Source organism: Grammomys surdaster, unplaced genomic scaffold, assembly GCF_004785775.1.
Source record: "Grammomys surdaster isolate TR1022 unplaced genomic scaffold, NIH_TR_1.0 126612, whole genome shotgun sequence".
NCBI classification, from domain to species: domain Eukaryota; kingdom Metazoa; phylum Chordata; class Mammalia; order Rodentia; family Muridae; genus Grammomys; species Grammomys surdaster.
Genome location: NW_021621401.1, coordinates 1,876,886 through 1,945,934, shown reverse-complemented (window position 1 = coordinate 1,945,934; position 69,049 = coordinate 1,876,886). Strand labels below are relative to the sequence as shown.

General features: G+C 47.5%; 5 protein-coding genes across 5 annotated transcripts in view; 3 read left to right on the top strand and 2 right to left on the bottom strand.

Moving 5' to 3' along the window:
- The window catches only part of LOC114615270 (serine protease 41), a 7,816-nt gene extending 4,754 nt beyond the window's left edge, over nucleotides 1-3,062 (bottom strand). The window contains exons 1-5 of the mRNA XM_028761003.1: nucleotides 2,986-3,062; nucleotides 2,865-2,891; nucleotides 2,747-2,779; nucleotides 2,363-2,531; nucleotides 1,265-1,545 (exon numbers count right to left, since the gene is read on the bottom strand). Of these exons, the coding sequence (XP_028616836.1) occupies nucleotides 1,265-1,545; nucleotides 2,363-2,531; nucleotides 2,747-2,779; nucleotides 2,865-2,891; nucleotides 2,986-3,049 (574 nt within the window). The 5' untranslated portion in view covers nucleotides 3,050-3,062. The remainder of the gene's footprint in view (nucleotides 1-1,264; nucleotides 1,546-2,362; nucleotides 2,532-2,746; nucleotides 2,780-2,864; nucleotides 2,892-2,985) is intronic.
- Nucleotides 3,063-8,511: 5,449 nt separating this feature from the next.
- On the top strand, nucleotides 8,512-14,568 carry LOC114615232 (serine protease 33-like). Its single transcript, XM_028760937.1, has 5 exons — nucleotides 8,512-8,898; nucleotides 9,095-9,257; nucleotides 10,722-11,002; nucleotides 11,973-12,136; nucleotides 13,876-14,568. Exons 1-5 carry the CDS (start codon nucleotides 8,766-8,768, stop codon nucleotides 14,140-14,142), a joined length of 1,008 nt encoding a protein of 335 aa, XP_028616770.1. The 5' UTR covers nucleotides 8,512-8,765; the 3' UTR covers nucleotides 14,143-14,568.
- Nucleotides 14,569-22,638: 8,070 nt separating this feature from the next.
- Prss21 (serine protease 21) lies at nucleotides 22,639-27,766 on the top strand. Its single transcript, XM_028760938.1, has 6 exons — nucleotides 22,639-22,780; nucleotides 22,882-22,908; nucleotides 23,191-23,356; nucleotides 23,940-24,223; nucleotides 27,009-27,163; nucleotides 27,439-27,766. The coding sequence occupies exons 1-6, from the start codon at nucleotides 22,669-22,671 to the stop codon at nucleotides 27,676-27,678; spliced, it is 984 nt and encodes a 327-aa protein (XP_028616771.1). The 5' UTR covers nucleotides 22,639-22,668; the 3' UTR covers nucleotides 27,679-27,766.
- A 7,922-nt stretch (nucleotides 27,767-35,688) lies between these two features.
- Nucleotides 35,689-37,133, top strand: Zg16b (zymogen granule protein 16B). The gene is made up of 3 exons (XM_028760764.1): nucleotides 35,689-35,770; nucleotides 35,962-36,064; nucleotides 36,821-37,133. Exons 1-3 carry the CDS (start codon nucleotides 35,689-35,691, stop codon nucleotides 37,131-37,133), a joined length of 498 nt encoding a protein of 165 aa, XP_028616597.1.
- A 31,826-nt stretch (nucleotides 37,134-68,959) lies between these two features.
- LOC114615273 (prostatic spermine-binding protein-like) overlaps nucleotides 68,960-69,049 on the bottom strand; it is a gene marked incomplete at its 3' end in the record, with an annotated part of 7,293 nt that continues 7,203 nt past the window's right edge. Inside the window, exon 5 of the mRNA XM_028761005.1 lies at nucleotides 68,960-68,982. Coding sequence (XP_028616838.1) covers nucleotides 68,960-68,982 — 23 coding nt within the window. The remainder of the gene's footprint in view (nucleotides 68,983-69,049) is intronic.

Sequence of the window (69,049 nt, the reverse complement as noted above, 5' to 3'; positions counted from 1 at the left end):
AGCTGGAAAGAAAAAAAGGCTGAATCTTAAAGATGGGGTGGTATGTGAACGAACCCAGACCCACAGGACCACAACTGCATTTCACTTAAGGGCAGACAGTGATGGCTCCATGCTCAGAAAGCTGGGCTGTGGTCATCAGGGACTGTAGGGAGGGGTTACTGAGGAGCAAAGGCGGTTGGGAACAGAGGTCCCTACTTGAGCAGTATTGTGATCACACTAAAAGGGGTTGGAGCACATTCTTTGTATGGTTCCTTAATGGTATGTGAATTACAACTTAAAAAGACAGAAGCAGTTCCCACTAAGGCCACAAGGGGGCAACACTTAAGACACTACATTACATTTCAGAATCCTGCCAGAAAAGGCCATTTTTCTCTGACTGTACTTGTGTGGCATTTCCTGAGCTAGCAAAGAGACAGAAAGCAGCTCTGAGCTACAGAATTGAGGGAAATGAGGGGGCTGGATTGAGAGAAATGGCGGTGGGGTGTGTGGGGTGTGTGGTGGTATGAAGTTTTCTTGTTTTCTTTTGTTTTGTTTTGTTTCTTTGTTTTTAGACGGGGCTACATGTAGTCCAGGCTGGTCTCAAACTTGCTATGGAGTCCAGGATACTGAGTGAAGGATAGATGTGAACTCCTGACCTTTCTGCCTTCCCTTCCCAAGGGCTCAGATTATACCACAATGCCCACTGAAGCTTTTGTTTTGTTTTCCAAGACAGGGTTCCCCTGTGTAGCCCTGGCTGCCCTAGAACTCACTCTGTAGACCAGGCTGGCAGGCTTTCTTTTTGAAATGATGAAAATGTTGCAACTAGACAGAGGTGACAGCCTATGGCCTCACCACCCTGAACACATCTGATTTTGGAGGCTAAAGTGTCATCTAGTGAGGACTGAGAGGTGTGATAATGGTGACACCTTTCACTGGTATTAAAATGTGTGATTTCAACACTGTTCACATTCATATTTTGGGACTTGTAAATTAAATCAGTGTCAAGGCGACTGTCCTCAGAAGGCCTTAAGCACCTATTCCAGCTATTTGAGGGATGCAAGCCTGCCTGAGCCCTCTCCTGTGCATCTGGCCACTGACCCACACCTGCTCTAGAATAGAAGGAGCTCCTTGCAGGCAGGAACACGGTGAGAAGCAATGAGGGCGGGGACAAGCAGGAAGACAGGAGGCTCTTGGAGCTCCAGAGAAGGGCTCCGGGGCCTGCTGTGGCTGAAACAGGGGACAGAGATAGCGCACCCACATGCCCACCCTCCGTTGGTAATCTCACTTAAATTCTCCCGAAGGACTCCCCAGCCGGTCACCCAGCACCTGGGCTGATGCTGGAACATGAAGGTGGAGGGCCGCACACATATTGGCTGGATGTATTTGTTGTAGATGACGGAGGAGGCCAGCCTCAGCAGGGCGAGGTCATGGGACTTCATTTTGTCTTCGGAGTTTACGATGATGTCCTTTACCCTGTACCGGCCAGAATAGACCCTCTTGTCCCAGAAAGACGGCTTGGAAGTGAGCTGCCCAAGCTGGACAGTCCACTTTCTTGGATCAAGGAACCTAGCGGGCAGAAGAGAGATCAAGACCCTCAGGAGGACTGCTGGCCACTTGAGCCCACTGGATCCCTGTGTGAGGTGACACTCTGGGGCCGGTACTGTTTATCTGCTGAGACTCCCTTGTAGGAACAGAGCTCAGACAGTGCATAACCAGATTCCCTTTTCCTGGCACTCTGAGGAGAGAAAAAGGAAGACCACAGTCCCCAGTGGTCTGGTCACTTCTTAAGGACACTGGGCCTCTCTAAAGAAAACCCGTGTAGTATAAAGAGGGCTTGGAAGCTGGAGAGGCTACTGTGGGGCCTGACAGAGTAGGAGAAATATCTGCTCTGGGGTTGGAGATGTAACTCAGTTGACAGAGTGTTTGCTCAGCACGAGTGAATCCATGGGTTTAACCCCAGCATTGTGTAGACGGTGGTGCATGCCCTGTAATCCTAGCATGCCAGGAGGCAGAGGCAAGAGGATCAGAAGTTGAAAGTCATCCTCTGCTAAGTAAAAGGTTCAAGGGCAACCTAGGCTTTAGCACCTCAAAACCAGTACTTTAGCACCATACTTGGTGTGGGCCTAGGATCTGCCTCATCTTCCTCCAGGGGAAGGTGGAATGAGACCCATGTCTTCCTGATTCGATTTGGTAGGGGCAGTGAGCATAGATGAATATATCCCAAACCACATGGGAATGTTTGAATAAAACATCCTGGAAGAATTCGAGTGGTGCTCCCGGCAGGCCAAGGGGAAGGTGATCTGGCTGTAAGCCGCTGCTACTCACTTTGGAACTCAGGCTATCAGGAGGCTGCCCCACCAGGATCCTGCCATCTCAAACTCACTTTTGAAAGCAGTGTGCAGCAGTGAGAACCCATCGGTGGCTGAGAAGGCTCCCTCCGCAGTGGTGGAACTTCTTCAAGCGCAGGCTGGCCTGCCACGGCCAGCGCCCTCGCACGGATTCTATCCCGCCCACTATTCGGGACCCAATGTCATTCCGGCGGCCACACGGCACTGGGACAGACAAATAAGACACGTGGCTGAGCAGCTGAGGAGGGCCCATAGGGTCCCTAGGGTACATGTGTATGGGAGGAGCGGGGCAGAACCATGCAACCGTACACCCCCATCTTCCAGTATCCCGGGGTTTTGTTGAAGAGGCAGGAGATGGCGCAGGAACCCTTCCCACGTGGTTCCCAGACACCCAGCCCTCCACAGAGCCCATCAGTCACTTGAAAGAAGATTGATGTCTGTGGTCTTGAGACCTGTGGGGGAGAAGTGGAAAAGATGAGGCGACCTCTTTATGCCTGGCCCCTGTAGGTGTTTCTCACGGGGACCACGGTTCCTCACCTGCAGCCTGGCTTTCTTCACCGGATCCTGGGTAGAGGGGAGAGGTGAGCTTCACTGGGCCTCAGAATTTCCCATACACCCCTATCACCCCTAGTCTGGCGGATGAATCTCCTTAGCTCACCAGGCTTCCCCAGCGTCACGCACACCGGCAGCAACAGTAGCAGCAGCAGGCCCTGTACACCCATGGCGGCCTCTCTGAAGCCGGGTCCCCAGCTTTAACTTCCTACCGCTACAGCCTCAGTGGCGCCCCCTAGGGGAAAAGCAGCAGAATAGGAGCTTTGCTCAGCCACCTTCTCCCAGCTTGACTCCAGGCTGGTACCATAGCACACTCTTTCATGTAGTGTGTCAGTCCATGAACCACAACCATCTTTTTCTTGTCAGAGTTCAGGAGCTGGATGCCTTCTCTCTCGTGTACTGACAGCTTTCTGTAGGACCAAGGCACTGGCCCTCAGCCAGCACTCCTAGGAAAAGCTCATGACCAGGCCTTAGGGTATGCTGGCTTGTGTTATGTGTTGTTAAAAGTGTTGACCTTTTGCTGGACACGCTCAACAAAGCCTGGCCCTATTTGAGGACAGAAAGAGCTTAGAGCCCTATACTCGGCTTGCTACCGTTGCAATGAGCCCTACACACTCTATGGAGATCACCAGACACTTTTACCCTTTGTAAAGGGACATGCCGGGGCCTATATAACCATGCTGGCTTCTCAAAGTTATCAGCTTTGAATGCACAGCCAGCTGGACATCCAAAACCCGCTGACTCCACCACTGATTAGAAGTTTTTATGGAACTCAGAGGACGTAATATGTTCATGGTCAAAGTTTATACAATAAAGGACACATATCAAAATCAGGCACATGCTTCTAGATTGCCTCATCAGCCAAGACTAATGGACAATGCTTGGTTCTCCCAGTAAGGATCTGTAACTCACAGGAAGTTAGCCCAGCACTGAGCAATAACCGAGGAGGGAAGCACTATAGCCTGGGACAATGAGCCAAAACAAACCTTCCTTCCTGTATTTATTTATTATTTATTTATTTATTTATTTATTTATTTATTTATTTATTTTTGAGGTAGAGTCTCTCTGCATAGCCCCCAGAATTTATTATGTAGGTCATAATATGGTCTTGAACTCATAAAGATCCACCTGTCTCTGCAACCCAAGTGCTGGGATTAAAAGAGTGCATCACCACACATGGCCTTATTTATTTATTTATTTATTGTTTGTTTGTTTTAAGATTTATTTTTATTTATTTAAGATTTATTAATATTTATTTTTTATGTATATGAATACACTGTTGCTATCTTCAGACACACCAGAAGAGGGCATCAGATCCTATTATAGATGGTTAGGAGCCACAATGGGGTTGCTGGGATTTGAACTCAGGAACTCTGGAAGAGCAGTCAGTGCTCTTAACCACTGAGCCATTTCTCCAGCCCCCTAATTAATTTTTTTAAAGAGCTATTTTGGGGAGAAGGTCCAGTGGTTAAGAGCACTTGCTGTTCCTGCAGAGGACCTCAGTTCATTCCCTGTACCCATAAGGCAGCTCAAGACTGTCCATAACTCCACTTCTAGGGATTGGATCCCGTTTTCTGACCTCTGCAGGCACCAGGCACACAGGTGCTGCAAGACATGCATCCAAACAGAATACTCATACATAAAAAATAAAGTAAGTTTAAAATATTATTTATTTATTTTGCTCTCTTGAGACATGGTTTCTCTGTGTGCTTTGTCTGTGCTGGAATTCGATTTATAGACCAAGCTGGCCTTTAACTCACAGAGATAAGCCTACCTCTGCCTCCGAAATGCTGGGATTAAAGATGTGCACCATTGTGTCTGACATTGGTGGCTGCTTCTCCTCCTCCTCCTCCTCCTCTTCCTCCTCCTCCTCTTCCTCCTCCTCCTTCTCCTCTTCTTCTTCTCCTTCTTCTTCTTCCTCTTCCTCTCCTCCTCTTCCTTTCTTTTTGAGACAGGCTTTTCTGTGTAACAACCCTGGCTGTTCTGGAACTCAATCTGTAGACCAGGCTGGCCTTGACCTCGCAGAGATCTGTCTGCCTCTCCTCCCTGAGTGTTGAGATTACGTGTCACCACATCAGGCTTTCTGTCTGGCTTCAAAAAAATTTTTTAAACAAAGATTTATTTGGTGTGTGTGTGCACATGTGTGTGTGCACATGTGTGTGTGCACATGTGTGTGTGTGCGTGCGTGCGGGCACACGAGCATGCACACATGTGCTGGAGAAGACCAGAAGAGGGCCTGCATCCCCTGGGGCTGTCTGATGTGGCTTCTAGAAACCATGTTCTGATCCTCTGAAAGAGCAGCAAGCAATCCTACTGCTGAGCCATCTCTCCAGCTCCTAAGTTGCATTTACTTATTAGTGTGTGTTTTGGTGCTTGTGTGCCACAGCATGAGTGTTGAGCTTAGAGGACAGCGTCCACAAGATGGTTCCAGGCTGGCCTCGAACTCAGAAATCCGCCTGTCTCTGCCTCCCAAGTGCTGGGATTAAAGGCTTGTGCCACCACCACCCGGCTCCTATTAACCTTTCTTTGCCTCTACCTCTGGTGAGTGGTTGATGTGTTCAAGAGCCCTTATTAAATTAGGGTTTGAAAAAAAATCTAAACCTACAGGCCACCTCGATTCCCAGCCTTCTGGGCAGAAATGAGGTTATTTATCTCTGTAGTGGTTTAATTGGATATGAAACACACACACACACAAACAGACACACACAGACACAAACACACACAAACACACACAGACACACACACACACACCCCAGTAGTTCTGTTTCTTTAGAGAACCCTGATTAACACAGCTCCCCAGCACCCACATAAGAAGCTGGCTATAATGTTTTATGTCTGTGATCCCAGTGCTGGAGGCAGAGACAAGAGAATCCCTGGGGCTTTCTGATCAGCCAGGTTAGCTAAGTCAGTGAGCTCCGGGAACAGTGAAAGAGCCTGTCTCAGAAAAGAAGGTGGAGAGCAACTGAGGGAGCTACCCAGTGCCAACCTCTGGTCTCCACATAAATGTTCACTCACGTGTGTCCTCGCCCACACACATATATGCAAACACACTCAAATACTCAAATATATATACATGCATGCACACACACTTTTTTCCGTGACAAAAAAGTGTTAGTTGGGTTACAGAGATGCTCAGTGGCTGAGAGGACTTGCTATTCTTGTGGTTTGCTTCTCAGTATCCACATGATAACTTACAACCATCTGTACCTCTGGTTCCAGAGGATCCGGCACTCTCTTCTGGCTGCCATAGGCACCAGGCACACAAGCAGTGCTCGTACATACGTGCAAGCAAAACACCCATGCACATAAAAATGAATAAATTTTAAGAAAAAAAAAGTGTTAAACTAAAATAAAGGGTTTGAAAAATCCGAACAGCAAACCAGGCTCTAGGATCCCCACCAATTACAAGGCAGGGCGTGTCAGAGGCAGGCCTGTACTCGCCGAGCGTCGGTGTCAGGGAAGTGTTCTAGGTCGTGAGGTCTGACGAGAGAGAAGCATGATGTGTTGGTTATTTCCAGAGCAATGCTTGTTGAAATGAGGAACATGATGGACATGCCCGGGAAGGAGGGATCTGCGGCTCCCTGCTGTCCTGATAAACTCCTTCAGACCCAGGGATGTTTACCAGTATGGCACCCAGCAGGGAACCAGGTACCTGAAAACACAGAAAGGGTTGTAAATGGGTGTGAGACCTAAGGACCAGAGATGAACAGGATAGGCGTTGGCTCTGGTCTTTGAGGAATTCTCCAACACAATAGCTTTTTCCTAATTCTTCTCTGCCATGTCATTCCTTCCCCTCCTCTCCCCTTCTCATCCCTCTCCTATGCCCTCCCCTTCCCTCTCTTCTCCTTGTGCCCCTTCCCTTCCCCTCCCCTCTCCTTTCCTTTCCTCCCTCCCCTTTCTTAGGGAGTATTGTGTTACTTTTCCTGGGGGGTGGGAGGAAATAACAGATCTGTCTCTTCATCCAGACAGGACACCAGTGACAGACATAGAGGAAGTTCAGCCTACGTGTAGCCCAGTGAGCTAGTGCTACTATTCACTACTACTGATACTGGGGCTATTGATTAGAACATGGGTCACTCAAAGGCAGCTGCGTCACCGGAAGTACACACTAGATGAAGATGACTCAAAGCACAGGCAGCTCTGCCCACTACACACTCCCCCCCCTCAGAGATCATTAACTGCCTTTATAGCCCAAGGGAGGGCCTTTGTGAATCTTGCAATTCTGTGAGCCCTCCTCACACAGGTGTGTGTCTCTGTGTGTGCGCACGCGCACGCTGTCCACCTTATTTATTACCTCTTCCTTCTTTCCTTCCTCCCTTCCTTAAAGATTTATTTATTTCTATTTTATATGTTTGAGAGTTTTGCCTGCATAGATATAAGCACATCACATGCATGCAGTTCCCACAGAGGCCAGAAGAGGGCATCAGATCCTCAGAAGTAAGGTTACAGATGATTGAGCGCTGCCACGTTCTAGGAATCCAAGCTTGGCTCTCTACAATAGCACCAAGGGCTCTTAACTGCTGAGTGTCTCTCCAGCGCTCTACCCCGGTTTGCTTATTTTGAGACAGAATCTCTCAGTGGGGCCTGGGGCTTGCTGATGAGGTTTGGATAGCCAGCAAGCTCCAGTGATCGGTCTTTGCTTCCCTAGCAGATTACAAGTGTGTACCATCGTGCTGGCTAGCCAGTACAGAAAGCATTTAACTGGGGGCTAGCTTATAGTTTCATAGGATTAATACATGATCATCATGGTGGCAGATAGGCAGGCATGGTGCTGAGCAGTAGCTGAGAACTTTACTTCCTGATCTATAGGCCGCAGCCAAGAGACACTGGCCTGGTGTGGACTATTGAAACCTCAACGCCCACGCGGAGTGACGCACCTCTTCTAACAAGGCCACGCCTCCTAGTTTTTCTCAAACAGTTCCACCAACTGCAGACCAAGCATTCAAATATATGAGCCTGGGGGGAGGGGCATTCTCATCACATCCATCACAGCCTCAAACTCAGTGCAGTAGCTTAGGATGATTCTGAATCCTGGAGCTGCAGGTGTGTGTTACAGCCAGTGCACCAGCTTTATGCAGCTGCTGGGATCAAACGCAGAGCTTTGCGCATTCAGGCAGGCACTCTACTGGCTGAGCTGTATCCTAAGCCCTTGTTTTCTTTATTTTAAATTACAAATATATTGGTGAACACATTGCACACAGGGTGGAAATGGATGTAGAAACTTTAATATCGGATAAACCGGGATCTGAGACTAGTGTTCTGAAGCAAAGTGTTATTTTACAGTGATCAAAGCCACACTGCAGCTGGCAATGTAATCACTGTGCACGGTTTCTATTTCAGCGGGTGCATCTGGGTGTTTGGAAAGCCAGCGAGCCTTTCTGGGAACAATCCTTGAAAGGAGTTGCCTAGAGACTGAGTGAAGGGTCGTCAACAGAACAGAGGCTTCTAGAGAAGACAAATACCACGGGAGTCTGAAAGGATGTATACACACCTGCTCCTGCCAAATGCTGGCATGCCCTTCTGCCTAGAGCCAGGCCCATGGCTGCCCTCTGGTGGACAGTGATGGACATGATGGCTCCTGAGGGTGCTATTGTGGTTGGTTCAAGTGCCAGGCATACTATACAATGATTCTGCATCAATGAAAGATGAGGGTTATGGATGCTGAGACTCCTGGATCAGGAAGGGGAGGACCAGAGGACCTTAGAGCATGAAGCATTAGGGAAGCCAGGGTGTCTGTGCCCAGGGACACTAGAGGTGTGAGGCCTCTCCCAAAGCTGCAGGGCAGGTGTGGAGGCTGAGCCCCACCCCAGGGCAAGTCCTGAAACCACTCCAGGGCTGCAGTCACTCTTCCTCCTTCCTGGAGTGTCTGGCCCCAGCAGGTGTATCATGGAGCTGGCTCTGGCCACCATCCTATTTACCCTCTTTCCTGGAATCTTTCTGGGAAGCGAGGTCCTCACAACTGACTCCTATAGCCTGTCTACCAAGAAGACAGACAGGAGTAGCATTGACCTAGATTCAGGTAAGGTGGGGAATAGGAAACAGGAGCTTTAGGAAGTTCATAGAATGCAGGTTTTGTTGGTTGGGTACTTTTTTCGACATCCTCTGGCCCACGCTGGTCAAGTTCCCAGCAGCTGTGAAAAATGAACCAGATTTGAGTGTATAGGGAAGGGCAGAATGGCCATGTGTCACCCAATTATTTTACTGGTTCCTTGCAGTGTGTGGACGTCGCAGGGCATCCAGCCGCATCGTGTCAGGACAGGATGCCCAGCCAGGCCAGTGGCCCTGGCAGGTCAGCGTGAAGGAGGATGGGGTGCACGTGTGTGGGGGATCTCTGATTGCTGAAGACTGGGTGTTGACCGCTGCCCACTGCTTCAACCAGTGAGTGTCTCCCTACCGGTGACGTGGGCTGGGGCTGGTTGGATTTCCCTACGTTCCTTCTAGACGACTTCATTTCTCCCTTTGAACCACAGCCTCTGCCTACTATGGCAGGAGATGAGGCTGGGCCATGTCAATTTAGTATCTCAGGTACCTGACCAGGTTGTCTACCCGTCTCTGGACTGCCCTGGTAGGTCAGTCACCTATCTTCTTAAGCCCCTAACTCAACTCTGGGTGGAGGGGATGGCTCAGAGAGCAGGAGGGTTTGCTGTGCAAGCGTGATGACCTGAGTTTAAATCCCCTGCCCAAATTCATGAGAAAGCTAAGTGTGGCCTATGCTTGGGGTGTATGGGGAGAGGAGGCTCTTGGGGGTTTGCTGACCGCCAGTATAGCTCTAGGTTATGTGGGTAACACTGTCTCAAGCCCAAGAGGAATAGAGCAGGGTATCTGATATTACCCTATGCTTTCTGTACATGCCCAGGAACATGTGTACCCACTGACACGCTGGCAGGCAGACACACACATGGGGGAGGGGAGAGAGAGAGAGGGAAAGAAAGAGAGAGAGAGAGAGAGAGAGAGAGAGAGAGAGAGAGAGAGAGAACAGTTACGCGGTTACTGAATCAGCCCTTGAGAACCCAAGGTCTTTGTGTACATATGTGAGCATATGTGAAGTATGTGGTCATGAGTATGTGTGAATGTGGGCACAGACATGCCACAGTCCATTGTGACTGTCAGGGGACCCCCTCAGGGTCACTCCTTACCTTTCACTTTGCTGTTGTTGTTGTTGTACAGAGTGTTCTCTTTAGTATGTATAGAGTCTTCTGCCTATAGGCCAGAAGAGGGTACCAGCATCATTACAGATGGTTGTGAGCCACCATGTGGTTGCATGGGAATTGAACTCAGGACCTCTGGAAGAGCAGTCAGTGCTCTTGACCGCTGAGCCATCTCTCCAGCCCTCACCTTGCTTTTTGAGACAGGGCTTCTCTTTTTGTCCACAGCTGCATATACTGGGCTAGTTGGTCAGTAAGCTTTTATTAACTCTCCTGTCTTCGCTTCCCACTCCTCCATAAGGATAGGCTGGGGTTGTAAATGCGGACACCACCGGGCCTGGCTTTTATGTGGGTTGTGGAGATCCAAACTCAAGTCTTTATGCTTGCAGTGTAAGCGTTCTTACACACTGACCCATCTGTCTAGGTCCCAAGACTCCAAGGTCTTGAATATCCTGCTCAGTAGCTGGGTGGCCTTCGGATGGGTGACTTGACTTTCCTAGTTAACGTTCCACATCTGAAAAGTGGAGAAAGTGACGGTAGATTTATGGGTGACAATGATCATTAATGGTGGTCATTAAAGGGGGTGCTTGGCATTGCTTTGGTGTGCTTAACTCTCAGAAGAGGCCAGTAGCAGTATCAGAGCCTGTGCATAAAGGCTGCCTTTTGTTTTCACCCACTAACCTCTCCATTCTCCCAGGGACCAGCCCCTGTCTGTCTACACCGTACTGCTGGGTACTATCTCCTCCTACCCCGAGGACAATGAGGTGATGGAGCAGAGAACTGTGGCCCGGTGTATCAAGCACCCAAGCTACTCAGCAGATGAGCACAGTAGTGGAGACATCGCCCTGGTGCAGCTGGATTCACCCATCTCCTTCAATGACTACATGCTTCCAGTCTGCCTGCCGAAACCTGGCGACCCCCTGGATCCCGGCACCATGTGTTGGGTCACTGGCTGGGGGCACATTGACATAAATAAACGTAAGGATGTTTGGAACTGGTGGCAGGGTAGGGGGAGAATGGGAGGGCCAGTCTTGATACCTTCTCTAGGGCTGGTCTCCACCCTCAGACAGGACCCATCCAGAGTCTATGCAAAGAATGTCCACCACAGAGTGTGCACTGAAACATTGCCACAGTAGCGCATCCCCAGCTGGCTGCTGCCAGCTCCCAGATGTCCTCCTAGCACCTAGTAACCAGAGGACAGTGTTACATCCAGCAATGGGCTAAGGGAGGCCGACCCAGCCTGCATCACGACCTTCCTGACGCCTTTGCTGCAGAGGCCCTTGTGGGCAGTGCTGACCAGGGAATCGTTTTGACTGGGCAGCCTTCACTATCTGATGGGTTCCTGATTCTTCCTCTGCTCAGTGAGTTCTCAAGAGTGCTGACCCAGAGTTGTTAATCCAGAGGTTCACAGCATGATGCTTTTAAAGGCATTTCCATTTCCAGCTGTCCTCTGCATGGCCCTCACCTCTGTGGTCATTTCTGAGATCTCACCTTGATTTAGTGTCCTGAGGCTGAGGAGAGTAAGTCAGATAGGTGGTCACTCTCAGTTCAGGAGACCAGAAGAAGCCTGAAATTAAGGTATTATCTGGGCCTCAAACCTTTCAGGGATATAGGGAGGGCCCCTCTTTGGCTCTCAACATCTGCCAGTGCTGTGTGATCCTGGTCTCTTAGCCTTGGGGTTCACACAGACCTCCTCTCTGTGTCTGTTAAGAGCTTCCCATCCTGATCTCCCGGGTTGGGAATGTGAGGACATCTATGTCTTCACCCTTGGGTACCACCCCACCCTCAGATGCCACCTTTGCGAAGCTTTCAGTGTTTCATGTGGGGAAACAAGGCCCTGATGAAAGAAGCAGAAGTATTGACCCCGGTCACAGGGTTCAGTTACACATGTGGAGCTGGGGGGTGCTGGAGTGTCCTCTTCTCCTAACTCTCCTCTCTCCCACCCCAGAGCTCCCACCACCCTTTACCCTGCAGGAGTTGCAGGTGCCTCTGATTGATGTCCAGACCTGCAATACCTACTACCATGATAACTCCATTCCCAGCATGGAGCCGGTCATCCTTGAAGGCATGCTGTGTGCTGGTTTCGAGGAAGGCAAGAAGGATGCTTGTAATGTGAGTCACCCACATCCAGACACCTCACCAGCAACCCCAGGGGGCGGAGTGTTCCTTTCCCCACCACACCAAGAACCTTCCAACAGGGCTGGGAACCTTAACAACACACACACTTCAAAAAGTCATGCCAGATTCTGTTTCCCTTCCAGATATTATATAAACATAATCACATAATCAGAGGGCTGGGAAGGCGGCTTGTCGTCGTCTGCATCACAATCGAGGAACTGAATTTGAGTCCTAAGCATCCATGTAGAAAAAAAAACAGACAAAAAGCCAGATGTGGCCAGGCAGCGGTGGCATACAATAATACAAGTCAATGACTCCGTGGTGGGGTGGGCGGAGCGTCAGAGGCAGGCAGGTTCCAGGGCCTTGTTGGCCAGCGAGTCTGATCAAAATTCATACCCCCAAGTTCAGTGAGAGACTAGGTGGAGAGTGATGAAGGGAGACGCGCAACGCTGACCTTTGGCCTCCACATGCGTACACAGGACGGCACACACCTCTCCCCACAGGCCTCACCTCTGTCAAATAAAATAAATATGACCAGAGTGCTGCGGCTGTGGGGGAGTGGTAGTGTGTTTACCAAAGGTTTGAAAGGCCTTGAGCTCCACCCTCAGCAGAGCTAGGGATAGAGAGAGGGAGAGAGAGACAGAGACAGAGGCAGAGAGACAGACAGACAGATAGACAGAGACAGAGAGACAGATAGAGAGACAGAGACAGAGAGACAGTAGAGACCTGTGTAGAGACAGAAAAACATAGAAACTAAGAGACAGACAGAGACAGTGAGAGAGACACAAAGAGAGAGACAGAGGGACACAGAGAGAGACACACACAGAGACATAGAGAGACATAGAGACAGAGACACAGAGAGAGACAGACAGACAAGGACAGGCAGAGAGATAGGCAAGAGACACATAGAGAAGCATAGAGAAATATAGAGACAGACAGAAAGAGAGACAGAAAGTGAGAGAGAGACACACAGAGAGAGACAGAAAGAGAGACAGAGGGGGACAAAGAGAGAGACAGAGACAGAGAGACACGTACGTGCACACATACACAGAAAAAGAAAGAGAGGGAGAGAGAGAGAGAGAGAGAAAGAGAGAGAGAGAGAGAGAGAGAGAGAGAGAGAGAGAGAGAGAGAGAGAGAGAAAGATTGACTGAGTTAAATAACTGTTATCGTCCCTCTATCCCGAAAGTTTTCTTTTGGGACCAGACTCCATACTCCATCCCCTCCTCCGCCACCTCCCCCACTGATACCGCTAGAAGCCTTTGACTACATTTTCAGGAGGAGCAGGCCATGTTCAAGCTTGGTTGGTTTTATCAGTTTTTATTTGCTCTTCTACACACCCCGACTGCCAAATACGTCTTGATTGTTACTTCAAAGAGATGTTTCAGATAAAATCAAACATGCTGAAGCAAAAATCTCGGTCAGCAGCTCTGAAGTGGCCTCCTGCTCTTGGTTCTGAACGTGCAGCTGTGGCAGAAGTTCATATCTTATTTAGACACTAGGTCAGGTGTCCTATCTGCTAGGGATCCCCTTTTCCTACAGTTCTCAGAGAGCCCATCCCCGAAACCTTCTAGAAACTTCCAATTCCTTGATCCTGTTTAGTATGATGCAGAGCGTCTGAAGGGACTGGATTGCAGAACTTCAATCTGTGTTTTCTACCTTGTAATGAAGGCAGTAGGCTCAGACGACCTGAGCTCCTGTGTATTCTGACCTTTGGCCTCTTCTTTCTCCTCAGGGTGACTCCGGAGGTCCCCTGGTCTGTGACATTAATGATGTCTGGATCCAGGCAGGGATAGTGAGTTGGGGATCTGACTGTGCTCTGTTCAAGAGGCCGGGCGTTTACACCAACGTCAGTGTCTACACCTCATGGATTCAGAACACAGTCTGGAACTTAGCCACAGAAGGAAAAAGTTTCTCCCCCAGCCTTTCAAGGACCCCACTCTCGGGCCTGTTGCTGTTTCTCACGTCCCTCAGTAGTGCCTTCTTCCTCCTGGGGCCCTAACCCGCAACCTCAGCACCTGTTTCCGGAACTGTTACCTTCAATCTGCTTCCAGGCTCGCACGGCTTCCCTCACAGACCCCTTCCTGTGTTCTCCCTGCACAGCCACCTGCAGACAAGCACATCATCCTTTAGGGACCCTCTCTTCACCTCCACAGGAGCCTCCTAACTCCCACATCAATAAGACCCTTGGGACCGTCAGCTAAGCTCTGGTCTCCTGGCCACATAGACCCCTGAGCTACCTCTCACACCCTTGGGGTCTGTGGGTATCAGGGGGCAGAGGGGCAAGAGTCTTTCTTGCCTCTCACTCCTGGGTGGAGCACAGGCTGCAGCCACCTTTCAGGGCACCCTTTGGTGGCTTCTGTGACTGGGCAAGTCTTTCTATAGTCTATCTGTGTCTGGAACAATAAAGACTGGATCCAGCAGCGCACACTTTCCCACTGTGTGGTTCCTCCTGTACATATGAGCGTCAGCCTCCACAGGCACCCAGAGGGATGCCCCTACATGCCTCCCACTTATGCGAATATTACCCATAATTCTCGACACTCCTGTGTACACAATGCTCTCCGTCCCGTTGCTCAGACGCAGGAGAAAGAAGAGCTGGAAACTCAAGCTTCCTTGCTTGTAGGGATGTCAGAGTTCTTCCTGAAGGTTCTGGGGCCATTGGTAGGTCTGGGATAATATTAGGGTCACAAGTAAGGCATGGGGTCATTTACAGGCTCATAGTGGGGCATGAGGTGAATTCCAGAGGTCGTTGGTAGGACCAAGATGAATCTCAGTATTACCAGCAGGTGTGAGCCCCACTCCCTGGGCTTCGGGCAAGGCTGGTGGTAGGTTAGGCCTGTAGCTGCCCGGGCTGGGCAGAGGAGATGACAGGTCACACTTCTGGGTGTAAACAGTTCTGGTGTGGTGCCAAGCTTGGGTTGTTTTCAACTTCTGTCCTTTGTGTCCCGTCCCTCCAGGAAAGCCTGGGAACTCCCCAGGTGGATGACAGTTCCGCTGGAGGGCAGTGCTCTGGCTGCAGCCCAGGTAGTGGGGAAGATGTCAGTGGAGTTTCCCAAAGAAAGGAGGGGCAGTAGGTGGGGGCACGCCAATCATGTTAGGATGGGAGCTTCAGCCTGTCCCAGGAAACCCCTCTGGCCCAATGGGCATACTGTCCCACAGGTCCCCTATGGCTCTGGCCTCAGGCCCACCTTCACGTTTTTGTGCTTGCTGTGACAGGACTGTCAGCCTCTGGAGCTATGTCCTGCTGGCTGGTCAGCCCCAAGGGCATCCACTGGCTCCTGGGCCTCCTGATAGCCTAGCGGTAGAGAGAGTGGGGGTTGCAGTGGTGATGGAGATAGGTTGGTGCTGGCTGGTCCTCAGGCGGTACGGCATGTCTCACACGCACACTGAGGTAAATAACTCATGCTTGTCTCCTGATCAGTCATTCAGTCAGTCAGTTATCATGATCAGATAAGACCATGGTGTGCTTTCCCCTGTTCCTGAGTCTCCTTCACCTGGGATGTTCCTCCACTGAGGTATATCAGGGAGGCGTGTAGACCTCTTTCATTCTCTCCTCACGTGAAAGACCCTCATGTGCTGGCCTGCTGGGACATGACCTCTGACTGTTATGTCCACCTTTGCAGGAGTCCCATGGAATGGCAGCCTAATGAGACAGAGTTGAGGGGTCAGGGAAGAAAACCTAATCCTCTCAGGGGGAGCTGGGAACAGCCAAGGCTCCTCTGAGCTTTGAAGATCCTGGCCTCCAAAGAGTTAACACCATCTGAGGGCCAGAGAGGGCTACTCATTTCTTGACCTGATCTTCTTCACCCTAGGGATGCTGACAGCCTGGGTACTTCCTTTTCCTCTTCTATTTCCTCTATCATCAGTCCTTCAACTCAGCAGATAGTCACTCAGCAGGCACATGGCACTCAGGCAGCTCAGGACAGCTATAAATCTCTCTGGCTCTTGAGTTCTGTGGCTGATGAGTAGCTGGTTCATAGAGGTCTCTACCATTCATTTTTGTTAAGATCAGGATGCAGAGGGCCCTGCTGAGGAGATGCCACCAGCATGGGGACCTGAAGTGCCAGTTCTGTAGCTATCTCGGGATAGTCTGTGGCCCCCTTGTGGCTGGGGCAGATACAGACTTCAGTGTGAACCGGTGGCCTAGGGCCAGAGAAGGAAGTCAGCTGGGCTGGGAAAGGTTGCAGAGGAGGTGGAGAGTACCCATGACAGCTCAGTGGGTAAAGACACTTGTCACTAAACCTGGACTCCACATTTATCCCTGGGACCTACATGGTAGGAGCAGACAACTTTTGTAACTTGTCCTCAGACATACACATACACACACACACACACACACACACACGCACATGCACACACATACACACATAACCCCCCTACACATATACACATACCATCCCATATACACACACACCCCATACACACATATACACACTACCCCATACACATTCTCATACACACACTCCACCCAATATACATACACACACACACACTACACACACACACACACACACACACACATACACACACTATCCAATACACACTAACCCACATACATATACAAACACAACCCCTTATACCGTGCACACACACATCACTTGATACACACACATACAACCACACCATACACACACACGTATACACACACTATTCCATATACACACACACATCACTCAATACAGTACATGTACACACACACACCATCCAATACACACATGTATGTACACACCACCCCATGTACACATAAAAACACAACCCTCCACATGCACCTATACATACATACATACACACATACACACATACAATCACATACACACACCACCTCATACACACACACACACACACACACACACACACACACTATAACAACAGCAACCACAAAAGCGTGGACAGCTTGAGAGGTCAGTTAGGGATCTGTGACCCAAGCAACCCCTTGGGCTGCAGTCAGGATTGTGCTCCAGTGTCCCAAGGGTGTAGCTGGCATTGTGTCTGGGTGGTGGCAGTAGGGAGTACACAGAGACTGGCTGGGAAATGAATGCTAGGGTGCTAAGGGACACAAAAGTCCCTTGAGAAAACCTTGCTCCTTTACCATTCCATGGACCTGGTCCCCTAACCAGCTGGCTGCTTCGGGATACATTCTGCCCTTGAGTGTCTTGACCAGCTCGTGTGCCCACTGTGCCTTTCTTGGCAGGAGTGGCTGAGCACAGCATGTGAAGTTCTGGAGATTCTTGGCTGTCTTTGTCACACCAGCATCTCCCTAGGTCACCATTTGAGAACACTTCCTGCAGAACCTCCTGGTGGAGTCTCTGGCTGATTGCTCCTGACTTCCTTCCAGATTTAAGGCTCAGGACTCCCAGGAAGTAGACATCCGTGACAGCAGAAATGCCTGGAGGGAGCCCCTGAGGGTAGCGCTGGGGAAGTCACCTCGGTCTCAACCCACTGTGTCCTGGAGGAAATGGGGCTCAAGACACACAGGGGGATACCACACAGGCACAGAGCCTGAGATCATTAATCGTTTATTTTCTGAGACAAGCTTTCTTTATTATGTTGCTCTGGACGTCCTGAAACTCACTATGTAGACCAGGGTATCCTTGAACTCACAGAGATCCCTCTGCCTCTGCTGGGGTTAAAGGTATGTGCCATCACACCCTGCCAATGATGGTTAATCTTAGCATTTACCTTGATAGCCGTAAGAATCATCTAGGTTATAGATAACAAATGTGTTTATGGGTGTGTTTATGAGGATGTTTCCAGAGATAATTTGATCTCTAGGGTTCTGATCCAAGGAATGAAATGCTCTCTTGATAGATTTATAACATGACGGCATTAACAGGAGATAGTAAGAACAGATGTGGTGATTTGAACAGGCATGGCCCCCACAGGCTCCTGTATTGGAATACTTGGTCCCCACTTAGTAGAAATGTTTGGGAAGGATTAGGAGGTGTGGCTTTCTTGGAGGAGGTGTGTCACTGCTGGTGGGCTTTGAGGTTTCAAAAGCTCAGGATAGGCCCGCCCAGTTAGCTCTCCCTGCCTGTGCTTGTGTCTCAAGATGTGAGCTCTCAGCTGCCGCTCGACCATCATCTCTCCCTGCCTGCTGCTGCCTCCTGCCATAGGTCATGTAGCTTAGCCACATGTAATATTGAAAGCAGACTTAATGATTTCAAGAGATGCATGATCTTTTCACAGACTGTTTTAAACCTATTTTAGCCTGATTTCTAGGCATTCAGAATGAAAGAAACCACCAACTTTATTGCAGTTGTTTTTATTTTTTTTAAAGCAAAAGCAGTAAGTTCAATAGGCATCTAATTCCTTATTATTTTCTAAAGTTCAGTAACCCCACCAGGTACCCGTTTACATTTCCTCCTGCACGTTCCAGCCTTTGTGATCAGAAGTGTCAGATATTAAGTTCTGAGAAACAAACTCATAAGAGCAATTTCCATTCCTCAAGGGGTGTGATGCAGGTTTGCACAGTATAGCACAACAAGCATCGATCCGTTTCCCAGTTGTGCTCCCGTGTGCCTGAGTCTTACAATATGGCCTGTTTTCCTCATACACTCCCCCAGGGAAGGTCCTGACATCTTACTCTTTTTCCAGTATGCTGAACCATCCTAAGTCCTTCAATGTAAGCTCCTGTATATGGAAGAGGAAAATCAAGCCAATCTAACTTAAGAGAATCTGCTCCTCGTGGGGCGCACCAGATCTTGCCATTCATCCTGTAGTCTCGTACCCAGGGAATCAATCGTGGGCACTGTTCTATACTTATTAACTGATCTCTTGCCTCAACTGCCAAGTCCTCAGACTCTGGGCCCATGTTTCTCTTTATTGTGTGCTTTCATCCTTGGGACTAGGTGTACCCAAGAGTTTCTGGCACCGTCTTTCAGTTAATAAATCTTTAACTTCTTTATTTTGGGGGCAGACAGGGGTGTGCGATGGGGAGAGGCAGAGCTGGCATGCTATATGGTTCCAGGATGGTGGAGATCTTTTTCAAAGAATTATTTTGTTTAGAGAGACTGCCGCTGTATGTGAACACATCCTCTACCAAAGCCCATACAGAAATTCCCAAAGGAAAAAGCACAAGGAGCCTTCCATGAAACAGAGTGAGAGTCATCAGACAGAAGCAAAGGACGCGGGAGAACTGTGGCCCTCAATATTGATATGCTGGAACTCTGTCAACCATGTGCTCCATACTAGTGACACAGAAGCCAGAGGCCTCCAACCAGACCAGAGACTCACTGCAATGAACATTCACACGTAAAGATGTGTGGACAGAAGGGTATCCTGTGGAACACGCTGTAACACACGACAGCTTACAGGGCAAGACTTTGTTGTTGTTTGTTTTTATTTTATGTTTTTATTTTCTTTTGAGGGGAGGTTACAAGGGTGGAGGACAGTTACAAATGGATGGGTGATGAGTGGGATTGCGGTGCATGATTGAAATTCACCAAGAATCAATAAAAAATTTTAAAGATGGGAGAAGAGGTAACCACAAGATGAACTCACGTGTCTTCATTCATGTGGAATATAAATTTAAATACTCTACTATATATATATATATATTTTTTTTTTTTGCTTTTTTCGAGAGAGGGTTTGTCTGTATAGCCCTGTGTGTCCTGGAACTCACTCTGTAGACCAGGCTGGCCTCAAACTCAGAAATCCGCCTGCCTCTGCCTCCCAAGTGCTGGGATTAAAGGCGTACGCCACCACTGCCTGGCTTCTCTATTTTTTTAATCAAAAATATATGTGTAAGAGTTTTTGGCCTGCATTTATGTATATACGTATGTGTGTGTATGTGTATGTGTATTTATATGTATTTATGAGTTTGGATGTGTGTGTATGTATGTATATATGTGTATGTATATGTATGTATTTATGTGTATGGATGTATGTGTGTATATGTTATATATGTGTGTATGAGTGTGTATGTATGTGTATGTATGTATATATGTATGTGTGTGTGTGTATGTATGTATGTATGTATGTACACCACATGTATCAGAGGTCAAATCCCCTAGAACTGGACTTATCTATGTATGTGAGCTGCCCTGTGAGTGTTGGGAGCCAAACTGAGGTCCTTGGCAAGAGCAACAAGTGCTCTTCACTTCTTTCTCTAACCCTCCACTATTGTTTTGTTATTTGGAAGGTGACCAGTGGAAAAGTGGGAGGGGCAAAGAGAGAAGACGAGGGAGAATGTGCACAAAGCACAGTGGCGCGCACAGGATGGGAATGTTGACACAGACTACAGCTAGCATATTAGTAAAGAAACGAATTGAAAGATGAAGAAGAAAAAGATTTGACCCAGACCTTCAGCCTGGGCCTGGTCACTGATGCAGCATTCCCAGCAGCCAAGACAGACTTAGATGGGACATCTGTCAACGGACGCAGGATAAAGACTGTGGTGCCGACGAGTAACTGATTATTATTCAGCCACAGCTAGAACAAGATCCTGTCTTTTTGCAGCAACATGGATGAGACGATAGGACATAAATGGATTAAATCAGACGCAGGAAAAATACCAGAGCTGGGCATGTCAGTCATTGGGAAAGGTCTTGCCTAGCTAGCGTGCACAAGGCTCCGAGGTTCATCTCATCACAATAAAACAAACCCTAAACAAAAATCAAACACCGTAAAAGTTCTCAACGTGTAGAACCAAAGAGTGGTAGCCAGAGTCTGGGAGGAGGGTGGTGGAGAGAGTGGTGAGCCATAGGGGCCCAGGGTAGAAGAATGATCCCTAAAGTCCCAAAGCATGGGCGTCAACTGTGAGCAACAGCCATTGATTATTTCAGAATATTAGAGAGAATATTTCCAGTACAAAGAAACAATGAATGGTATGGATCTACCCATCTAACCTGATCTGACTGCTGCACACTGTCTATATGTACTAATACCATACTAGCCAGGCATGGTACTGTATTTCTTAAATCCTTGTTTCTGCCTCTCTGATATGGACACATGAATGGTTGCATATGCACTCACGAAAGCACATACCTGCATGCGCGCACACACACACTCATGCTGACACAAGCAATTTTTTTTTAAGAGAAAATAAACTGAACATGGTGGCATATGTCTTTAGTCTCAGCACTCGAGAGGCAGAGTCAGGAAGATCAATGTGACTTCAAGACCAACATGTTCTACATAGAGTTCCAGGACAACCAGAGCTCTGTAGTAAGACTCAGCCTCAAAAACAAGCAAACAAACACCCCATAAAACAAACAAAACAAAACAAAAACCCCAAACCAAACTACCTCACAGAAAAGAGAAAATAAATGTTTAATTAAAATCTTTCTCTCGGAGCCAGGCAGTGGTGGCACACGCCTTTAATCCCACCACTTGGGAGGCAGAGGCAGGCAGATTTCTGAGTTTGAGGGCAGCCTGGTCTACAGAGTGAGTTCCAGGACAGCCCGGGCTATACAGAGAAACCTTGTCTCAAAAACAAAACAAAAGCCAAAATCTTTCTCTCTGCTGGGTGGTGGTAGCACATGTCTTTCATTCCAGTCAGGATGCAGGCAGATCTTTGTGAGTTCCAGGCCAGCCTGGTCTACAGAGTGAGTTCTTGGATAGCCAGGGTTATACAGAGAAACCATGTACAGAAAAACAAAAACAACAAACAAACAAAAATATCTCTTTATATGTTTTAAAATCTTTTGATAGTCTTTACGTGTGTGTGTGTGTGTGTGTGTGTGTGTGTGTGTCTGTGGAAATTCTAGGACACACATGTCTGTAACCTAGTACTGAGGAAACTCTGGCTGAGCATCACAAACTTGAGTCCAGTGTGGGACACAAAGCAAATTACTATCTTAAAAAGAAAAACAAAGACAAAAACAACGAAGATAGAGAACAAGAAAAAAGAAAAGTAAATACATTTAAAAAGATGCAGCGGGCTGGAGAGATGGCTCAGCGGTTAAGAGCACTGACTGCTCTTCCAGAGGTCCTGAGTTCAAATCCCAGCAACCACATGGTGGCTCACAACCACCCATAATGAGATTCGATGCCCTCTTCTGGTGTGTCTGAAGACAGCTATAATGTACTCATAAATAAAATAAATAAATCTTAAAAAAAAAAAAAAAGATGCAGCAAGGAGGAAGGCTACTGTCGGCAGGCAGCGGGTAGCCTAAGCCGCCAGGCTCAGGGTTTGCCTTGCTAAGGGAGAAAGCCCAGGCGCCTCGTTTTCGCCAACAGAGTCCTGTGAAGGAGCAAGCTGTTAGCTGATCCCAACAAGAAAAGACCTCAGAAGTGCTCACGGTCCTTCAGCTTGATCCTGGAGGAAGTCGTGGGCAGGGGACAGAGGGCAACGGGGGAGGCAACCGGCACCCCCTGAGCTCAGATGACACAAGAACAGCTCCGGTTCTCTAAGGTGCTGTGCCGCCATGTCATCAGCTATAATAAATGCCTTGGAAGACAGTGTTAGGGCACCATGGCCCCCCGGACACCCCTTGGGCCTAGGGATCTGTGTCTTCCCCAGAGTGGGCGCGGGCCTGGCGTAGCAGGAAGTAAGAGGGGGTGCCAGGTGGCAGGCGAGGTGGCCATGAGCGCGCGGGGCAAGACGTTGGTGCCACTGCTGGTGGTTGTGGCGGCGGTGGCGGTGGCCTTACAGTCGACCTATTTGCAGGTGGAACCCGTGGATTCCGACAAACCCGGTGAGCTGCCCGGGGGGTACAGTTGTGGGACTGGGGCCAGTGACAGGCAGATGGGGAAGTGAAGGTGAAGGGTCGCTCATTCTTCTCTCCCTTCCACACAGAAGTGCAGGAACCCGACCTATTGTCAGGTAAGATGCTCAGAACGTGTTTCCTGCGTGGTGGGCCTGCGTCGGGGGTGCACTTCAAGTATTCCTCTCCTTTGCCCCAGGATGGAGAACTCAAGTGTGTTTGATTGTAATGCACACCCCCGCCCCGGGGTGAGGGAGTTGGGGGCAGGTGCACACTGATCGCTTGGGGAGTGTCCCAGGAGATCCTCAGGAAGTCCCTCCCTTCCTTCGCCCCATAGCTAAAAAGTGTCGATGGTGGGGGGGTGGGGGGGAAATCTCTGCTCCCTCTGATCCTCCTCACAGGGCCCTGCGGTCACAGGACCATCCCTTCACGTATAGTGGGTGGCGAGGATGCTGAGCTTGGCCGCTGGCCATGGCAAGGGAGCCTGCGTGTATGGGGCAACCACTTATGTGGTGCAACCTTGCTCAACCGCCGCTGGGTGCTTACAGCTGCCCATTGCTTCCAAAAGTGAGTCTGGAGTCAAGCCCGGGCAGCTGAGGGGTGGGAAGGTTATTCATTTTGGCCCTGAGTTTGACACCTGAGTAAGCATTTTAGTGTAGCCTCAGAAGTAGCTGTGACAGATTAAATCGGTAAGATTTTACATTAATGTCCCTGGAGGGAACCCTCTCTCAGTTCTTCTAGAATGTTCTTTCAGGACATTCTCATTCCCCCTTGAGTGTTTTGACGGCTCTTCTTCCTTCCTTAAGTCCTTCCGAAACATTCCCCACACAAAGTTCCCACATTTGCACAGCTCCTTTGGGGACTACACAAGGGCTCCCCGAGGCGCCCCAGGCCTCTGTCTTTGGGGCTGTTCCAACAGACGACAGGACCACTGGGGTAACCACTCTCCAGCTCCTTCACTCTCAGTGCCCAGGAGCAAGGACTATTTCCAGCCTGTCCAGGTTCTGTGGCCCCTGTAGGAGGCTTTGTGGCCCATAAGGACTGGGTAGTTATGCTAGGGCTGAACAAGAGGTAGCGCTGTAGAGTGTCACCTCAGAGACAGGCCTGGCAGGGCTCAGGTGGCTTGAACTGCTCTCTCCTTGTCTGGCAGGGATAATGATCCTTTTGATTGGACAGTCCAGTTTGGCGAGCTGACGTCCAGGCCATCTCTCTGGAACCTACAGGCTTATTCCAACCGCTACCAGATAGAAGATATTTTCCTGAGCCCCAAGTACACGGAGTGGTATCCCCATGATATAGCCCTGCTGAAGCTCTCGTCCCCTGTCACCTACAATAACTTCATCCAGCCCATCTGCCTCCTGAACTCCACATACAAGTTTGAGAACCGAAGTGACTGCTGGGTGACCGGCTGGGGGGCTGTTGGAGAGGATGAGAGTGAGGCTGGGTACAGACGGGTTGGGGAGAGGGGCGCTACCCTATTCTTCCACATTAGCCCTAGCCCTCCCTCCCTGGGCTCACTCAACATTTTCTTGTTTCTTTTCCTTACTTCTGCCTGCAAGGAGGGCAGGAACCAGTCCTTTCCTTCCAGATAGGAACTCAGAGGCGCCAGGGAGGCCTGAGGGGGTGGGGGCCTCACAGTACCTGTAGGTGCTTCCACAACATTGCTTCTGTGATCTTCCCACCTCGGCAGGCACACGCTCCTCTGTGCCTGCTCCATCCTTCCCAGTTCTGTCTGTGCACTCCCCCTCTAGGCTTGACCCACCGCTGAAATCCCTTGGAGGTCCATAGAGGGTCTAATCAAGCACAGGCTGCAGCTCAACAGGAACCCTTACACAAAGCCCCCCCCACTCCACACCAAGAAGCACTGAGAACAGTTTCGTCTAGTTGCCCTAAGGCTTACAGCCCCCATCCTGGGGCATGTCCTTTGTGCCTGGAGTGACTCAGCTCAGTTCTCTCTGACCTGGTCCAACTCTGCAATGCCCCCTAACAAGAGCAGTAGTGGTAGATTTGGCTTGGCACTGTTGCAGGCTTGGGGACCCTGGTGCATCAAGGCAACAGCATACATATTTTTTAAACTTCATTTTATTATTTTATGTATATGAGTATTTTGCCTGCAGGTGTGTGTCTCAGATCCCCTAGAACTGGAGTCATAGACAGTTGTGAGCTGCTATATGGGTGCTGGGAATTGAACCTGGGTCCTTTGGAACCAGATCCCTAGAGTATAATTTTAAGAAAAGGATTTAAAGTCTTTGATTTGATTTGTATGCGTGAGCATGTCTCAGTGACGTGCGTGTGTGTGCAGATGCCCACAGAGGATAGAAGAGGGTGTGGGATCCCCAGACACTGAAGTTAGAGGGGTTTGTGAGCCCCTCAGGAGTGCAAGCCTCTCAGGAGTGCTGGGATCTAACTCCAGTCCTCATGATCGGGAAAGTGCTCTTAACTTCTGAGCCATCTCTCCAGCCCCCTTTAGAGGGATTACATATATTTATTTTGTTTTAAAAACATTTATTTTAAAAGGAGGGAAGGGGCAGGCAGTGGTGGCGCACACCTTTAATCCCAGCACTCAGGAGGCAGAGGCAGGCAATGCTCTGTGAGTTTAAGGCCAGCCTGGTCTACAGAGTGAGTTCTAGGACTGCCAAAGCTACACAGAGAAACCCTTTCTTGAAACAAAACAAAACAAAACAAAACAAAACCCAAAACAACATCAAAAAAACAAAACAACAAAAATTTATGTGTGTTTGTGGGCTTGAGTGTATGTACGTATGTACGTATGTACGTATGTATGTATGTATGTATGTATGTATGTGTGTATGTATACCACATGCATGAAATACCTGCAGAGGCCAGTAGAGGGCTTAGGCTCTCCCGGAGCCAGAGCTACAAGGTGGTTGTGAGCCCCCTGTGGGTACTGGGAACTGAACCCGCGTTCTCTGAAAGGGCTGTAAGTGCTCTTCACTGCTGAGCTGTCTCTCCAGCCCTATGTTTTGCGTGTGATGGGGGCACAAGTTCATGCAATGGCCCACATGTGAGAGTTGGCCTCTTCTTTTACCATGTGTGTCCTGGCAATCGAAATTAGACTTGATGGCCATTACCCACGGAGCCATCTTGCCTGTGCAGTTTTACATCCACTTTATAGCTCAGGAAATTAAGAGTGTTATGGAAAATGTCCAAGGCCCCAGAACTAGTAAAAGGAGGTAAGGCCAAGTTCCATGGCTCAGACAGCATAAGGGAGACCCCCAAGGTCATACAGCTGGGACTGGCAGGGAGAAGAGAGAACTCAATGGTCAGCCTGCCTGTTTGGTAGGAGACCATTTCCTTCTCATAGAGGAGTGAGCCTAGGATACATTCCAGGCCCACTTAACTGCCCACATTCCAGGTGTGGAACGAATGGGCGTGGTGGTGGGGGTTGTCTCTTTGAGCCCTGGCTTCATTCTTAGTCTCGGTGCACACGAGGCAGGCAGCACATCTCTGGTGTGAATGTACGTTTGTTCACCCTGGAACTGGGTGAACATTTTCTTTGCTGTGTGCTAGCTGGGACACTTTGATCAAGACATCTGTCTGAACTGTGCCTCAGTTTCCTCTTCTGTTAATCTTGCTGGCTTGGTAGAGCACTTCTGAGGTCTGCGATCTCAGAGGACAGGAGACAGCCATTGTGACTCTTGTCATCTTCTGCAGAGTTGACAATGCCTGGAGCCTCGACTTAGGGATCCAACCATGTGAGTTCACACCAGGAGCTGACAGTTCCCTAGTGCATGCTAGTAATGTGGTTCTCGTCCAGAACTGTTCTTTAAATTATTGTATCCTGATAACTGCTGAATTCTAGAGCTGTTTTAGGGCTCTTGGCTCAGGCCCAAGAATATCCTAGAAGGAAAGGTCACCATAGAGCTGCTCTCCCTGGTCTCTGGATGTCTCTGCAGGACTTGGTTTGCTGCATCCACTCTAGTTCCTTCTGTACATAATTTGGTTGCCAGCTCAGGCAGTGACTTCATATACATTCTACATCCAGCCTCAGTGGCATGACAATACCTCCATCCACTGAGTCCTGTGATACTGTTGATCACCCATGAAGTTAGCATGGGGCTGCAGCTGGGAGCTGTTGACAGTGATGTCTCAGGCACAGTAGGTGCCCCAGGACACCCCTGGTCCCACACCTTATGCCATTACTTCCAGGAGAAAAGGATCCACTGGTCCATCTCTCTGTCTTCCATCCCCAACACAGGTCTGCCACTTCCCAACACCCTCCAGGAAGTGCAGGTAGCTATCATCAACAACACCATGTGTAACCATATGTACAAAAAGCCAGACTTCCGCACGAACATCTGGGGAGACATGGTTTGCGCTGGCTTTCCTGAAGGTGGCAAGGACGCCTGCTTTGTAAGTGTCATCTTGTACCACCATACTCTTCTGGGCCCAGGATCCTACCATCCCTAGCTCCAATTTCCACCCAATGGAGGTTTCATATAGGACCTCATTTCATCTCCGGATATAGACTATGGCCCCACTTTGCAGATGAAGAAACTGAGGGTCCACTGCTGTCAGGGCAAGAAGTAGAATACTCACCCAGCCCCACAGCACCCCCTTCTCCCCTAGCTTCTCTCCTGGTCCCACTTGTCACCTTCCAGGCCAGGCTTACCTATGCTGCTCCTCAGGGTGACTCAGGAGGACCCTTGGTCTGCGACCAGGATACGGTGTGGTATCAGGTTGGAGTTGTGAGCTGGGGAATAGGCTGTGGTCGGCCCAATCGCCCTGGAGTCTATACCAACATCAGTCATCACTACAACTGGATCCGGTCTACCATGATCCGCAACGGGATGCTGAGGCCTGACCCAACCCCCCTGCTGCTGTTTCTTACTCTGGCCTGGGCTTCCCCTCTGCTGAGGCCTGCCTGAGCCCATGTGTGTAAAGCAGGTCACCTGTGGGGTCAGGGTGTGTTTCTTTTGTATCTTGCTTGCTAATAAACATGTTGATATTTTCCTATCTTTCCTTGAATTTAGATAGCCTCCTATTGAGGCCCCTCCATTTCTCTCAATCCAAGACCTCTATGTAACCGCTATAATCTTGACCCACCTGCATTAGCCAAGTTTTGGTTGCAAACAGTAGCATCCTCTTTGTTTAATGCAATTATAAAAATCACTGTGGCTGGGTGTGGTGGAGTGCACCTGTAACTCCAGAACACGGGAGACCGAGGCAGGAGGATCATGCATCTTCTTAAAAGACAAGCAACCTGGAGAACAAGTGGCTGTGGTCCCTGCATGTAATGGCACAGGCTGCGTTCACTCAGCACACTGAATGGGAGCTCAGAACCACTTGGTGGCTCACAACCATCTGTAATGGGATCTGATGCCCTCTTCTGTCATGCAGGCAAGCATACAAATAGAAAGCTCATGAATAATAAAATACATAATACATAAATAATTTTAAAAAATGGTGAAAAGGGAGTGGGGAAACTGCTCAGTAAGTCTTCCTGTCTTCTTTTTGAGACATGGTCTGAGGTACTCTGGTCACCACTCCTTCCTGGTTCTGCAATCTCAGCACCCACAAACCTCATCTTTTGTTGATGAGGGACCAGTACATAGTGTGCTGGGCACTGCACCCTCAGACTCTTCAGGAGCTTTTTCTGATAATGCCTCACAGCACCAGAACTGACGCTGTGGGGTAAAGTGTGTGATCAAGCCCCATAGGACTTCTGTTCTGTACTGCAGTGTCTAAGGACCAAAGATATGGAAGGCAGCAAGAGGGACATGAACTGAAGTCTCTAGGACATTCTAGAAGGTTCCCTGGCTAGGCAACCTCACTCTGACCCATCAACCATCCATGTTTAAACCAGGGCCTGAGGTCATGGGAAAAGCCAAAGTCCCTGCTGTGTGACCATATAGAGTAACCTCCTGCATGTCCGTCACTGACCATCAGGGGGCAGCCATGAGCCTGGCTTATTTGCATCCTCTAGTTAATTTCTGGAAAAGTTGGTGAGGCCACAGAGGGTAAGTGGAAAAGAGGCAGATGGTGGTTCAAGGGAACATGTAAAAATCAAAGGCAGGTCACAGCCACCAAGTGACCCCTACGTGCATGGTCACTGGGAAGGGCAGCCAGCAAGAAGTAGCTTTTCTAACTAGAGAAGTTTATGGGAAGCAGAGAGCTGGAGCCTAGGGGTGGGATTGAGAGGGCGGGCCCCACGATGGAGAAGATGGTGGCCTGGACAGAGACAGATGTCTGAGGGACCGTCAGTGGGTGGGAACGTTGGTGGTGGGTTGGGGTTGGGGATAGATACATTGACTAGAACAAGGCTTTGTAATTCTCTGCACTTTGGACCTTTTGACTTTTTTTCCCTGAAGAGAGTGGTGTTTGTTTGTTTTAAAGAAATCTATTTATCCTGTAAATTTTAATTATGTATATGCATGTGTCTTCTTGTGGGGCTATGTACATAGGAGGACAATTGCATGCAGAAGCCAGAAGAGGGCGTTGGATCTCCAGGGCTTGGAGTTACAGGCAGTTTTAAGGTACTGCCATCTGGTGAAAGTGCTGGGAATTGAACTTTCTTGGCTGGAAGAGCAATGGTGCTCTTAACCACCGGGCTATCTCTCCAGTCCCTCACTGGAGAAATGATTATGGGACTCCAGTATATGAGTATATAAAATAGGTGTACAAATGTATTGATAATAGATCACAGAGAACTTTATTTTAAAACAATTATTTGGTGTATGCAAGTTTTACCATTTAAAAATATTTATTCATGTGTACATGTGTGCGTCTGTGTGGGTTCTCGGGGAGGTCAGGAGGAGGTGTCAGATCCTCTGCAGTTTGTGAGGCACTGGTGTGGGTGCTAGGGACAGAACTCTGACCCTCTGGAAGGGCAGCAAGAATTCCAGCCCCCCTTCACAATTTAAAATCTATTTATTTGTGTATTATGTATTTTATTGTGTACAAGTGTTCTGTTTGCATGTACACCTGCATGCCAGAAGAGGGCATTGGACTCCATTACAGATGGTTGTGAGCCACCATGTGGTTGCTGGGAGTTGAACTCAGGACCTCTGGAAGCAGTTAGTGCTCAGAACCTCTGAGCCATCTCTCCAGCCCTTTCACCAGTTTTAAATGAATGCAAATCTGTGTGCTAGTTGAGATACTTATTTCTCCACAATCCAAAGATATAACTCCTGGATACCTAACATGCTGAAGAATGGCACGGGAAAATAGTAAGTCTTTGTTTCCTATAATTAAACAATTACGTCTCCATAAGAGTAGAGCACGTTGTGTGCACAGCAACAACCACTGCAGTTAATAACGTACAATAGTCTTGAATCTGAGCCCAGGCACTTCCGGCAGCTTTTGTTGGCTTTGTGTGGTACTGTGGCACATGCAGGATCCAAAGCACATTGTGTGTTTAGAACCGAGGCTGCGGCGAGGTCCCAGGATCCAATGTGGACAAGTGCCACCAGAAACACCTTACCTTCATTATGAATTTCATTATTTAGTCATCACACTCTCAGAAATTTTTTACGGGTAGCACACCTACTCTCACATTCAGTTCCGAGCCCTCACTGTTATGCAAGCTTTGAGTTAGGTGTTTGAATGTGCTAAGCACTGTCCCTCACTGTCCCTTTGTTCCCAGTTGTCTGTGAGTAATCCTGGGAGGTTTGGGAGAAATGAGGTGAGCATAAGGACTTGTCCTGAGGATTGGAGACCCAGTTGGGGTGAAAACATCTCCACCTTCCGAGCTGCTGGAGCAGTGTCTTCAGAACTTGTCTTATTCCCAGCTGGGCTTCAATACTAAGTACCCAGACTCCCACACTGAAGGGCGGAGGGGGGCCTTTCCCAGCTCTTATAACCCAGCTCTCACCCAAATGTGCTCCTCCATTTCATAGTTTGAACTGGTCAGAGGATAGCTTGTAGGAATCAGTCCTTTCTGCCTATCATGTGGGTCCTGGGATAGAACACAGCTTGGCAGGCTTGGTGGCAAGCCCCACCATCCACTGAGCCATCTCACTGACCCACAGATGGAATTTTAATTATGTTAATGATGATGTAAAACATGTGATTGGCACTTTCATTTTCTAATACAGTGTTTTAAAGAATTTTCTGGGTCAGAGTGTACCAAAAATGCTTAGCACAGAGAGAGGCACCCAGTAGGGATTTTGGCGAAGGTTGCTGGGTCTTTCGGTAATATAGAAATAATTTGCCTCCCCAATCCTGGTTGCTTCTTAGTCTCTTTTCCCGGCAGTGTTGACATGAGTCTCTGTACAAGGACAGCCTCTGTCCCTCGTTGTGCAGATATGCCATTTGGCTTCTGGTCCTTCCCCTTCCCCTCCCACCAGTCTTGTCTGTAGTGCCAGGATCAGCTGGGGATATGTGGAGGCTCCAGCTTCCTCCTTGGCCCCAGCAATCACACCCTGGCCAAAATTTCCCAAGACCATAGCCAGAGACCCAAGATCTAGCCTCTCAGTGAGGATAGAAGCTTCTTGTAGTTGGCTGGCATGGGGCCGTGGATATGGCTCTGAGTGGGCTGCAGATGGAGACCCAGTTATCCAGAGTGTCCAGAGGAGTCTTTTCTAGTCGTATATCAGGGGAGGAAGGAGCCCAGATCTGTGTGTTATAACCACCTCCTACCGTACAGACTCAGGAGGCCAAGGTCCACCTCTGTTGAAGGAGAAGGCTTCATTGTTCCATCCCTGGCACAGTGCAGCCTGAGCTGCGCCCAGGGCAGTTGATAAATGCCCAGTAAATCCCCCTTTGGGGGAGTCCTGATCCTGAGGGACAAAAGGCCTGTGTTGAGCATTCCTTAGTGTAGGCTCAGAGCCAACTCTGTAACTGAGGGGTTACAGAGAAAGACTTTTTTTGATATTGGACCCCCCCATACCCCCTGTACATGTGAGGACTCTATCTGTTCAATGTGGGTGTAGCTGGGTGAGTCTGTATTTTGATGTGTAGGTGTATGAATATGTGATAGCTATTACTACATACCAACACCATGGAAATATTCCTTACCTGTGCAGCTGGACATGTCCCACAATGCCCTCTGGCCAGGCTAGCCACAGTCTATTCCTTCTCCCTTACCCTCCACTCAAGGGGTGCTTCCTTGAACCTCAGCCAGCCAGACCCTCCTTTTGGCATTTGAAGTGACAACAAGCCCACAAAAGTGCCCTTGGGCTGGGTTGGGACAGAACACAAGCCCCCTTTGTGTTCCCTTCCAGGCCCCTAGCTCCAAGAGTGTGTCTGCCAAGAGCTTAGGCCCTTCCGCCTCCACCTCCCCAAGGATCCTCCTGGGGCATCAGGAAGGAATCTGTTGCTCTGTCCCCAGGCAAGCCTCCACGGTGTCTGCAGGGTAGAGGTGTAAGGAGGGGTGGGAGGGCGAAAGAATGGGTGCTTACCTCCGCAGCATCTGTCAATGGGGCTTGACAGTCTCTGAGCCTCCCTAGGGAGACAGTGCAGTACTCAGATCTAAGTGCAGGTGTGCGAGTCCGAGAGCCTCTTCCTAGCCCCCATCAAAGATAGCTATTGAGCAGAACCCCTTACACTCTTTTGTCCAGCCAGCCAGGGATGAAGCTGTAATTGCTCCAGGGTAAGGAGTTTGTACAGGATCGGCAGATTGTGTGAGAGAGCAGATAACACCGCAGTCTGCTTTGTGAGCCAGAAGCAGTGCAGACAGCAGACAAGTGCTCTCTGACTCTTGACCTTGGGAGAAAGAAGGCATAAAGATTACAGAAATCTTTTTCTTTTTCTTTTTTTTCTGGCAGGTATGGTAGTGCAGGTCTTTAATCTCAGCACTGGAGAGGCAGAGGCAAACAGATTTTTGGGAGTAGGAGGCTAGCCTACTGTATTTAGTGAGTTCTAGGCCAGCCAGGGCTACATAGTAAGACCTGGTATTCAAAAAGGGAAAGATTTATTTTTAATTACATGTCCACTTGTGTGCATGTGCACATGTCCGAGCAGGGGTGGGGGATTATAGTCATGTGAGCATAGGTATTCTTGGAAGCCAGAAGAAGCCATCTAATCTCCAGGAGCTAGAATTGTAAGTGGTGTGAGCCTCCTGATGTGGCTGCTGGGGACAGAATCTGGTCCTCTGTAAGAGCAGTTCATGCTCTCAACCACTAAGAAACCCATCACTCCAACCCTGAAAACTGTCATGAGTCACAGAATATTTTTCTGCTTTTTAAACTTTTTTGATGATTATAACACATGAAAAATGTCCTCAGCTCAGAAACACAGGGCAGGCTACTGTGGCCTCTGAGTCTCTAGCTTTCCCGTCTCTTGTACAGGTATTAGGATCTCCTGGCTCAGAAAATGGAGGTCCCTCTCAATTCTGAAGCCCATCCCTCACTGCCAACCCCATGAGACCAATGTCTCTAGTTCCTGGCAAGGCCATTTTTTGCAGCCCCTTGTGACACATGAGGGCATCAAGACACATTGACTTGCTCTCAATCCATTCACCAAGAAGGGAGGCAGGGTGTGGAGAATCACACTCCTTCCCGCGACCCCTCACCTCAGTGCTCCGGAGCAGGGGGTCACCATGGTATTGGCCTTCTGTTATCCTAGAGACATGCATCTGTTATTTCTAGGCTTTTGTCCTTTCCATATCATGACTTTGACCTGTACAACATAGACATCTGGTATTGAGGTGGAAAATCTCTGTGGAGTCTCACAGTAACACTGAGGGTGGATTCTGTGATTTTCCAGATATACCAGATGAAAGGCTCGAAGCACAGCAGAGACCCGGTTCACCCATCACATCCCTCCTGAAGCTGGGCTTTGCATCAAGTCTGGCTTCTATACCATATCTGCAGTCATGACCTTGTACTATTTCCAGAAATCCTGGCGATGCCCTTTCTAAAACTGCTCTCTGCCCCAGGTTGGGTACCAAATAGCCTCCTCCATAATTATCCTTCCCGATCCCATCTTCCCACACCATTCCAATGGGATGCTTTTCAGTCACCAACATGAAGTCTTGACAAATACCTTTTTGTGTTCCTTTCATAGGTCTTCCTTCAAGAAGAGGCTGAGTAGGGGCAGATAGAGGATAAACAGAGAGAAGTATATCAGACAGAGGGAAGCTACCCTGCACCCAAGCCCTGGAGAATATCACCACCCAGATAGAGGGCTCTTGGGGTTTGAGGAGAAGACATGGAGATGGCTCAGTTGGTAAAACACATGCCATCAAGCAGTAAGGGTCTGAGTTTGATTCCTGGCGCCCGTGTAAAAAGGTTGGGTGCATCAGCGCATGCTTGTAACAGCAGTGCAGGGGAAGCGGGGACAGGACATCCTTGCAGCCTGTTGACCAGCCAGTCTAACCAAATCAGTGAGCTCTAGGTTTAGTGAGAGATGCTCTCAAAAACATAGGAATAAAGGGCTGTAGAAGTGGTGCAGCAACTATGAACACTGGTTGCTCTTCCAGAGGACTGGGGTTGGACTCCCAGCACCAATACAACTCTCTATAACTCCAGTTCCAGGGAATCTGATGCCTTCTTCTGGCCTCCAAGAGTACCAGGCATAAAAGTAGCACACAGACATATATGCAGGCAACACACACACACACACACACATACACATACATATACATATATATATAAATTAAAAAATAGGAAAATTCTAGGTGTGGAAAACCAGGCCTTTAGTCACAGCATTTGGGAAGCAGAGGTAGATCTCTATCCATTTGATGTAAATCTAGTCTATATTTCGAGGTCCTGGCCAGTCAGGGTCATAATACAAAGATTCTACCAAAGGAGGAAGAGGAGAAGGAGGAAGAGAAAGAGGAGGAGGAAGAGAAGGAGGAAGAAGAAGAAGAGAAGGGGAGGAGGAAGAAGAGGAAGAGGAGGAGGACAAGGAAGAGGAGGAAGAAGAGGAGGAGGAGGAAGAGGAGGAGGAGGAAGAGGAAGAAGACATTTGATGTCCATCAACATGTGCACACACACTCACGCACTCCCAACTCTGAATGCACGTACACAGTAACAGAGAGGGAAAGGTCCTTAAATAGCTCAATAGTAGAGCACTTGCCAAATGTATTGGTAGTCTGGGTTCAATCCCCGGTAATACACACACACACACACACACACACACACACACACACACACCTCAGACTGGTCCTAGGTGCTGCCAGATGGGTTGGACAAGAGATTTTACTTTCTGCCTTTTATGGCTACAGTTATGTCTTGGGTATCTGTATCTCATGACCTCTGAGTCCTTTCCCATCTGTTCATCCTTACTATACCTAAATCCAGCATAGGAGAGAGGCCACTACAGATAGCTGACTGACAGGTCAAGTAACTATTATCAAAATGCCTCTTGTTTGTTCTTTAAGCAGGCTAGAAGGAGCAAGATTTGGCACTGGCTTTCTGAGGTTGGCAGGGAGCTTGCAGGGGCTCTGGGAAGTGTGCCAGACCGAGGACCTGCCTAGGCCCCTCAATAAGAGGCCTGCTCTGGAGTGTTTCTGAGATCTGTACCTTTGCCACTTAGAGGGTTGAAATCTGAGCTGGGAAAGGGCTCTCAGCAAACCTCTCCAACTTCTAAAGTCAAGATCTGACCAGATGCCTGTGAGAGAGAGCCCAGAGGTGACAATGGAAATAAACGCCTGTCACTGTCACCAGCCCTGTTGACGTAGGTTGCAGTGCCAAGTCGGCAAACACAGTGTGTCCGGGAGCCTCCCCAGATGGCTTTGAGAACTCCCCCAGGAAGAGACCCCCCACCAGCTCCTTCCTGTCTATCTGGTGGCCTGTGGCTCCTTCCTTCTGGACAGGGGCCCAAGAGGCTCCAGGAGCATATAAGGAGAGGGGAAAGAGGTCCAGGCACAAGATACCCAAGGCGAATTCTCTCAGCCAGGTAAGGTGTGTGGCTCCCAGGGGTGGGCATGGCAAATGCAGCTGACTCCCTGTCTAGAAGTTGGGTGGTCTTTGCTCTTTCCCTCAGACTTTCAGATGTTCCAGCTGGAGGCCATGCTGCCCTTACTGATTCTTGCCTTCTTGGGGACCCCTGTCGTTTTGACAGAAAGTAAGTCAAGTCTAAAGTCTGCCTCTCTCTCTCTAGTGATCACCTCATCTCTCTCAACCCAGGAGACATGGGGACTACTCCCAGCCTTTGCCACAGACTAACTATTGTCACAGGACTATCTTCCTAGCTTCAAGGGCGGGAAGACAGCTCCTCCACATGGCTGACTGGGTTTTCTCCCTCTGGGGTGTTTATCCACCCAGGTTATCATGGTTTAGAAAGTGGAAAACATTTCTGCACTAGTGCACCTGAAGGAAAAAATGTAACAGGAATTCGGGCATTTGTTAAAGGTTTGGCAATTGCTAGGTAAGTAGGATTGGGGTCATGGCCCCTACCACCGGGTCCCAATTCTTCCAGTGGCTTCAGGAACCCATGTAGATGGTCCACTTCTATTCTCCCCATGGAATCTCCATCTGGCTTCTAATGGCTCTTTACAGTCATTTGATAAACACAGTCATAGAGCTACCAGCCAAACCTTTGGCTTGTCCCTGTCTCCAGTTACCTTTCCTGCGCACAGGCCTATCCTGACAGACTCCATTTGTAAATTCCTGCTGTTGCCTCTTGGGTTGATCAAAGAGGTTGGAGATGCTTCTTCTTACTGAAGTCAACCAAGAAAGGTCCCTCAGGCCTCAAACTTGATAGCAAAATCTTCTCTGTCAGGTTAGAGTCTAAGGAGGCGAGGATCAGAGTGAATCTCCAATGGGATATTAGAAGGCACCTACTGTGTGATCTGCTGCTTATAAGTGACCTAGGCTGAGGAAGTCCCAGCTTGGCCAGGGTCAGTGCCCCAGGACAGGAGCTCCTTCTTTTGAAGGTCTCAGTGAGCAGCTTCCCAAGGTCTTCTCTGCTTGTGATGTCTCCTGTGTGCATGAGGGAACTGAGCCTTCTCATCCTGAGTAGTGAGCTTCAGATCACAGTATTTGGGAGTGGCATTTTCTTTTTTTTTAGTATGTCTCAAGAAGCCAAAAGAAAGGGGGGGGGGGAGGAGGGAGGTACCAAGGACCTGGGAAGGCGGGTCATGCACTGTCTTAATGGATATTCAAAACTTTTCCTCTTTCCTAGAATTCAGCTTAGATTTGGCCAAGAATGGGGTAAAGTATATGGCGGTTCTGGAGGGAATGAAGCGGAAGTCGAACTGGAAAACGAGAACATTGTCGGGGTCTTCGGCACAACCTCTGCATTTGTAAATCAAGTTATCTTACTTACTGACCTGGGTCGGCAGATATTGTTGGGGAGCTTCCGGGGCAGAGATGACTACTCTAGCTTCCCTAAAAAGCCCATCTATGTGTTAAAGGGGGTTTGTGGCTATTATGTGCCAGGCGGGATAAAGGGCATTAAGTTTTTGTGGGGAACTTTAGACAGTACATGTTCATAATAAGGCATGTAGCCACACAGACTGAAGCAGTTTGTGTCAGGTACTTCCAAACTGAGCCCACTAATAAACACAACATCTGCATGAACTCTGTCCAAGTGTAATCCTTGGGTCTGAGAGAGTTCTGTGATCCAAAATGAAGGGTGGGTAGAAGTAGATCTGGCAAGGATTTGGGGCCTGCTTACAAAAACCCTAAGCTATAATCTCAGTGTCAGCTCAGAGACCACCATTGCGTACTGTGCTCCCCACCAGGGCACACCCGGCTCTCATCTGCTGGCCCAACATCGCTCCAAATGTCTCTGGTTGTGTAAGGGAGCCTGTTACACATTTGCCAACGGCTTATTCTCACCAGGCTCCTCTTTGCACTAGGGGATCAAAAAAGGGGAACCTGGAGGAGTGACAGAGATGGCTCAGTGGATAAAGTGTCTGCTGTTTAAGAAGGAGAAGCTAAGTTTGGGTCCCCAGAACCTGCACAAAATCTGGTGCAAGTCTGTAACCACAGCACTGGGAGAAGGCAGGAGGGGTAGAGTCAGGATACTCCTCAGTGCTCACTGGCCAGCTAGTCAAGCCAAAGCTGCAAGCTTTAGCTTCAGGAAAGAGATCTTGCTTTACAAGATAAGTAATAGAAACCACCTCCCCCCAAGACACCCACGGTCAGTCTCTGCCTTCCACATGTATGTATGTGTATGACTTCCCTAACATTCATGTACACACACATACAAACATATACAACACACACACACAACACACACATACAGACACAAAAAGGAGCCAGCAGTTCAGCAGATGGACCGTTTGCCAATAGGGATCAATGCAGAAGCTCATGGTGACTGCGGACGTGCCTGTATCCCTGGGTGTATGTGCAGACGGATGTGTGGAAGCATCTCCAAGGGGTGAGGCAGATTGAGAGAGCTTCAGAGACCCTTCCTGAAGGCAATGGGATCTGAGCTTTGCTTTCAGAGAGGAGGGAGAGTCAGCCAATCAGATGCATGGAGGGGGGGCTTCAGGCCCAGGCTCAAGCTTCTCGCTACCTGCACGGCTCAGATTCTCAGTCTCACTCACAAAATGAAAGCTTGGCTGGGTGTGGTGGCTCCAGAGCTCGGGAAGCAGAGGCAGGAGAATTTCTGTGAGTTCAAGGCCAACCTGGTCTTTACAGCAAGGTCCAGGACAATCAGAACTACATAGAAAGACCCCTCCCCACGAGGAAACTGAGGCATAGAGGGCAAAGGAATTTGTTCTGGGTCACACAGCGGTAGCACCGTTGAAGTCCAGCTGGGAAGTCTGAACCACGACCCCAAACTAAGGCAAAGATTTCGCAAGTAGGTTGGAGGCACAGCTCCGTTGGTAGAGAGCCTCCTAGCATATATGAAGCCTGGGTTCTACCCCTAATAGCACACAAAATCAGGGGTGACGGTTTGTGCCCGTAACCCCACTTAGGAGATGGGGCCAAGGAGAGCACAGATAATGCTCACGGCCGTCCTCTGTTACATACTGAGTTTAAGAACAGCCTGGGCTACATGATATCTGGGAGCAAAGCCACACACACACACACACACTCACAAAACCACAATACATAAGAAAAAATTATTAATAAACACTCCTCATCTGTGTATGAGACACAGACTAACATTAATTTCGTTTATTTTTGTAGCATTGGGCACTGAGTCCAGGACTTCGACAATGCTTTAGCTGCCACTGAGCTATATCTCCGTCCTTAGGGAAAAAAATTATAATTAAAAAACTAACTGATTGCTATCTATGGCATGCACACTTTCAGTCTCAGCACTCCAGGCAGGAGCAGGCAGGTCTCCCTGAGTTTGATACCACCAGTGAGATTCAAGTCAGCAAAGGCTAAACCTTTTGGAAAGTGTATGTCAGTAGCTGTACAGAAGGAAACAGAAGCCACTGGGGTTGGCTGTGGCTCTCCCACAGGACTTTAGGGGGTCCACCTTACTGGAGTTCTATCTCCTGGCTTGCTAAAAAGAAACATTTTCTGTGCTCTTCACCTTTTCTTGAGGCTGCCGGTGCCTCCCGGAATCATCATTGTCATTATCATCATCACCATCATCACCATCATCACCATCATCATCATCATCTCCTCTTCCCTCTCCTCCTTTAAATTGATTTTACTCTCTCTTTTTAAAAATGATTTGTTCACTCATGTATTTTATGTATGAAGGCTCTGTCTTCATGCACACAAAACGAGGGATTCAGATCCCATTACAGATGGTTGTGAGTCACCGTGTCGCTGCTGGGAATTGAGTTTAAGAACTTAAGTACTCTGATCCGTCTCTCCAGCAACCCCTCTCCCGACCCCCACCCAATGACTGTCATTAGCTGGGTCAAGTGTTATAGGCAGGTCTGGTCTGTAATCTTAGACACTCCACAGGGAGAAAGCTGTGGCGAGCTGCCACATTGGTAAAGCCATTAGCATGCACAAGCCCTGGGGTTAAGCTCCAGTCCCGCTCAAGAGAATAAATACATTAACTAAAATGAAATAAACAGACCATCTTCTCAGGCAGCCTTCGCTTTGTGAGGGAAGGTGGAGGCCAGGCCAGGAAGATGGGGAGCAGGAGGTGGCTGGAGAAGGACCAGGAAATGCAAGAGAGGCAGTAACGCCCCACCCCTTTCAAGTGTAGCTGTGCCCATCTTTGTAAGACCGTCCCTGCCACCCTCGTTCTCATGACTTTGGTCCTTCTACCTAGAAAGTGTCCTCCCTTTCCAATTCCCTGCTTAGTGAGCCTCTAGGGCCCAATGTGGGGACAATTGAAAGGAGGTCCAGGGAGTCCCGGGCACTCCCTTGGTGGCAAGGACCACTCAAGCTTCCATAAATGCAGAAACTTTATTCAACAAAGGGATTCAGAGCCGCGTTAGCCTTGCCCATGTCAGTTCAGGGTCATCTTGTCCCCCGGACCCTGCCAGGTGAGCGCTGCTGGCCACAGGATGGACTCTGCTCTAGTCTGTGGCCTAGTCAGTCTTCACCTTCTTTTTGTTTGTTTGTTTGTTTTTGTTTTTTTCGAGACAGGGTTTCTCTGTGTAGCCCTGGCTGTCCTGGAACTCACTCTGTAGACCAGGCTGGCTAGCCTTCACCTTCTAAGAAGCAGATTCCAGCCCATACACGTCGTTGATCATCATCAGCTGCTGGCCCGGCCCGCGCATGACTACAGGGTGTGCTACTGGAGCTCCCAAAGGTGGGCTAACGGCCAGAGCTGGGCACCCAGGGGGGCAGGTGCGGCCAGCAAGTGCCCGCTGCCCTACACGGTGAGACCGGTTCTGCAGCGGGAGAGGCACGCTGCCTCCAGGTGCTCAGTAGGGGGCGCTGCAGTATCCAGCGCTCCTACCTGCACTTCCCTAAGCCATGCCCTGCCCCGGTTCCTAGAGCAACACTTCAGCCTGGCATGGACTGTGTCGCCTTCCCTCCTCTGCCTTTTTAGAATACACCCCGCCCGCCGCTTCTGGAAGATGAGAAAGAAAAAAATTATTTTTTAAAGTCAGTTTCCTGTCGCTAAGGCTTGCCCTAAACAGCTATGTAGCAGAGGATGGTCGATCCTGAACCCCGATTCTCCTCCCTCGACCTCCTAAGTGCTGATATTACAGATCTTCTTGACCATCACGCCTTTTTGGTGTGTGTGTGTGTGTGTGTGTGTGTGTGTGTACGTGTACAATGTCGTCAATGTGGATATCACAAAAACAGCTTTAGGGAACTTTTTCTCTCTCTTTCCACTATGCAGATCCCAGGGCTCAAATCCTTTATGTTTGGCGGCAGGTGCCTTTATGTTTTTACACGCTGAGTTGTCTCTGCCAGTCCGTGATGATGATGATGATGACGATGATGACGACGATGATGACGTCATGATGTTAATGATGGTCTGCGGTACTCAAGATTGCATCGAGGAAAGCACTCCATTGAATTATGGCATCAATCCTCTTCCCCCCCCCCCAAAAAAGTCTTGTTTTAAAAGTTTAATTAAATGAAGCAAAATTAATAAACTTTGGTTTTTCGAGACAGGGTTTCTCTGTGTGGTCTTGGCTGTCCTCCAGTTCTTTCTCTCTGTAGACCAGGCTGACCTTAAACTCACAAAGATCCGCCTGCCTCTGCCTTCTGAGTGCTGGGATTAAAGGCTTGCACCACCACCACCTGGCTTTGTTTTCATTTTTTATTTATATGACTTCTGATCCTCTACAGGCAGCAGGTGCTCTTGGCTGCTGAGCCTTGTCTTGAGTAGTCCTTCCCTAGAATACTGCCCTTTTACTTACTCGCTTGGCAACAGGATTCTTACGCACCTTAGAGCAACATAGCCTGGTGAGGACGGTCAAGAGCTGCCTGTCAGAAGGGCGGGTGCCGAGAAGTCCATTTCACATCCTGTGACGGCAGGCAGGGTCATCTCTCAGCTCACATGAGCCGTTTCTGTCACTACCAGTGGGCCATAAGGTCACCAGAACTACTTGGAAGAGGGACCCTTCAAGCCTCTGTGATCCTCTCTGAACCAGGAGTCTCTTGAAGATGAGCCCCACCCTTACCCAAGCCTGGGCATTCCAGCTGAGTGTGCTCTCACAGGTCAGGCTGGGGAAGCAGAGGCCAAGGGAATGCTGGGTAAAGTTGGGCATGTGAACCCAGAACATTCTCTCAGGGCCACAGGAGGTGGGCACAACTGGATGTGCTGTGGAGAAACCTGGGAGCCAGAGTTCTCTCACCACTCAGTGTGCTTGTGGGATCCATGAAGACTCGGATTCCCTGGCTCTCCCCTGGTTAGGAGCAGGAGAAGAAGCAGGTGCCCTCACTCTCACCACTCTCTGAGGAAAGTAAAGCAACGGGCAACAGGAGAGTTCTCAGGCTAGCCCTGAACCTCTGGTATTGAACTCCTGTAACGCTAAGGCTGCAGTACAGGTACAGGCTGGCTCTGGGCTCTCCAGGAGTGACTGGTGAGGAGAGCCAAGGTAGACATGGTTCTAGAATATCAGTTCTCAATGTGTGGGGGCGACCACAGAAAAACATGTATTTCCAATGGTCTCAGGAACCCCCAACCACAGATTTATTTTCCTTGCTACTTGATAACTGTAATTTTGCTACTGTGGGGTATCTCAGTTCTTAAGAACATCTGGAAATATGTGTTTTCTGATGGTCATGACCCACAGGTTGAGAACTGTAAAAGTAGCTTTTATTCGGCTGAAGTAATTGTTATCTCCAAGATTTACTGCCTCTGTCTGCTAACCTTCATGGAAATGCTAAGCTTCATGGAAATGCTAAGCTTCATGGAAATGCTAAGCTTCATGGAAATGCTAAGCTTCATGGAAGCTTCTAATCTACAGTCTAATCTAGACCTAGAATGTTCTCAGTGTCCGAGACTTGGTGCTCAGTAAGCTCAGCCTTCCTAGTTCTTTCTGATCGCTGGCTGGCTCGCTCAACTCAGCTCTTCTGGCTCAAACTCCTCTCCAAGCTGAGTGATTCAATCTGTTCTCTCTCGTCTCCCGCCGCGCCCCCCCCCCCCCCATTGTTCTGATTGACCTCAGAGTAACTCTAACAATCTGTTCTAATCTTCTGGCTCCTTCTCATTCTCTGGCTCTTTCTGTCTTCACCTGCTTCTAGCTTGTTCTCTCTTCAACCTGTCTCTGAAAACTCTCCAGGTCAATCTACCTTCCCCCTTCTCTCTGCACTGCTCTCTTAAGTAGCTTCCCTTTCCCCTCTCTTCTCATGAGAGTTGGGCATATCTTATTCTGTCAAATCTTTCTCTGAATCATCACTTTGTCTGCCACTCAATTAAACACTTTCAAACAAGGATGTTTCCTTCTACAAACTAACTTTACCTTTATTGTTTGGGCTTAAAGGTGTGTGCAAAGGCCTGAGCCACACCACAACTAGAAACAGTTTTTGTCAGTAAGTAACACCATCTCAGGGTTCACAGTGTGATCAAATATCCTGCAGCAGACAACCGCTATTCTAGAGGATTCAGGAGACATATGCAGTGGCAAGACTTTGGGACATCTCAGGGAAACATCAGATGTAAAACTGAAGGTCACCAAAGGTAGGTCAAGGGAACATTGTGGAACCTTCTTTTCCCACAGGCTTATGAAGACCTTCGCAGAGGGGAGACCCTCACTCAAGTCTCAGAAAGTCTCGACCACCCAGTAATCTGCTCGAGACACCATGTACCGGAGCAATATCGAGGTTTATTAGGGCGTGACAGCTAGCTGCCGGTCAATTCGTATGCCCACGCAGGAGCTGAATTGACCCCAACAGCCAGTTTGAGAGGGGTTTTTAAGGGGAAAAACCACAAACCAAGGAATGGGGAGGGGGCTCATGGTTGTTAAGGTGGCATAACATAAAAATAGCAGAACATTCCAAAGGAACCCAACCTACACGAGTCAGGGTCATGTGAAAACTTTCTGTACGCTTATCTTTCCTCAAGAATGTGGTCCTGCCCTGTTATTTCGGCCTTGCCCTGTCACTGCAGTTCTCAGCTTGGTTCTACCTGGCTATCTTGCATTCTAGCCAGTTCCCATAACTAGCCTGTCCACATTCTTAACTTGTTTCATGGCTCGGTTTCTCCATGTCTTTATAAAGAAAGCCTAAAGAATATTTTATATGTCTAAAAAGAATTCTATATACCCAGTATCTATAATTTTTCACTCTACACTTATACGGTTTAAGAAGACTTGAGGGTTGTTCTTACCACGTGCATGTTACATGTAAAATGCACGGTGGCTCAGACTACGCACCTATGCAACACTTCAACATCACCACTGTGCAGTATTCACTGGAGAACACTGCTCAGACATGGGTTTAAGCCAATAGAAAGTTTTCATTAGCCAGCCAATGACTACACTACATTGGGTGTTAGGGATCCCAGTGTAGCCCCGAGGCTTTCTCAGGGTGAGCCTTTAAGCACAAAAATCATACTTTAGTTAACAAGAACAGTTAGCCAGAAACAGAACTACAGAAGCCCAAAAGCAAGGTCAGTATGTTTTGAGACTTTCCCAGAACTATGTGGACTTTGATGGATTTGGCCTTTGTTTAAGTTTTGGCCGAAGCTGTTGTCCAAGTGCTGAATGACGTATCTGTTAGGCAGTCAGTTGTATTAAGGTCTGGGGCCCTGTTACAGTCATGCTGACCACTCAAAACAAGTAAAAACAACAGCAGCAGCAGCAGCAACAACAAAATTTCCTCTTCTTCTCCCTCCTCCCCTCTTCTTCCTCCTCCTATTTTTCTTCTTTTGTTGTTGTTACTTTGAGACAGGATATCAATTATGTACTTCTAGCTGTCCTCAGACTTACAGCAATCCACCTGCCTCTGCCTCCTGGAGTGCTGGAATCAAAGTCATGTTCCACAATGCCTGGCCTGTTTAGGCTGTTTTGAAACAGGAGCTCATGTGGCACAGACTGGCCTTTAACTTTAATGTAGCAAAAGAAGATGGCCTCGAAGAGCGCCACTTCCCAGAGCTAGGAGCTGGGATTACAAGAGTTTGACGTCATACTCAAATTTAAAATTTTTAATCTTTTTTGTTTTGTTTTGTTTTTTGTTTTTTTGAGACAGGATTTCTCTGTATAGCCCTGACTGTCCTGGAACTCACTCTGTAGACCAGGCCTCAAACTCAGAAATCCACCTGCCTCTGCCTCTCAAGTGCTGGGAATAAAGGCATGCACCACCACTACCTGGCTTCAAAAATTTTAATCTTTATTCATAACAAAAGCAGCACACTACAGATGTACAAACCTTAGGCAGCATGTAATTTGTATCAACTGGTAAAAATAGCCCCAGATGAGCTCACTTGGCTTTCATACGTCAAATCTAGAGATAACTGTTAAACAGAATCTAAGGACAAATGTCAAACCTGGTTAAAGAGAACAGCAGACAAGCTGTCATATCAGACCTGAGCTGTCTTGTTATAGAACCCAAACAACCACTGGGCCTGTAGCTTGGTCCAGACTTCAAAGCAGCAAGCATTTCAAATAAACCTTACGAACAAATTGTCCCCAATGGCACAAAAGAAGGTCTGGACTTGGAGAGTTTATCAGCCAAACAACTTGAAATTTCCTAGGGATCTCACCAGAAACCCCATTTACAGTAAGAGGACATGCCTTAAGTATTTTGTGGCTCTTGGTTTTATTTGGTTAGAGTGTAAATCCATCCTTGGCACCTCGAGAGCCACCGTATAATCGTTTACCAAAAGAGAGAAGAAAGAGGAAGAGGAGAGCTGCTCTCACAGCCCTTGAGATGCATCTTGAGAACTTCTAATGGAGTACCTGGCTGTCGCAGTTGGGGTTTTACTGCTGTGAACAGTGACCAAGGCAACTCTCATAAGGACAATATTTAAGTGGGGCTGGTTTACAGGTTCAGAGGTTCAGTCCATTATCATCAAGGCAGGAACATGGCAGCATCCAGGCAGGCATGGTGCAGGAGGAGCTGAGAGTTCTACATCTTCATCTGAAGGCTACTAGGAGAAGACTGGCTTCCAGGCAGCTAGGATGAGAGTCTTAAAGCCCACGCCCTCAGTGACTCATTTCTTCCAACAAGGCCACACCTCTTAATAGTGCCACTCCCTGGGCCGAACATATACAAACCGCCACAGTAGCCGATCTATAAACTGATGACATCACCTCTAAAATGGAATACGTAGCTGATGTATAAACTGATGATGTCACTTCATGGTGTGGTTAAGGGGAAAGAGGGAGAGAGAGAGAGAGAGAGAGAGAGAGAGAGAGAGAGAGAGAGAGAAGCAGACTGAACATGGCTAGGAGAGAAGCAGGAACAGAGCAGAGAGAAGAACATGGAAAGAGGAAGCACAGGAGATCAGAGGGAGAGTAAGGGAGAGGAATACAGAGAGATGCGGGGGAGGGGAGACAGAGAGAGGAACAGTGAAATAACCGGAAAGAGCAGGGTTATAAGGAGTGCTTCGGTATGCTAATGGGCAACACAGGTAGCCATTTGCCGCTCTGCCAGTGACATGGAAAATGGCTTCTTTTAGAAGAGAGAACCAGCTTCACAAGTTCCTGAGGAATGGTAGCTTTTATCTAACCACCTCCTAGAGTCCAGGCCAACCTTCTAGATATCTGCCTTCTGGAGTTTTAGGGACTGCAGTTTCCTTTGGACTTAACAGCTGAAGTCATGGCAGTTAAGTGTGGCTGCTCTTTGAGAAATCCACGCCCACACTCTCAAAGTGCTCTATTCTTCCCCGACTAGCTTTCTATTCTGCATGAAGTCTGACTCTGCTTCATGCTGGTTTATCCTGAAATTATTTTCTTCATTGAAGCCAAGGATCTGGTTTTATCTGAGTCGAGGTCCCCAAAAGATTAAAGAAACTCCTCAGGGGTGCTTGCCTCTCTCTTTGCTGCTTCTGCCAATGACAAAAATTCTTGCATATATTACTTGATCCAACACTGTCCTGTCAGAGACCCGACATCTTGATGGAACGAGGTTTCTTACTCAGATGATAGCATATGAATCCTAGGCATCTCACTGATGTGGGCTATTATTTCTTCTCTTCAGGAAGGCGAGGAAAACCCTGCTATGGTTACAATAAACTATGGGATAAACTTATAGATAGAGACACGTCTGTTTCTTTAAGAGTTGATCCAATAACTCTGTAAGCTAAAGACCACTCCTCAGGAAGACTGGTTCACCCGAAGCTGTATAAAAGAGTTAGGAGGAACAACTATTCCTTTAGTGAGATGAACTTTTCCCTCCCAGAATTCCCTCCTCAGGGCCGATGCTCCAGGGCTGTCCGTGAGGCTGTGTTGGAGCAGCCTGCCTTTCTGAGTGGTGCTTCAGGAAGGTGTAACTTTCTCTTTTTTTCCTCATGGACTTTCTTTTGAGTGATGACCAGAGCTAAGTAGGGTTTTCTGGTACTCTGGGGTTCCTTATTCTTTCTCTAGAGCCCCTTCTTGGCTATGTAGCTGCTTGTCACCATGTGGCCGCTCTCTTTGGTGGCTTAACTCTTATGTCTTGGTTCCCTATCTGGGATGAACAGACATTTGTTCATGTCCTCCAAGGACAAGTTTCATACAACACTTAATTCTCTTTCTCCCAAGTTTTTGATTACAGACGTGATATTGTGTCCAATTTGTACAGTACTGAGTATTGAATCCAGGAGCATGCTGGGAAAGTGCTCTGCAATGGAGCTAAACCCCTAGTCCAGTAATGAACTCTTGAATTTTATACTTCATCTGTGACTGACTTTATCTAGGACCCTCGCATAATTATCAGAGGGACAAAACAAACAAACAAACAAACAAACAAACAAAACCTCTATATCGGAACTGGGGGTGAGGCTCAGTGGTAGAGCACTTGCTGCACACAGTGAGGTCTTTGGTTTAATCCCTAGTACCCAAAAATAAAGAAAAGAAAAGAAAGAACCCCCACGTTGTAGTTCTACAGACGCTTTTTCTAGGTAAAGCCTTTTACTTTTTATCTACGTTATGATCAAGCAGAATTGCATATAAAAGATTTTGTTACCATCTGTTTTTAAGTGGTTCAAACTATGTACAATGTAGCTTAAAGGCTGGCGCTCAGGGATAGATGTCTGATTAACCACAGCTTTGTGTTATCCCTCGATTTGCTTGGATATTTAAAATAAAAAATTCAAGTGTAATATGAGATAGGCCTTTATTTATTTATTCAGACAGGGTTCATTTATGTTACTCTGACTTTCCTGGAACTCTCTACATAGCCCAGGCTGGGCTCAAACTTACAGAGATCCACTTTCCCCTGTGCACCATAACAGCTGGCTTGAGGTACTGCTTGCTTTGAGTTCTCCTGGTCTAGACACAACTGGCTTGTCCTATATTGACATTTCTTAGTGTTGGGGATTCCCACAGATGGGGGTGGGATTTTCTTCCACATGTACTGGAGGCTTTCTCTGAGGATGCCATATTGTGTCTTCTTGTCATAGCTCTAAAGATAAGGCTAGAAGCACAGAGTATCTGTGTAAAAAAGAAACCATGGGAAGCATATTAATCTGTTTCGGTTTTGAATGTGTTAGAGACCCTGTTCCTAAGCATTATTTAATTAGAATCTAGAAGCACTGTGAGAGTCAGAGTCCACGTAAGTAAGGAAACACTGGAGGCTGACACAGACAGTTGCAAGGCAGTGCTGGAGAGAGGCTGCCCAGGCTCCTTATACATGAGGCTTAAGCTTTCCAAAGACGATTAGAGAGGCTGGAGAGACGGTTGACCTCTTAGGCGTGTTTATTGCTCTTGCTGAGAATGGGGGTTTGTGGGCATACAGTTTCTGCAGCCCATTTTAATAAACTTTCAGCCTCTCCTCTTGCCCACCACCCACCAGAGGAAGAGAAAAGTTATTAGGATCTGGGGGAAGTAGACCTGTTCAGCAATAGTTCTTTAGAAGTGAGCTCAATCGTCTTTGGCAGGAGTTTAGTCCCATAGCAAACACCAAACAGCAGCTTCAGAGCAGTCCTCTAGGCAGGCAGACACCAGGCACAACCCAGCAGCTGCAGTCCAGTCCTTACAGCAAGCAGACACCGTACACGGACCAGCAGCTACAGGTCAATCCTGTAGAAACCGCCAGGCTGGTCCACTGGCCTGAGGCCACAGAAGCGGCAAGCTGCCGAAAGAACCTCACGAACAGTTCTTGGGCAAGTTTCTCTCAACGGCAGCATTATCACAAGATGAGCTCAACAATGCTATGTAAGGTGAACCAATACATCTATGTCTTAGCAAAGAATAGCAAGACAGAGAAAGCAAACCAATGCTCAATGCTCGTCTCACACTGTGGCGTCACACTTTCATACAGATGAAAGTCACAAATCTTTTTTTTGTTTGTTTGTTTTTTTTGTTTTTTCGAGACAGGGTTTCTCTGTGTAGCCCTGGCTGTCCTGGAACTCACTCTGTAGACCAGGCTGGCCTCGACCTCAGAAATCCGCCTGTCTCTGCCTCCCTAGTGCTGGGATTAAAGGCGTGCGCCACCACTGCCCGGCAAAAGTCACGAATCTTTTCATGTGTCTGTTATATCAAAATATCTTTTCACCTGTGTCTGCTTCAGGAAAACATCATTTGATATAACTGACTTTCCAAACAAACCAGAAGATTCCACTTCAGGGGTTTGATTCCCAGCACCCACGTGACAGTTCATAACGACCTGTAACTCAAGTTCTGGTGCATCTGGCACCATCTTCCAGTCTTCAGGAGCTACTGCATATATATGAATAAACTCACTCAAGTAGCTTAGGAAGGGGGAAAGATGACAGACAGAAGGAATTTAGTGCCTATTGAAAATGGCAAGAGTCTTCCTAAACAGTTAGTCGGGACTGGAGGGCAGTGATGGCACACACCTGTAACCCTGGCACTCAGGAGGCAGAGGCAGATAGAAGTCTGTGGCAGGAATTTCCTGCCCAATGTATTTACAGTAGAGCTCTGTCATTGGACAGAGAAGAGGGAGGCGGAGCTAGGAGTTGGGAGGAGAGAAAAACCCAGGGAGAGAGGAGGACAGGAGGGGAGGCAAGATGTCTTTGGATGTCACCGTCATGTCTCTAGCAGTCTCAGGTAGTTATTCATATTAAGGTTAGGTAATTAGGATAACAATTCTAACTGTGTGGGCATCTTGTGTATTGAGTATTTGCTAATACATAAATCCATTGGTTAATCTTTAAGCTTTAGAGGTTTACTTTACTGGGTTACTGGAATGTGGGTCCTCCAACAACCAGATGGCTATGGCTGTGAAGGAACTAGCAGCTCCAGGGATTGAGCGAACTGGAGCTGAAACCACAGTGACCAGTCACTACTGGAACAAGCTAGAGGGAGCAGCCTCGGTAAAACCAGCTCGGGAGCTCTCGTCCTGCTGGAGAACTTTCCGAGACAAATGGGCTTAGGGTGGGAACATGGCAGCAAGGCTGGGGGCTAGCCGGACCGTTCCTTTTTTCAAATACCTCCCGCAACAGATGCCTGTGAGTTTAAGGCCAACCTGGTCTATACAGTGAGTTCCAGGACAGCCAGGGCTACACAGAGAAACCTTGCCTCAAAAAAACCCAAACCAGCCAACCAACCAACTACTACCACCAACAAGAACAACAACAAACTGGTCAGTTGGCTACCTAAAACTTTGGATCTGAAAATGGAACTCTTAATCAGATTAGCTTCTCTGGTTCGTCCCAGAGTCCGTTCATCTGGACAGGATCTAGGCAGCTCTCCTGCTTTTGTCAAGACAGAGGGCAGCTTAGGACATCTCCAGGGTCAGTCCTTTAGCGATGTTCTCCCAGGCAAGCTGTGTACTCCTCCATTTAATTCAAGAAAAGTGTATGGGAGCTTCTTTAGAGTCTCCTATCTGATTTCTGGATACACTTACAAAACACTTGATGGGTCTTTAGCAAGAAAACAGAGACGTGAAATGAAAGAAACAGAAGCCGGAGGAGTACGGCTGGACTGGTAAACAGCAATCGAGACAAACTTACCGGCAGTTTCAGAAGTATCCAGATGAGCCCAAAAGAAGGATCTCTGTAGGGAGACCCAGCTCAACACAGCTGCAGCAGCCTGCAGGTGTCCCTTCCCCTTTAGAGACTTCTGCTGTTCACATAAAGCCAGATCCTTAACTGTGCTCCAGAAAACAACTTCAGGATTAACCAGAGCAAAGCAAAGTTAGTGAGTTTAGTAAGTATTTAAATAGAAAGTTGCATAGGAAAAGGCTAGTACACACCCCAGGACCTCAGTGCAGTATACGTCTATGTAAAATGGATTTAAATATATATATGTATGTGTAAACTGTGTGTATGTGTGTTTGTGTGTATAATATACATATTCCTCTTATCAAAGGTCCTGATTTACAACACATTTTACAGATTATGCAAAACTTAAAATTTAAGTAGAGTTTTAAAAGTTAAGTAAAACTAGATGACCTGGTCTGTTTGTTTGTTTTTCAACCTTAAACATATTTTTTAAATGGTAAATGTAAAGTGGTTGTGCTGGCTAATTTTACATGAACTTGACACAGACTAGAGTCATTTTAGAAGACAGAACCTCAGTTGAGAAAATGTCCCTAGATAATTAGCCTGTACGCAAGCCCATGGTACATTTTCTTAATCATTGGTGTGGGAGGGCCCAGGTCTTTGTGGGTGGGGTCGTCCCGGAGCTGGTGGTCCTGGGTGCTATAAGAAAGTAGGCTAAGCAAGCCGTGAAGAGGAAGCCAGGAGGCAGCACCCTCTGGAGGAGCTCAAGCAGGGGGCAGCCCGGCAAACACAGTGCTGGCAGGCTTTCTCTTCTCCCTTCTCTCTTCCTTGCTAAGAGCTATTAGATCACATTTCTAAAGCTGGCCACCAAAGTCTATTCCCTTATTTGGCCACTTCCTCTTCCTGAGGCTGACCACCTAGGTCCGGCTGTCAAAGCACTGAAGTCCAGCTATCAAAGGCCCCCTCTTGGCTCACCTAATTAACATGCCCAGTTAAAATTAAACAGGTCATCATAACACAGAGTGTTCTCTCTTGTTCCCTTCCCCTTCTTCCTCATCCTCTGTCTCCTGTATTTTGCCTCTTATTCTCTGCCCTCTGTTCCTCTGGGGCAAATCTCCTTTGTTCTGAGAACTTGGTCTTGAGGTGTCCTGTGCTGACTCTGGTCCTTTCTACCTCCATGGCTTCTGTTTTAATTCCTTCCCTGAGGTTACTCTGCTGACTCCTTTGATACTGGACCATGAACTAAGCATTGTAAGATGGAATAAACCCTTTCCTTCCCAACTTGCTTTTGGTCACAGGGATAGAAACCCCAATTAAGAGTGGTTTTATGAGATGGACTGTTTAGACATAGGGTTCAAAGAGAAATGCTAATAGGGTAAAACTCAGGGTTACAAGCATCCTGTCCCTGAGTAAACACAGCTCATTTGTTGTTTTGGACATTCTGTTTGAGAAGTCCTTAGGAAAACACACATTGTCTCTGTGGGCAATTGTGTGGTTACTGTCACTTTTATTCAAGTCTCTTGAGTCTCAGCAGGAAAGGTGAATGGGCAGATTTTGTTTGCTGAACCTGGGATCTGAGGACCTGAGGGAACAGGGCAGACTCTGATGCTCTACTCCCTCAACTCCCCTCCCCGTGCCCTGAATAGGCTCTATTCTACACTACGCCTTCGCCTTCGTGTGTGGCTGGTCCCTCAGGGGGAACGGATGCCTCAGCAGGGGCCCGCAGAAGTACCCCTTCCCCCCACCAGATTACACCTAACTTATTCCTTCTCTCCTTATATTTTTATAAAACACAACACTGGCCAGATTGGGTTCTATAGCTGTGTTCTGGCATTCAATAAGAATAAACATATCTTATAAATTGAATGCAAATGTTTGTCACAGGAGGCACCAAATCACGTCCAAGAACAATTCAGGGAACAAAATGTATGTGAGGTAAAAGTTTCTTTGCCCCGCCGCCGCCCCCCAGCCTCTCTCACAGTTCCCCCAAGGCTTTGTTCACCATGAATTGTTCTTTTGACCTTGTTCCAGTTCCGACAAAAGGCGATTAGATCCCAGGGTGAGACACTTCTCTCCCTCTGTCCCCTTAACTTTTGCTATCTTTTGTTATCTGTGGCAGTCACTAAATCATCTCCTTTCCACAAGTAGTGAATCAAGAGCAACAAGTGCCTTTATCTAGTGTTTTGCTTTTTAAACAACATACCATTGATTATCAATACTTCCCATATTTCGATTGTTTATTTTATTTTATTTTTGGTTTTTCGAGACAGGGTTTCTCTGTGTAGCCCTGGCTGTCCTGGAACTCACTCTGTAGACCAGGCTGGCCTCCAACTCAGAAACCTGCCTGCCTCTGCCTCCCAAGTGCTGGGATTAAAGGCGTGCGCCACCACTGCCTGGCAATATTTCGATTGTTTAATTGATTGTTTTGTTGATCCTAGGCTAGTCTAGCATTTGCTATGTAGCCCAGGCTGGCCTTGGACTTTTACCCTCAAGCTTGTTTTTAACTATTAGTTTATCTTATGTGTATGGGTGTTTTGCATGCGTGGATGTCTGTGTACTGTGTGCACCTGGTGTCTGATGATGGCCTTGAACTTGTGGTTGTTGCCTCAGCTTGTGAAGAGCTAGGATGACAAATGTGTGCCCCCACTCCCTACATTTGGCTTTTAAACAATTTTAGTCAGCAGGGTTGTTGCCCCTGAGAGAAGCTTCTGTGTAGATACTGTTACTGGAGTTTTTAGGGCAAAAGGCTGGACTTGCAAAAGGCTACTCTCCCCCAGTATGCAGAACAGAGAAGTGATAGCAAGAACAGAGACAGGAGATTTAGTCCCTGTTTCTACAGGGGCAAGAGCGGCAGACAGAGGTCCAGTGTTGACACCAGGCCGTGTCCTGCTCTGTTACCCCACAGTGTGTGAAACAATGGTTTTCAGGCCGCTCTTTGCCCCGAGAGGCCCTGCTTACAGGCAGTTTAACTCACACCTCTATACAATGAACTTCAAGCTTATCCATCCCTACTACTTGTCTCCAGTTGCCCGGGACCCATCAACCTGTCCCCCTCCCAACTACATGTCCTTGATTTAAAAATAATTACGCTCTCACATAATACATCCCAATCACAGTTTTCCTCCCTCTCCCCCCAGCCCCCACCCCACCCTGTTTCTCTTCAGAAGGGGGTCCTCTCAGGGATATCAACCAAACTTGGCACATCCAGTTGCAATAAACTAGGCATTACTTTTATTAGCCTTCATATTAAGACTGAACGAGGCAACACAGTAGGACAAGGGTCCCAAAAGCAGGCAAAGGCATCAGAGAGAGGCCCCACTGTGGGTCCATGTTCTGCTTCTCTTCGGGTGTCAGGGGGCCAATACACCAGCTCAGAGAGGACAGGGCAGGATGGCTCCAGAACGGGTGGGTCTGTAATCCCTTCCCTTCCGGGTGTCAGATGCTGCTGTCTGCCCGGCCAGGACTGGGTGAAGTAGAGTCCAGGAGGAGCAGGATCCCAGTTGGGAGTGAGTGGGGCAAAGAGGAGGGGAGAGAAGACCTTCTCCCAGGATCTCAGTGTCATGGCTCTTTTATATGAAGACCTTTTCAAATGATCTTTAATCAGGCAGCACTCTGAGATGATCTTGTTTACATTTCTTTATTGGGGGTGTGTTTGAACACATACACTTTATTCATGATGAACCAAGGATTTTATAGTTTTGGGAGAAGGGCATGAGACTATCCGGGGAGGGAAAGGTCATTGGCTGAAGGATAAGGCTACTGAGATGCCTCATAAACCTGGAGAGGTGCTCCAGGTGCGGGTTCATGACTGACTGCTTGTGGCCACCTGGCTGGAGATCATCTGGGTCATCCTGAGGCAGGCACAGAAACAGGGAAAGAGCTAGCTAGCTCTGCTCCTGCCAGTCTCAAGTTCTGAGATTTCAGGGGTTTGAACTTGCTCAACATCACAAGTTCTGTGCCAGTTCCTCTGGTGGCAAGGTCCATGTGCCCTTCTCCTCATCCTTCTGTTGGGAGTCCTGCAAAAGCACCAGGATGCACAACTGTAACACAGATGCTGAGGGTCTAGGTTAGACCCATGTAGGCTCCCTTGTGGGAAAAAAAGCCACGGTGGTGTCCTGGAGACTTTCCATATGGCGGGTCCCACAAACGGGGGAAAAAAGTCTGGAGATCCAAAGGCTGGAAGCTTTGGTGACAGTAGGCCCTGAAGACATGAGAAGGTCCATAGTTCCAAAAGGGTTTATTTTCATGGCAGATGGTAGATGGATCTGGATGTAACCCCCTAAGACTCAGGGCAGACCCAAGTTAAATAGGGAGGGAGAAAGGGGGGAGGGTCTGGGAAGAATGCTTAATTGGCTCCGCCCTTGGGCCTTCATTAGTATGTAAATTTCTCTGAGACCTGTAGTCATGCACTCAACCTGTGCACTTTGGGAGGGGTTGTAATGGCCTACATGACTGAACAATGTCAGGACTCCGGGTTCTGGGGCTGTGGCTGAACACCTGCTGTTTCTTGCTTGGAGTCCCGAGGTTCCAGGCCCATGCCCAACCAAGAACCAAGATACCCTTATACAGTCCCACACTCCCTGACTGTCCATTCGGTCTCAGTGAGCCCCTATGAATCCAGGTTTGTTGAATCTGTGGGTGTCCTTGACCCTTCTGGCTCCTCCTCCCCTCTCCCACAGGATTCCCTGAGTTCCACCTGATGTTTGGCTGTGGGTCTCTGCACCTGTTTCCATTAGTTGCTGGATGGAGCCTCTCGTGATGATCACAGAGTTATAGTAATAAAAACCACGTAGTATCGACTAAAAACAAAGAGGTTGATCAATGAAATTGAATCGAAGCCCCAGACATAAATCCACACATCTGTAGATACCTGGTTTTCGATACAGAAGCTAGAATTATCCAACAGAAAAAGGAAAGCATCTTCAACAAATGGTGCTGGTCAAACTGGATGTCTGCATGTAGAAGAATGCAAATAGATCCATCTCTGTCACCTGCAAAGACCTCAGTAAAAACAAGATACATTGAATCTGATAGAAAAGAAAGTGGGGAATAGCCTTGAATGCATCAGCACAGGAAACAACTTCCTAAGCAGAATTATCAATAATGCAGGCGCGAAGGTCGGTGATTAATAAATAAAACCTCATGATTCTGCAAGGCGAAAGACACCGTTTACAGGACAAACCGGCAGCAGTCGACAGAGTGAGGAAAGGTCTCAAGAACTCGACATCAACAAACCAAATGATTTATTTAAAAAAATGGGGTACAGAGTTCAACAGACAATTCTCAGCAGAGGAATCTCAAACGGCCTGGAAGCACTTGAGGAAATGTTCACTATTTTTTTTTTTTTCAAGACAAGGGTTTCTCTGTGTAACCTTGGCTGTCCTGAAACTAGCTCTGTAGACCAGGCTGGCCTCCAATTTAGAGTTCCTCCTGTCTCTGCCTCCTGAGTGCTGGTATTAAATGCAGACACCACCACTGCCCAGATTTTTAAAAGGTTTTCTTTAAAAAGAAAATCAGGCCGGGCGGTGGTGGCACATGCCTTTAATCCCAGCACTTGGGAGGCAGAGGCAGGCAGATTTCTGAGTTCGAGGCCAGCCTGGTCTACAAAGTAAGATCCAGGACAAACAGGGCTACACAGTGAAACCCTATTTGGAAAAAAAAGCAAAAGAAGAAGAAAGAAGAAAAAAAGAAAATGGTTATTATTAGTAGACCCCTGACTCCATCTAGTGCACATAGGTGTGAGGTCACACTCTGAGGCATGAGCAACCTCCCAAAGTTCACACTCCAAAAGAAAACTGACACTCCCTCCCTCATGTGTCACCAACCGCCAGTAGCTCTTCAGCTGCTGCTGGGGTCTGGGAGCCCCTCCCCCACCCGTGCTTGAGCTTACGCAGGAAGCCACAGCTGCTGTGATTAATTGTGCATCAGCCCTATCATGTTTACAATACAGTATTTCCCAGTGGTCCGTCCTGCCCATTCTCCAGCCCTTACACTCTTCCAGACCCCTCTTCTGTGACGGTCCCTGAGCCGTGGATGGGGACAAAGTTTCAATAGGTGTCCTATCTACGGCCGAGCTCTCACAGTCCCTAATTCTGGGCCATTTTGACCAGTATTTTCTCATTGTAAAGAGAAATTCCTCAGAGCAGGGTTGAGAGTCACCTATCTATGGGTAGTCTATATAAATATTAAGTAGGTAGTTAGTTGGGCAGTGGTGGCGCACACCTTTAATCCCAGCACTCAGAGGCAGAGGCAGGCAGAGCTCTGTGAGTTAGAGGCCAGCCTGGTCTACAGAGCTAGTTCCATGACAGCCAGGGCTATACAAAAAAATACTGTCTTAAAAAACCAAACCAAACCAATCAACCAAACACAAAAGAAGATATTTTCCTGGGTATGGTGGCACGCACTTTTAATCTCAGCACTCAAGATTGGTCTAGTCTACATAGTGAGTTCTAATGCAGTCAGGATTTCATAGTAAGACCTTGTCTAAATATAAAATAAGATAAAAAATAGTTTCATTTAACAAAATGCCATTAAGTTTCCCCAGTGGACTACGGTCTCTTTAGTCATGGAACTCTAACCAGGTTTATGCCAGCTATGAAATCCTTTGAGTAGAACAGGCTTCAAATCTAATCAGAAAATGACTGGCTATCCCTGTGGTCATAATTGCACAAGTGAGCACAACTTGCCTAGCAAGTTATCTTTAGTCAGTGTTCTATTGCTCTGAAGAGACAATGCAACCATGGCAACGCTTTCAAAAGAAAGCATTTAGTTGGGGCTTGTTTAAAGTTTCAGAGGTTTAGTCCACTATCATCAATGGTGGGGAGCATAGTGGCAGGCGGACAGACACAGTGATGGAGAAGTATCTGAGAGTTCTACATCTGGATCACAGGCAGCAGGAAGACTGAGCTACAGGACTTAGCTTGGGCTTCTGAAACACCAAAGCCCACTCCCAATGAAATACTTCCTCCATATGTATGTATATATATATATATATATACATACATATACACATACACACACACACACACACACACACACACACACACACACATATACACATACATATGAACTCTGGGCTCCTCCAGCACCATGTCTGCCTGCACGATGCCATGTTTCCACCATGATGATAATAGACTGAACCTCTGAAAGTATAAGCCAGCCTCAATAAATAAATGTTTGCATATATATGGAGAGAGAGAGAGAGAGAGAGAGAGAGAGAGAGAGAGAGAGAATAGAGATTTACTATGCAGTATATAATAATACATAGTCTAAGAGGTAACATTTATAATTAAAATTGGAATGAAAGAAACTGTATTGACTTACACAGAACTATCAGGGTTGGAACTACCTGGGAAATTGCTGCCAATGAAGCCACTGTACCTTGTGAAGTTTTTGTTATTCAATAAATTCTGACAATGTGGAAACACAAACATATTTACATTTATGACCTACCCTACTTATGACATCAGTGACCCCAGTTCCACCTTTAGGGCACTGGCATGAGTTTTAGATCTAAATAGAGAAGGAATGGAGAACTGGTCAGTGGCTGAAAGTGCTTGCTGTGCAACCATGAGGACATGAGTTCAAATCCCAGCACCCACATAACGTGATAAGCATAGGTCATGGGTCCCTGTAACCCTGGTGGTGTGTGTGTGTGTGTGTGTGTGTGTGTGTGTGTGCATAGGGAAGGGTGGACACAGGAAAATCACCTGGGCTTGTTGGCTGCCAACTGGAAAAACTGGAGCTCCAGGTTTGAGGACAAGCTCTGCCTCAAAGGAATAAGGAGGACTGTGGTAGAGGCCACGTGATGCCTTTGTTTAGCCTCTGCAGGCACACACACATGCACAGAGCACATACACAAATGCCTGTAAACACACACACACATATATACACTCACACACACACACTCACACTTATACACTCACACACTCACACATATACACTCTCTCACACACATACACACTCACACATACTCTCTCTCTCTCTCTCTCTCTCTCTCTCTCTCTCACTCACACACACACACACACACTCACACACAGGAGCTGAGGTGTCTTAGTTATGGTTTCCACTGCTGTGAAGAGACACCATGACCAAGGCAACTCTTATAAAGGCAAACATTTAATTGAGGCTGGCTTACACTTTCAGAAGTTCAGTCTATTATCATCATGGCGGGAACATGGCATCGTGCAGGCAGACTAAGTGATGGAGGAGCCAAGAGTTCTACATCTCTGCTTGGAAGGCATCTGCAAAGAGGCTGTCCTGGAGGGGGCAGAGCTTAAGCACTCCCACAACGATGCACTTCCTTCAAGAAGGCCACATCCATCCAACAGGGCCACACCTCCTAATAGTAGCGCTTCCCATGGGCCAAGCATATTCAAACCACCACACAAGGCATGCATAATTAAGTCATCCTGGTCTAGTGGTGGTCTAACCTGTCATTATCTCAGTTGTATCCTGCAAGGCGCTAGGAATTTTTTCTTATTGCTCTAAGGACAAAACTAGTTCCCAGGGGAAATTATGCTACAGGGTCCAACCTCATCCCCATGGATCTTTATTGGGAACTGTCTTTTCTGTGATGTTTTTGGAGACACTGGAATCCAATTTAGGACAAGAACACTCGACATGCTTTGCAAAGAATGGAACACCATTGTCATCTAGATACAAGCTCACTGAGTGTCCTGTGCTGATGTAAAGAAATAAACAGGTAACGAGAAGCAAAGGCAGTAGAAAAACAGAGAAGCCAGACTTTCATTTTGCTTTCAGTTATTTTGTGCACAGAAGTGAAGAGGCAATGCTTTTTAGTAAAGCAACTTCTAAGTGTCTGTTTAAACAGGATGAGTGTGCAGACATCTGCCTACCATAGCCATTGGATGCGGCGCCATACCACATCTCCCAGATTCAGAGCTCTTACTAAACCCTCGCCCCCGATCCTAGCACAAAAGGACCTTCCTAGTCTGCCACATTAATCTTGGGGGCTTATGGACCTTATGAGCAGCAATTCCATCTTCTGAGCCCTCTACAAATATCATCTGGGGAGGGATGCAGAGAAAGAGGAGATACAGGGGCCATATTTGTGCATAGTCAGCACCAGGTTGGAACCGTTCTGAAGTGTTCTTGGCTGTGTCAGCCTTTCCCTGGAATCTCTGGTAGCAGAAGAGTAAGGTGAGTGAAGAATTGTGTGTTGAATGGTGAAGTCCAGTGTTACACCTTCTTCTGGGGAGATAGTGAGGAGCCCAAGGAGCTCACAGGAAAAAGACTCCACAGGTCAAGTGGTGGTGGCTCATACCATTCATCCCAGCACTCAGGAGGTGGATCTCTGAATCCAAGGTCATCCTGGTCTACAGAGCAAGTTCTAGGACAGCCCCAGTTACTCAGAGAAAATCTGTCTCAATAAAGTGGTCCTTGTTACCTTCAAAAGAATCCAGAGAAGGCACACAGACAAAAATGGAGAAGACAGCTAGAGTTTATTCCAGAGTAAAGAGAAAGATGAAAGAGTGAGCAGTGGCCTAGGGCCTTGTTGTCCTAGTCAGGCTCTGTACTATTTCTATAATCTCTAAAGCAAGCAGCCTTTCCCAAGGTTGTTTCCTGTACAGATGACTGACAGGCTTGTTTGGTGTGGTTGCATTAGGAGGGTTGATAATATATCTCCAGCTGTCAGTCTATTGAAACAATTGAATCTCAAAGTCACAGCCCCCTTATGACGGGGACAGCAGAACCATTCTCATGCAACGTATTCCAGAGGGCAATGAAAATGAGACTATGTTGGGTGGCTTTTACCGGCAGCCCAGGAATCTCCGGCTGGGAGAACGGACAGGCTGAAACTCTGGTGCTGGCCAGAGGAAGAACTTACCTATCAGCAACTGATTTCACAGTTCTGATAACTCATTAAACAACCTTGCAAGACAGATCAGAACAGGGGCATTGATGGGTAGAGCTGTACTTTGATCAGGGCTTTTTAATTATGCACACAAATTGCTCTCTATTGAGACCTAAAAGTCATGTCAGGATCCTGAAGATAGACTTAGGGTTTGGTATCTCCGGGGCCCTTCATTTGTTCCTTATCCCAATATGACCACATTGACTATGTATCTCTTCTCTGCTTTTCAATATTACTTCTCTTAAATTGGTATCCTAAGAATGGTGGCCTAGTTTGTTGGGACAGAAAGAGACCAAGCCTCTGTCGTAAAAACATTGATAAAAGTGACACTCCAAGCCCTCTGAGCGTACTCATGGAGTCTCAGCACACCAAATGACATCCTCGAGTCTTGTAGGCAAAATAAAAATGAAAGCTGGTGGCTGTGTCTGTGGAAAACACAACGTGAAGTGTTATGATAGCTGGGACAACAGCCAGGCTCTAACTTGTTGCTCCTGGCACCCAAAGCAATTTCGAGTTTGTATCTGTCTGTCTGCTCTGGAGGCAAGCAAGGCCAAGGATTAGTAGACTGTCATTTGTTCCCACCAGGAGCTGTCCACTGTATTCCCTGCCTGTGGAGCAGGAAGTCACTCTGATGGATGATACTGTTTGGTGTGATTCAGGAGAGATCCGATTTAGCTGCTGAACTTGTCTGGGAGGCGCAAGATAAGGAAATGAGTGTGGTTCGTTGTTCCCAGTTTAAGGAGATGGGCTGACGCAAACCGGCGTTGGTTGGCATAATTTGTCCATTTTCATTCTGGATTTGAAAGCAGCTATCCTGATTGCTAGGTTAGCTAGCTAATAAGTGAAGGGACTCTAGCCATACTGGGCGTGGCAAAGGGGGATGAAGGGGGTATAATGGATCCATGTTAGGATGAAGCGTTTCATTTTAATCAGACATATTATTAAGTGAGCCAAAGGGGCTTTTGATTGCTGGACTTCGATAGCTGGACCTCAGTAGTCAGCCTCAGGAGGAGGAAGTGGCCAAATAAAGGACTAGACCTTGGTGTCTAGCTTTAGGGATCTAATCTAACAGATTTTAGCAAGGCAGGGGGTGTTGGGTTCGGGATGAAAGCTGAGAAAATTCACTTCAAAGCCGGAAGCTTCAGGGAGGCGGTCAGCTCGGGATCTGAACCTGTATTGCATATTTAAAGGGAGAAACTGCAAAGCAAGGGGGCTTGGGTGACCTGTAGGGGTCATCCGATCATATTTTGACATTATAGGTTAAGCAGAGGAGTATCTGTTAGAGACTGGGGCTTTACCAGGACACCTGGCTTCAAGGCCCTTAACTCATTCCCTTAGACACTCACTCCAGAATCCAAGGCCCTCGTCCTCCTAGACACTTGGTCTGGAGCTGGAGTGGTGAGGGAGCGAAGGAGCTGGTGAGCTGCCTGTAGTTACTGAGGGCTTGGCGGGCATCGGTTACCTATTTTTACAGCTCAGGTACCTTGGCTAAGATAACAGCAAGTTTTATATTCGTTTGCCAATTTAACAGGCAATTAAGAAAATATTTGGAGGGACAGGGTAGGATCAGGTCCCGAGACTAGGAATGTGAATCTAGTTTGACTGTTAGCAAAATGGGAATGTTGCTTTGGAGAAGGCTGGGCTCTGGTGGCTGTTTCCTTACCAGGGAATTGGGGAGAGGGGAGGGCCTGCCAGAGCTCTGTTAGCCATGCTTGTGCCGGCTAGAGTCCCTTCAGTTGTTACACAGCTAGCCTAGCTGAATCAACTCGTTAATGGTTTGGTGAGAGATCTCTGCCTCCCCACACATATGCACACGCTCACATATCCACATAAGTACATATAACACATGCACAGTCATCACCACCACCATCATCATCACCATCACCATCATCACCATCACCACCACCATCATCATCACCATCATCATCATCCTCATCAAACCAGATTTGCTTGCCTACCAATTTAAGTAACGTTTTTAGCGTTGCCAACTGTAATTGTATAGGTATGAGAAACTATGCGCCTCTTCTCTCTCGCTGGTTCCTGTGAGGAATTGATATTGAATAGCTTTTATTTTCTAATTGACACATGAAGTCATGTAGTCCAGGATGGAGACCAGCTTGCTATATGGCCAAACACGAACTGCTTCCATCTCTCAAGTGCTAGCACTCCAGGCCTGCGCCACCATGTCCCGTTTATGTGATAGTGGGGACCAAACAAGTGTCTTGTGCATGCCCGGCAGGCTCGACTCTACCAGTTGAACCACATCCGCAGGCATCGAATAGTCTTTCGATGATCTAAGCGTGCACTCTAATGTTACTGCGTCATTTTGTGTTTTAATATATGATCACTTTCAGATAGAGGCAGAAAATTAGATGGCTGTACCATTAGTGCTAGTACAGATTTATCTACGTGAAGAGCCTCGACAGGAGAAAGATATGCTCCCTCTGACCCACAGTAGGTGAGTAGGGGCTTAACTGTGCTGTTAGTAGTGTCTACACAGTGAGAAGCTGTTTTGTGGTTGTATGAATTACTTTCCTATTGCCGTGATGAAACACCACGACCAAGGCTACCTTGGGAAGGAAGAGTTTATTTGGATTAGAGTCCATGATGTTGGGGACAGTGTGGCCTCTGGAGCAGCTCAGAGCCTACTTCTTCAATGGCAGGCACGAAGCAGAAAGGATAAACTAGACACATTTCGAATCTTTAAACTCTCAAAGCGCAGGCCCAGGCGACATACTTCTTCCATTAAGGCCATAGCTTCTAAACCTCCCCAAGCAGCGCCACCTACAGGGACCAAGTACTCAGATATGAGCCTCTGGGGGATACCCTCATGTATGGGCCTCTGGGGGATATCCTCATGTATGAGCCTCTGGGGGATACCCTCATGTATGGGCCTCTGGGGGATATCCTCATGTATGAGGCTCTGGGGGATATCCTCATGTATGAGGCTCTGGGGATATCCTCATGTATGAGGCTCTGGGGGATATCCTCATGTATGAGGCTCTGGGGGATATCCTCATGTATGGGCCTCTGGGGGATATCCTCATGTATGAGGCTCTGGGGGATACCCTCATGTATGAGGCTCTGGGGGATATCCTCATGTATGAGGCTCTGGGGGATATCCTCATGTATGAGCCTCTGGGGGATATCCTCATGTATGAGCCTCTGGGGGATACCCTCATGTATGAGGCTCTGGGGGATATCCTCATGTATGAGCCTCTGGGGGATATCCTCATGTATGAGGCTCTGGGGATATCCTCATGTATGAGGCTCTGGGGGATATCCTCATGTATGAGGCTCTGGGGGATATCCTCATGTATGGGCCTCTGGGGGATATCCTCATGTATGGGGCTCTGGGGGATATCCTCATGTATGGGCCTCTGGGGGATATCCTCATGTATGGGGCTCTGGGGGATATCCTCATGTATGGGCCTCTGGGGGATATCCTCATGTATGGTGCCCTAATGGTAAACATTGCTATGTAACTGGGAGTTTTAAATCTACTTTGGCATGCATGTACGTTGCAAGATTATCAAGATTTTATTTTTTTAAATCAATTTTTAAAAAAGATTTTATTTACTTGTTATATATACATGATGAGTACACTGTAGCTGTCTTCAGACACACCAGAAGAGGGCGCCAGATCCCATTACAGATGGTTGTGGCCACCATGTGGTTGCTGGGAATTGAACTCAGGACCTCTGGAAGAGCAGTCAGTGTTCTTAACCACTGATCCATTTTTCCAGTCCCAAGATTCTATGGTATTTATTTATTTATTTATTTATTTAGGATAATTGCTTATAGAGCTGGAGAAATCACTCAGTAGTTAAGAGAGCTTCCAGCTCTTCTAGAGGACCTGAGTTTAGGTCTCAGCACCCATGTGCTCACTGCCTATAACTACAGCTTTAGGGAATATGACACCTTCTTTGAGGACCTCTGCACCCCTCCACATATTTACACATAATTAAAAATAAAATAAGTTTTTAAAGAAAGATAATTACTTATGTTTTCTGAGGTTTTCGCAAGGCTTTTGGATACTCAGAAAAGGGTCCTTTAGGTATCTATTTATGTTGAAGTCTTTTAAATGACCACTTTATAAACAACTATAATTTCAAAGTGATTCAATTACATTTAACACCCAGTGTAGCTATGATTAAAAATGTATGCACCCATGGAATAAAAATAATAAGAAATGAAGAATAGCTTTAAAATATGTGTAGGGCCAAGAATGTGTGTAGGGCTCAGCAAGTAATGATGCCTGTCGCTAAGTCTGCCGCTCTGAGTTCAATCCCTGGGACTCACATGGAGGAAGAGTTTTCTGGATCACTGACTCCTGTCAATTGTTCTCTGACCTGCATACATGTATAGTGGTACATGTGCAGCCTCACAGGATAAAGAAATAAATTAAAATGTATATACCTATATGTCTAAAGTCTATATAAATGCTATATAACACTTTCAATTTAACAGCATAGAAATCTAATACAATAAAAGCATATGAGAAGCGTTCTCTTTCATACAATATTCTTGGATGGTCAACATGGAAAATGGCAAGAAAAAAAGAGATTTGTTGTTTTCATCTTTATTATATCTAACCAACATGATTCAGATAAACTCATGCACTTGGGAAATCATAGTAGTTAAAACCTGATCTGTGTGTATTTGCCATGACTAAATTAGAATTGAGTTATTATATGAGATACACATGTACCAGAAAGCATGTGCTACAAGCTGTCTTCAATTAATAGGATGTCTAAAAGCTGGATTTCTGTCTGTGCTGTAGATATATGACCCTAGCAAGCCAAAGATTATGAATTTTGCTTTAAAAGAAAATATGTAGGTACACACACACACACACACACACACACACACACACGTACACATTTCTTATTCTGTAGCAGGACATAAAAAGAGAGCCAATGCCTTGTCAATGAGTCTGAAGAGAAGGATGCTTAGAACTTAGAGGATGGGTTTATAAGAAACATTAAATATTAGTCTTTTATATCAAATACTATAAAACTTTTATTTACTACTATGAATATATTTATAATTCAATCTCCCCACATTGTAAAATGTTTACACAAACCTTTTACTGATCCTCACCTTGTAAATAGTTATGAAAAAATTTTAATTTCCACCATTTGGTAACATGTATGGAAAACTTAAAACATAGTTTGACCTTTATTTTATGTGTATGTGGGTTTTGCCTGGGTGTATGTATATGTACCACATGTGTGACTAGACTCCACAGAGATCAGAAGAGGGCATTGGCTATCACAGAACTGGAGTTACAGAAGGTTCTGAGCGATCATGTAGATCCTGGGAACTGAACACTGGTCCTGCAATCTCTCCAGCGCTTTTGCAAGACTTACTAAGAGTTTTGTTTATACAAATGTTGGTACGTTCCCAAGACTTGAATACTCACCCTTTCCCACTTTCCTTCATTGCTTTTGCAGCAATTCTTTTAAAACCAACCAATCAACCAACCAACCAATCAACAAGCCAGCCAACCAACCAACCAACCAACCAACCAACCAACCAACCAACAAGCCAGCCAGCCAGCCAACCAACCAACCAGCCAGCCAGCCAGCCAGTGAACCAGTGAGCCAGCCAGCCAGCCAGCCAGCTAGCCAACCAACCAACCAACAAACCAACCAACCAACCAACCAACCAACCAAGACTGAGATCTTTCCCTCCAGGAAGTGAGTAGAAAACTTGTGAGGATAAACACCTGCTGAATTTCCTGGTTGAGCTGCTCACCTTTCTGCTTCTGATCAGAAAGAAAGTTTTGCCATGTGGAGGAGCTTTTTGAAACCCAGAAATTAATTTCTAGTATGGTCATTTAAAGCAAGAACAAACCAAACTTCACCTGCTCCTTCCTGTTCAACAGAAGGGTACCCTCAGAACTTACTGTACAGACACAGTAACAAGGGAGGGGAAAGACATACGGAAATTTTGTCTTAAGTATCTCTTACCAGACTTTTAGTTTTACAAGGGAAGAAATTTCTTTACTGGTCACTACTGACCCAGTACAGGATTAAAAAACAAAAAAAAAAAACCGAGATTATCTGCCTGGATTCATGTTTAGCTTCCAGAATTTATGATAGATATTTGTTATCTTCAAGGTTGTCTTGAAGTAGGTACTCTCAGCCAGTGAAGTTCTCAGGCCAGGCAAACACACATTACTCTAGGCCAGGGGATGAAAGGGTCCTAAGTACAGAACAAAGTTCAAGATTAAAACTGCCTGTTCAGTCTAGCTTGTAAAACTTGATTACTTGGGAGTCAAAGGCATAGTAAGGTTAGTTATATTGTTTTCTTAAAGGCAGGATAAATTTAAACAAGTCGAGTACACAGCAGGAAAACAGGCTGAGTACATAGTTTTAAATGGTCTCAAATCATATGAATATCTTGGTGGCAAGGTCTGGCAAAAGTTAAGTTCTGAAGACCAGCTGATGAGGCATTTCCAGAAACCATTCCCGCAGCAGCCATGGCTGAGTGACATCAGGATATAAAGGGAGAAGCCAAGGGGCTCAGTCCAGAGAGCACAAGTAAGGAAGGAGCAGGGACCTAGTCTGGTGCAGGAGGAGAGGCCAGAGCAGCAAAGGGAGAATGGGTTAAGCCAGCTAGAGACTGAACCATGGAGGATGGCTTTGGAATACGGGGGTTTTCCAGGTGCACCTTTAGATTTTGGGAGCCAAGTGTCATATAACAACATGGGACCCACTGCTCAGCTATTAATCAGAATGTTAGCACAGTGACATTATGTGTCAGGAAGGTCACAGTGTGGGCATGTGGATGAAGCCATCTCTTCTGAAGCCTCTTGAGCCTATGGGAGAAGAGGGTTTCTGAATGTTCTCTTGTCTGAATGTGGGGTATGGGGATCTCTTACATCTGATATCTTTTTCTCAGAGCCTCATTGAAATCTTACCATCTCTGTGTGGCTTCTAAGTGCCAGATTGTAACATACACCCTCAGGAGCCATGCTGCTGTTGCTGACCTTGGCTCTCCTTGCCGGTCCTACCTGCAGGGCCCAGAGTGAGTACCTGAGCCTTTGTGGCCTTCACTTTCCCTGTCCTGTACTAAGCACAAGGGCCTCTGAGGGAAGGAGTGGTCCTGAACACTCTCCTAATGTCTCACTTTCAGATGTCCTGGGGAATAGTGGCGGCACTTACTTCTATGTTCACGGTGAAGACCAGGGGGAACTTAAAGGCATGAGAATCTTCTTAACAGCAATAAACCTCATCAAAGGGTAAGTAGGACTCCGGTTCCTGGGTTTCCCTGCAGCACCCCTCAATTGGACCCACTTCCTGTGGCTTACCTAGAAACCTGATCTGAGCAAGCCTACTCAGGACTGTAATACCCAGGCTTGATTAAGACTGGACAGTCCTCAGAGATACAGGTGGAGAAGGACCTCCAACTTTCTTGTTCAGAAAGGACCATAGAGGCTTGAAGAGTCTCTCTTCCAGGTGGTTGTGGTGGCTTTAGTGCCTCTTGGTAGTGACAGAAACTGATCACATGTCTGAGAAGTCTTCACAAGGCATAAAATGAGAGTTCTCTCCGTCACTCGGAACCTTTGATTCACTCCAGAAAGGTGGTCATTCCCTTTGGACAGGCCAGGTCTTGACTGGCCTCCTCAGTGTCTGACTCTTGAGATCTGTTCTCCTAGATTGTCACTAAGACCTTTGTTACTATTTCCCAACTTGGTAAATGCAAACACAGTCCCCCAAGATTAATAGAATTTCAGAGGAACAATGAATATTCTTTTTTTTTCCCTCAGACAGGGTTTGCTCTGTATAGCCTTGGCAGTCCTGGAACTCATTCTGTAGACCAGGCTGGCCTCGAACTCAGAAATCCGCCTGCCTCTGCCTTCCAAGTGCTGGGATTAAAGGCATGAGCCACCACTGCCCAGCATGAATATTCTTTTAGTGTATCTTCTGTGCAATATTGAGGTTATCTTAATTCTTAAAACCTTTGATGTTGGGTGAATGGGGAGAAGGCTCGGTGGATAAAGTGTTTGCTGTGTGAGTGTGAGGCCCTAAGTTTGGATGCCCAGAACCCATGTGAAAGCCAAGAGCAGCAGCATAGGACTGTACCCCTAAACTGTGTGAGCAGAGATGGGGGGCCTGAACTGCCCACAAGCCAGGGTCTTACTCAAAAGGCAATTCCAGGTTGCCATGGAGACTGCCTAACAACATGAGGGGCATGTCTGGGAAAAAGACAGGGAAAGTAAGAGCGAACATTTGCTCTGCAAACATGAAGGCCTGGGTTCAGATTCCCAGAAGCCATAGAAAAGGAAAAGGTGTCTGGAAGGATGGAGGTGGCTGTCAGGTAAGCACTGGGGTCAGTGACAGGAAGATCCCAGGAGTCCTGGCCAGCCAGTCTAGCTGTAACACAGTCTCCATTCAGTGAGAAACCCTGTCTCCAGGCAATAAGGCATATGGCCATAGAGGAAGACACTGGTGCCCAACTCTAGCCTTTACATGCCCACACATGCATCGCAGACAGACAGACAGACAGACACATGCAGAATACACACACACACACACACACACACCGTCATCATCATCATCTTCATCATCTTCATCTGCATACTCAGTTCAACACTGACAACATGAAAATACTGTCTTGTTTCCTTCCATGGTGCTGGGAGT

What these genes read in the sequence shown, in the direction of transcription:
- Prss21 (XM_028760938.1), top strand. Translation starts at nt 22,669, where the DNA reads ATGAGCGCGCGGGGCAAGACGTTGGTGCCACTGCTGGTGGTTGTGGCG. An exon ending in CGTGGATTCCGACAAACCCG is followed by an intron (nt 22,781 to 22,881) that starts GTGAGCTGCCCG and finishes CCTTCCACACAG; the next exon opens with AAGTGCAGGAACCCGACCTA. An exon ending in GGAACCCGACCTATTGTCAG is followed by an intron (nt 22,909 to 23,190) that starts GTAAGATGCTCA and finishes TCCTCCTCACAG; the next exon opens with GGCCCTGCGGTCACAGGACC.
- Zg16b (XM_028760764.1), top strand. Translation starts at nt 35,689, where the DNA reads ATGTTCCAGCTGGAGGCCATGCTGCCCTTACTGATTCTTGCCTTCTTG. An exon ending in TTTGACAGAAAGTAAGTCAA is followed by an intron (nt 35,771 to 35,961) that starts GTCTAAAGTCTG and finishes TTATCCACCCAG; the next exon opens with GTTATCATGGTTTAGAAAGT. An exon ending in AAAGGTTTGGCAATTGCTAG is followed by an intron (nt 36,065 to 36,820) that starts GTAAGTAGGATT and finishes CCTCTTTCCTAG; the next exon opens with AATTCAGCTTAGATTTGGCC.
- LOC114615232 (XM_028760937.1), top strand. Translation starts at nt 8,766, where the DNA reads ATGGAGCTGGCTCTGGCCACCATCCTATTTACCCTCTTTCCTGGAATC. An exon ending in GCTGCCCACTGCTTCAACCA is followed by an intron (nt 9,258 to 10,721) that starts GTGAGTGTCTCC and finishes CCATTCTCCCAG; the next exon opens with GGACCAGCCCCTGTCTGTCT. An exon ending in GCAAGAAGGATGCTTGTAAT is followed by an intron (nt 12,137 to 13,875) that starts GTGAGTCACCCA and finishes CTTTCTCCTCAG; the next exon opens with GGTGACTCCGGAGGTCCCCT.